Source organism: Ambystoma mexicanum, chromosome 8 (genome assembly GCF_040938575.1).
Source record: "Ambystoma mexicanum isolate Mex_15411 chromosome 8, UKY_AmexF1_1, whole genome shotgun sequence".
In the NCBI taxonomy this organism is placed as follows: domain Eukaryota; kingdom Metazoa; phylum Chordata; class Amphibia; order Caudata; family Ambystomatidae; genus Ambystoma; species Ambystoma mexicanum.
Window position 1 is genome coordinate 221,837,660 of NC_090929.1, and position 72,089 is coordinate 221,909,748.

The following is a 72,089-nucleotide window of genomic DNA, read 5'->3' on the forward strand; positions in this document are numbered from 1 at the left end:
TTTTATGTATTTATTAATTTTAATTTGAAAGAAGCTTCAGCACCCATGTCTTTGATTCAATGGTGCTGGTATCTATCTATCTATCTATCTATCTATCTATCTATCTATCTATCTATCTATCTATCTATCTATCTATCTATCTATCTATCTATATTCAGTTTTATTTAGCACCGCTAACCTGAAGACCACAGGGTGCTCACAGAGACAAAAACATAAAAAACAGACACACAGGACAAGGGAAATACAGCATCTTAGTCAAGTTCTTTGTCAAAGAGGAAAGTCTTCAAGTGTCTTTAAGAAACTTGGGGAGTGTATTCCACAGAGCTGGGGCCCAGATGTTGAAGCTTACTGCACCAATCTTCTTGAGGTTTATTTGTGGTTGGCTAAGTCTGATGGTATTGTTAGAATGTAGGACACTTATAGTAGGGGTCTTGTTTATTCTAGCAGTGAGGTACGGTGGCACCTCACCCTGGAGGCATTTGAAAACCATAACAAGGCTGTTAAACTAAATCCTCTGGCCAAACGGAAGCCAGTGCAGTTTCCTCCGTTCCTCAGTGATGTGGGCAAGACGTTTCAATCCACAGACCACATGCACAGTGCCATTGTGAATTACCTGCAGTTTTGTTTATGTCACTCTGCCAGGTCCCTATCAACAGGCGGTTACAATAGTCCAATTTTGTATTTATGATTGCAGCAGCGATCATTGCTCGGTTTGCCTCAGATAAAAAAGGGTGGATCTGCCATAGCAGATGAAGATAATAGGAGCAGGAAGATTAAAAGGTGGCTGACCTGCTTCTTGAAAGATAACTGGGGTCGAAACAGACTCCTAAGGTCTTAACTGATTTAGAGACTAGGATAACATGGTCTGCAATAGTGAAGCTCTCGTAATTAGGATCTAGTTTTTTCAATTATTGTTGGGTGCCTAGAATGAGTAGCTCCATTTTAGAGTTGTTCAAAGCTAGGGAATTCGGAGCAATCCATGCTTGTATGGCTGAGAAGATTTAATTGATTTGCTCAGTGTCATCAACATATGAGCCAGATGGCTTCAGTACAATCTGGGTATCGTCTGCATAGTTTGCGAACTGCACCCCCCGAAGAGACAAAAGATCACATAAGTGTCACAAGTAATTATTGAAGAGCAGGGGCGATAAACAGGATGGGTCGATGGGGCACATTTTGGGCAACAGTTCAGAGGGATGAGGGGCATGAAACATACCGCCCAGCTCCAAACTGAACATTTACTGGTGAATATATAGCCTTGGTTCAGGGCAACCTTCTTGGCTCTGCACCATTCAACCTACCTTGAGACAGAAATCAGAAATAGCAGCTTTTCTAAGATTTGACTTACATATGGGTCTCTCAGAACCATGAGCAGGTATGATGTCACGAGTAGCTGGAACAATAAAAGCAAAAAATTATCAAGGATCCTGGTTTCGCTGGACCCAAACTGGCAGAGGCACTATGGGTATTACATCCCATACATTAGTTCCTCGAAATGGGGCCCCCATAACTCATTTCGAAGTTTGGGGGCATCTTTAGGTGGTCTTGTTTCTTTAGCCAACAGTGTTTTGCATCCTACAGTAGGACATGTAGTCCCATGTCTAAAATGAGGAACATCACACTTCAAATCCAGGATGCAGGGGACCCATTCTGAACATCCAACACTGGCAGAAGATGTCATACATGGAATAGAGTAGCTTAGTGAATAGGGCCTGCGCGATTTTACTTACTGCTTCAAATCAGGTGCTTCCCTCTCCTAGTTACCTCCCTCTCGCTCATTGCTCTCTTTTGAGCTCTAAGGTGTCTCCTGCTCCTTCCTCAGCTGTCAGATGTCCCTACCCCTCATTGGTCAGTCACTCCCCTCCCCTAATGTCAGGGACAAACCCGGACCTCGCCTGTCCATTTGTGGGAAGACATCTGGTAATTATAAAAATGTCCATGGACCACCGCTGTCTTGTGTTGATTTGATGTGATAGGTCATTTATAATGCGCTTAATACCAAGAGGTTTCTAAGCGCAGACCCCGGGGATCGCACCTGTGTTGCTTCGTGTTGTCTTGCTTCCAAGGCGAGCAAGTTGCTGCTGAGCTGTCCTCCCGAGATATGTCTTTCCCCATGAATGAAAAGGTGGGTCACCATTAAGCCAGGCATACTTTAACGTCACATTTTGTGGCCATTTCTATTTGCTATAACTGAGACAGTTTAGTGTATGTGAAAACGAGGAGGTTGAACCCTCATTTGAACTTAAATCATGTTTATTTATCATAACTGTCCCGGTTTAATGTATATGAAAAAAGTAGTTGGCACACTCATTTCATTTTACATCACATTCATATTTTGTTTGAAGTTTTTTTTGGTAAAGGCTCTTAATCCATGTTGGCCATGATTATAACATTAGAGAAGGACTACCTAAGCAAACTATGCTCCAATGATAGAAGTCCATCATTGCTTGGGAACATTACTACTATTTTCTTTGACCACACAAATCATGGCTGCTATAGACAATATATATACATTACACAACTAACTCAAATAATTACCTTAAACACATTTACATTATTTTCATATAATTAATCTTTAACATATATCAGCATAAAGAGGCTAATTCATGGAATCAAGCGCAGAAGTGGCGCAAACGACTGGCACAGAGGGAGCGAGCGCCAGCTTGTGCCAGCCGGGTGCGCCAAAACCCATTTTGACGCACAGCGTATTCATGGATTCTTACATCCATAACCAACCGTGGCACAGCTACACCCTGCAGCAGTGGCAGTTATGCCCCCAACCCTGCCCCGTGTGCCAAAAACATCTGCACAAATCCCCTACAAAGGCCAGTGGACCAGCATACAGCTCCCAACAATGAAAATGCACAAAAAATGCCACTCAGCCCTCATGCGAGAACCCAATCACGTGCAAAACTCCCTGTGCACCCCTCGGAATACGCTTTCCCCGCTTGCGCCAGCGGAATCGCATGCAAAACTCCCTGTGCACCCCTCGGAATATGCATACCCCGCTCGGGCCAGCGGAATCACATGCAAAACTCCCTGCACACCCCTCGGAATAGGTGTACCCCGCTCGCGCCAGCGGAATCGCATGCAAAACTCCCTGCGCATCCCTAGGAATATGCGTACCCCGCTCGCGCCAGCAGAATCGCGTGCAAATCTCCCCGCACACCCCTCGGAATACGCATACCCTGCTCGTGCCAGCAGAATTGCGTGCAAAACTCCCTGTGAACCCCTTGGAATACGTGTACCCCGCTCGTGCTAGGAAAATTATGTGGAATAAGCCCCCCTGTGGTGTGGGCTGGCTGTGGGGCATTGGGAAAGTGGATGGGCTGCATGTGGGGCTGGGGAGGGTGGATGGGCTGCCTGTGGGGCATGGGGAGGGTGGATGGGTTGCCTGTGAGGCATGGGGATGGTTGATAGGCTGCCTGTGGGGCATGGGGAGGGGGGATGGGTTGCCTGTGGGGCAAGGGGAGGGTGGATGGGCTGCATGTGGGGCATGGGGAGGGTGGATGGGCTGCCTGTGTGTCATGGGGAGGGTGGATGGGTTGCCTGTGGGGCATGGGGAGGGTTGATGGGCTGCCTGTGGGGCATGGGGAGGGTGGGTGGGTTGCCTGTGGGGCATGGGGAGGGTGGATGGGCTGCCTGTGTTGTTAATTAATCTAAATGCTGCTGAGAATTCAGCATTGCGCCCATTATGTTCAACTGCCACAATCCTGAAGGTGCACTGTTGTGCAGTACGTGTACGCCCAGGCCCACTTAGCTAATCTGGTGGGGCCTGGCCGTGATGATGTGACACACTGAATAATGTTTATGAGCACAATCAATGCACAATGTGCTGAATCAAGCCCTGTGGGGTGTTCTGGAGGCTTCACTGACCGGCAGCTCGGACCGTACTGGGCGTTATGGTTCCTCATGCCTCGTTGCAGGCCCTCACTTTGCTCGGGACATTCGCTATGTCTACATTGCCCATGACGCCCGGTACAGGCCGAACTGCAGATGGATGAAGCTATATCGGTGATGATGATTTATTGATGCATGTGTACATGCATATTACATGTGTCATGGTGTGTTTGGATTCACTGGCAGCTGTGGCCATTTGGTTGTTCAGACATGCTTACGGTATGTGCCATCTCTTTGTTGCCATCTGTCATTTCTGCCTGTGATATGTTCCTGACAGAGGTGGTGTGTGATGAGGTGATATACTATATTAAGTACATGTGTAGGCTTCGCTATTTACACACATCGATTTCTGCTTTTGGGATGCGTTTGCATATCAATGCCTCTGGATGCATGCCAGAATTTCAGTTGTGTGTGACTTGTCTACTTCATGTGTTGGCTGTCGATGTGATGTCTATGTGAGTGTGTGTGGGTTATGTGCTTCTGACATGTGTATTCATGTTTGTTTTTTCCACATTACAGATGATGACGCAAAGGAGCCAGAGGATGATGATGTCATTCCAGACACAGGGTTGCTATTACATCAGCAACCCGGCACAAGTAAGGGTCGTGGGGTAGTAGACCAAGAGAACCCACTTGTGCTCCAGACCATCATGTTCAGGGCTGGCAATCAGTCTAGCTCTGATGATCTTGCATGCGCGTCATGTCCATTCGTCGACAGTGAGTGATCCTGATGTGGACAATCTTCTGTCTGTGACACCTGCACTGATGGGCCAATCAGTGTTGGAACCTCTGTCTGTGGTGGATCGGGATGCACGGCCACACTCCACACCAGTTGTTGATGTGCCTGGGGCATCATGTCAATGGAGGGATATAGTCGTGCAGCCGCGGGCAGTGCCAATCCATCGAGGACCACGGCTCCTTGGCCCCCGCAGGTGTCATGTCCGGCAACGCAGTGGCCGTGCGCCACCGGGGTATATTGAGTGGGAGCAATCCATGTATGCCAATACAGAACAACAGGGGCAGCTATTGATAAGATCGCTCAGAACATGGAACGTGTGGCCCAATCCATGGAGCTCCAGCAGCAGGCAGCGTAGTCCATGGCCCACTCACTCAGGCTGGGCATGGCAGCCTCAGACAGGGCACGCTGGGCTCAAAAGGTGTCTCTGCATCAAGCACTTGCTGCTCACACAGAGGCACACATGGAGGCCCTGAGGGATGACCATCAATCCCTCATATCTACTCCGGATGTGCTCAACATGTCCCAGAGGCATGTTGGTCAGAGGAGAGGTTGGAGCAGCTTCAGAATACCATCTCGGCTGAGCTACATGCATGCTGGGCGGTGTTCTAGATGTCATGCGAGGCCATGCAGGCAGAACTCTGTGCTACACGTGTTACCTTGCCAGAGGAAGCACGTGTATCACGTGAGGTGCTGCATGCTGACCTATGTGCCATCCCCACACAGAACCAGGCTTACCAGACCCACAGGCTTGCTGCCGTAGAGGGGCAAGCTGTGCACAGGCATGGTCAGGGAACTCTGCCACGTCCACCTTCTGCTTTCCATCCAGAGGGTGACCAGGACAACAACTTATTTCCCACACAGGTCCACAGGTCGGGCCGTACAAGCGTTGAGCCCATGGAGTTTATTTTTTTTATCTCAACATTATCGCATGTTGGTGTTGAGGTGCACCCTGTACCTCCCCCCTCCTCGGTGCCTTCTCCCCCCAGGTCATATGTGGCCATTTTATTTTATTTTTTATAATATTTTTTGACTATTGTGCATTCATGTGACGGTGTGGTGCTTTGTGGCTTTTGAAAGCATCCACTGTCTATTCCAGCTGGGCCCATTCAAGCTTGTCTCATGTATGTGTTTGTGGCTTGGGGTCCAGACACATATGCCACTCCTGCTTCCCCTTTTCATGGACTTGCAAGGTTGGTTCAGTGTGACAGCAATTTACACAAGGGCATTGGACCTTCGTCATATCTGTGGCCAGTCTGCTGCTGTACTACTTGTGTTTACACCCCTAGTGGGGATTATGGATGTTTTCTCCATGGCATGTCTGCAATCAATTTTGGTGATTACATTTTTGAACTGTCCATTTATTGAAGTTGATTGTGATGTTGTTTCATTTCTTGCCTGTATACATGTTTGATGCACTTCATGCTGTAGATGGTAGCCTGCACCCTTTAGCTACCAAAGTCACACTGGTGGTGGGAAGGGGCCGGATGGTAATAATGTCAAGTTGGTACGTCTTAAGTTCAGCCCCTGGGGATTGTGGCAAAGGAGTAAGCATTAGGAATGTGACCCAAGAAGCACAGTTCACGGTCCAGTTCTCACCTGAGATGTCCGCTTAAGCTACTTCTCTGTTCTGTTCCGTTTGGACAGCACATTGTATCTGTCTTCCATCTTGGACTTTGCAGTTGCGTGACGGCGCAGTTTTCCTACTGGACTACAGATCTTTTACTCATTTTTGACACTCTGGTGCCTTTAGTCCCTATTTTTCTTCCTGCTACTGTCCTTGTTGCAGATCTATCCGCCCGTCTCTCGGGCAGTTATTTCCACATACTCTTAAAGCTGCCTCCGTTTGCCTCGGTACACTTCTGTACCACATCATCTCTCTCTCTCGCTCCTCCTGTCTTTTATCTATTACATCCATACCTTTATGTTGACTTTGGCCTTTTACCAATGCTATTCAACTGTTCTGGCTCTTAACTTGCTGTCAGCTGTTTCCGGCTATTTCTGTCACGACTCGCTCCCTTCGCTCCCGTTCCCGCCACTTGGGGGCATGTTTTGGGGCTTATTCCTTGCTGGACATTTCCTCCGAACCTAATGCCACAGTGCTGTAATGAATTGGGAGCGCTAAATCCCTATTTTCCAAACTACTTCCCTTCCGGATCCATTCCAGGTTTTTGGCAGCCAGCATGCTTCTTTAACCAAATGACTGTGCTTCCCAGAATGCCTGGCCCACTGCTCCACCTCCACCCTTGCAGGACAAGGTTGGGTGGAGGATAGGCAACACCTGTGGCTGCAGGTGCAGCAGTCAGCACACCTGAGGCGTGTGCTCGTTAAACAGCTTTAAAAGCCTCAGTCTCACTTCAGTCCAGCGCTGGTCATCGTTTGCAGTGTTCCTGTTTTTGGCTAGTCCCTGGTCCCTGGTTCCTTGCCTTTGTACCTACTTCCTTGTTCCTGTTTTCTTGTTTCCTCCGCCCTGAATTTCGGATTCATGCGCTAATTGATTTCTGCTCCCTTGATTTCCCTTTTTGTCTTCCCCTGTTTGCAGGCAGCAATTCTCAGTGCTTTTCCCTTTTAGATGCAGCCCAGTTTGTCTGTGTTCTATATTTCTTTGACTCTATCCTTTGCTGCTGTTACCCATTTGCCTTAGCCTTCCTCTTAGTTTAGTTTCCTGTCTTTTCCTTGGAAGGGTAGGGAGAAGTTTGCATAGGGTATTTCGTTTTTTCCCTGCTCCTGATCCTTACTTTCTAGAGGATCCATTCCATGTTTTCCATTGCACTTCTGCATCCATTTCCCATTTGATCATTAGGTGTGGTGTGCGGTGGTAGCTAGCTCCTGTGTGAATGCTTATGTTTTCCCCACTAATTTGTAATCCCTATTCCAACTTAGGTATTTAGTTTTCTGCAGCGGATCACGCTCCGCTGCCTTCCAGTCTCCGCCCTTGCCCTGCGGGCTCTCCACATAGCAGTGGATCACGCTCTGCTGCCTTCCAGTCTCCGCCCTTGCCCTGCCGGGCTCTCTACATTGCAGCGGATCTCGCTCTGCTGATTCCCAGCCTCAGCCCTTGTCCTCTGGGCTCCCTGCCCGGCAGCCTGCCTCATTCCGGCTGCCTTCAGCCCTTGTCCTCTGGACCTCCCTACTTCTCCCATTGCTGTTATAGCCTTTTCTGGGTCCCAGATTCATCAACAGGATTCGTGGGCTAGCTGACATTCAAGAGGTGTATCTCGTCCTCGTGAGTACAGTTCTTAAGTTCCCTTATGTAATACCATCAAGAGTGTTAGTACACAGATCCTGTCATTGCTGGCCCTCCACGTGGGTTTAGCGCTGTCAGTACCTGTAACAGCAATTGGGGGTAAGGTGCTTGCCGACTTTCCTCGCGGTCAGGTGCTTACCCCACATCCCTTTTCATATATTGGTTTTGATGTCACACTCTATTTGCACTCCTGGGTTCTAGCATACCTGAGTCGTTGTTCCTGGGTGCACATTTCCCTTGCCATATTTGCTGCCTTTGTACTCGCCTGACTAATCCTGACAGTATGACCAGCCCAAAATTCCCATTGAATATGGCAAGTTTAAGAAAGAAAGGCAGCAAGGCCTCTAACAAGCTTGTACGGAAAGCTTCCCCTACATTTACCTGTGACAATCAAATCACTAGTCTTGGCTTAAATGAACTCCTTGTCACGAATGGGCATTTACGAGCAAAGTATTTTTCCCATAGGATGGCACATCCTACATTGCCTGATCCTAGTTCGATCTTTTGTTCTGATCCCGATTCTATGTCAGCGCAAGCCTTAGCCGCAGAAAACAACACACTGTTAGACTTATTATACAAGAGTACCTCTGTTGTTGAACCCCATGATTCCAGTTGTGCTTCACCTCAGATAGAACAGTTACATGGTACAAACATAACGAATGGAGGGGTTCCTTGCATAACTTCAGTTTTCTACCCTCAGTCCAAATACTTCTTTGCACAAGTACATACGGTAGTCCCTAATGTCAAGAGGTCTAAGGTCAATAGATTGCTTAAGGGTAACACAGACCAAGTTAGTATGAGAAAGTATAAATCTCAGAACCTGAAAGCAGTTGAGGATAATGCACAATCGGTGCACATCCAGATTGCTAGTGCAGGATCCAGCCCTGATGCCACTATGCCTCCCCCTGTGCCTACTGATAGTGATGTACAGTTAATGCAGGGCATGCTAAGAGCTAAGCTTGAGGAGTTAACACAAGAATTCATTTCTTTACAAGAGGAGAATAAGATCTTGCACGCATTCCTGAATACACCTCAGACTTTATCCATTGATGTTGATGAAGTGAACACAGTTCAGCCCCTGAGTGCAGAGACTTTGGTAAACCATGATAATTGCCAATATGTTAGATCTATTGGAAGTGAAAGTCTTTCTTCTAGCACAGCGCTCAATCTGGGCACAGTTTCTAACAATTGTTCTGCTGATTGTCAGGGATTGCAGTTAGCTGAAGATTTACAAGCCACTCCTTTACCTAAAGTTTCCTGTGTAGCAGTCTGTCATAATTCTGAGCTAGCACACATACAAGCTTCTGATCTCCAAACACAATACACAAAGGTGGCATACACAGATTCAGTCACTACAGTAGGCTTAGGTCCTGCTCTTGATACAGCTGCTGAGACTGAAGTAGATGTTAAAGCTGATGTGGAAGACGATCTTACCTCTGGGTTCACTCTTCCTTCTGCCAATTCTGATCAATACGAACAGTCAGAGACAGTACAGATTTCATGTTCTGATGAACTCATTCCACAGTATACAGAACCAAAACACCAGCAGGCGATTCCTGAACTGTTGATTGTTAATCTGCCTCTTTCAGAAGCTAAGACAGAGGAATGGACAATTGACGAAATCCTGATTAACAGAGACTTTACTATGGTGATTCCACTGGTTGATTTTGACTTCCACAAAGAAAGAGACTCTGTGTCACCCACTAAAGAAAAGGACTGCAAGGGTACGGTTCAGTCCTTGGTTACTGGAGCCAAGGAGTCTAATGCCCTAAAGGTGCCCTCCATTCCTGAGCCACTAATGTGTCTATCAACTTCTGAGACTTCTGTGTGTCCTCCTACAACCATTGACTCTTCTATGATCCAATCCACAGCCCTGCAGTCATCTTTGGTACACGTGTCTTCAATCAATGAACCGCTGCCATGTCTGCCATTTAATCAAGAGCCTCCACCATGCACGGGGTTAGTCCCAAAGACCCTGACATGTTTGGATTCAGCTACCGAGATGGCTCCAACTCGCATGCCTTCAGCTTCAAAGTTTCCTCTGGCCTGCCTGTCTTCAGCTACAGTGACTCATCCAGAAGATCATCCTTCAGCCAGAGAGCCTCCGGTAGTCCATCATATGTGCATGTCTTCAGTTCCAGAGTTTATTGCTTGTTTGCCTTCAGTTCATGATACACCGGTATCCTGCTTAGCTTCGCTTCCAACATCAGAGGTATACCTGTCTACACCATCAGATCCTGCTATATTTTCTACTGCTCCAGACAGTCCTCCTGAATCCCAAACATTTACTGTCGATGAACGTTTAGATTGCCTTTCTTTTGCTTCAGGAGGAGCACCAGAATGCCTGCCTTTTCCACAAGATGATTCTCCCAACTGCTTCACTTTAGCATCAGAGCCTCCTAAAAATGCAGCATCAGAGTTTGAGACTTTTGCCAGCTCCCGCTTCAGAGTCATCAAGCTGGACCAAGTGGTGAGTCAGAACCACTCACCTGGGTGTGCACAGGGGGTGGTGCAGACCGGCGTATTACCTACAGAACTTGTGCAACAGAATTCCGCCAAGAAGTACCAGTTGGGTGCTAGTAGCCAAAGGAAGGGAATGACTGCTGCAGTTCAAGATGTGTCTGTTATTGCTCCTTCTGCGAGTGTGCCTGAAATACCAAGTACTGTGTCTATCACTCCTATCAGTATGCCAAACGTCCCTGCTGTTGTATCCAACGTGCAACAAAGTGGCTACACGACTGTCACCAGGAGTACCAGCCTCGTACAACCCATGTGACTTCCAGGCATCCAAGGCGTAGAATATGTGCAGTCAAACCTTAATCATTTTCAACCACAAGCCTTTTCCCAGATGGATGACAGAAAAAGATCTGAACCTCTACCTCAGCCGCCACCTTCTCTAATGGCTGAACATGAACATTTCCTGAAGCCAGCAACTTCCTCACCTCCCGCATGTCCGCTCTCGGCGGAAAGGCTAACAGAACTTCTACCATCGTCTAAGGCAAGTTGCACCAGCCTGCCTCCCTCCTCAAAGACTTACAAGGGTCCAATCCCAGTGACTGAGCTTCCTGGACCTTCCAACTCTGCTCCAGGTCCTGCAAGTTCTTCATGCCTTTCTTCGAACCATGAGTCTCTTCCTCACCAGAAGTCACCGTTTCCATCAGTATCACCTCCAAAGACAACACACTCCTATCATGGAAGCCCATCTGCCTTTGCCCACATGCCACCATTTCCATCAGTGCCACCTCCAAAGAAAAAGCACTCCCATCATGGAAAGAAGAAGTCTCGTACGGGTGGCGGGCACCCGAAGAGGGCCGTAGGAGGGGGTATACTGTCACGACTCGCTCCCTTCGCTCCCGTTCCCGCCACTTGGGCGCATGTTTTGGGGCTTATTCCTTGCTGGACATTTCCTCCGAACCTAATGCCACAGTGCTGTAATGAATTGGGAGCGCTAAATCCCTATTTTCCAAACTACTTCCCTTCCGGATCCATTCCAGGTTTTTGGCAGCCAGCATGCTTCTTTAACCAAATGACTGTGCTTCCCAGAATGCCTGGCCCACTGCTCCACCTCCACCCTTGCAGGACAAGGTTGGGTGGAGGATAGGCAACACCTGTGGCTGCAGGTGCAGCAGTCAGCACACCTGAGGCGTGTGCTCGTTAAACAGCTTTAAAAGCCTCAGTCTCACTTCAGTCCAGCGCTGGTCATCGTTTGCAGTGTTCCTGTTTTTGGCTAGTCCCTGGTTCCTTGCCTTTGTACCTACTTCCTTGTTCCTGTTTTCTTGTTTCCTCCGCCCTGAATTTCGGATTCATGCGCTAATTGATTTCTGCTCCCTTGATTTCCCTTTTTGTCTTCCCCTGTTTGCAGGCAGCAATTCTCAGTGCTTTTCCCTTTTAGATGCAGCCCAGTTTGTCTGTGTTCTATATTTCTTTGACTCTATCCTTTGCTGCTGTTACCCATTTGCCTTAGCCTTCCTCTTAGTTTAGTTTCCTGTCTTTTCCTTGGAAGGGTAGGGAGAAGTTTGCATAGGTTATTTCGTTTTTTCCCTGCTCCTGATCCTTACTTTCTAGAGGATCCATTCCATGTTTTCCATTGCACTTCTGCATCCATTTCCCATTTGATCATTAGGTGTGGTGTGCGGTGGTAGCTAGCTCCTGTGTGAATGCTTATGTTTTCCCCACTAATTTGTAATCCCTATTCCAACTTAGGTATTTAGTTTTCTGCAGCGGATCACGCTCCGCTGCCTTCCAGTCTCCGCCCTTGCCCTGCGGGCTCTCCACATAGCAGCGGATCACGCTCTGCTGCCTTCCAGTCTCCGCCCTTGCCCTGCCGGGCTCTCTACATTGCAGCGGATCTCGCTCTGCTGATTCCCAGCCTCAGCCCTTGTCCTCTGGGCTCCCTGCCCGGCAGCCTGCCTCATTCCGGCTGCCTTCAGCCCTTGTCCTCTGGACCTCCCTACTTCTCCCATTGCTGTTATAGCCTTTTCTGGGTCCCAGATTCATCAACAGGATTCGTGGGCTAGCTGACATTCAAGAGGTGTATCTCGTCCTCGTGAGTACAGTTCTTAAGTTCCCTTATGTAATACCATCAAGAGTGTTAGTACACAGATCCTGTCATTGCTGGCCCTCCACGTGGGTTTAGCGCTGTCAGTACCTGTAACAGCAATTGGGGGTAAGGTGCTTGCCGACTTTCCTCGCGGTCAGGTGCTTACCCCACATCCCTTTTCATATATTGGTTTTGATGTCACACTCTATTTGCACTCCTGGGTTCTAGCATACCTGAGTCGTTGTTCCTGGGTGCACATTTCCCTTGCCATATTTGCTGCCTTTGTACTCGCCTGACTAATCCTGACAATTTCGCATTCACTGTGCCTTTCCAGACTTGTGCTGTCTCTGCCTTTCTTCCTTCACGCTATCAAGGATTGATTGGGTTTCAGCTCAACCATCCAGTTGTGCCAGCCTTCTTAGTTATTTTCTACTCAAGATTCAGCTCTACCCATCAGTTGTGGCATCCTCATTGATTATTGTGTACTCAAATTCCCACCCATCCAGTTGTACAACTGTGCAACTACTGCAGACTCTTCCAGGGTTTTTTGGTGCCTAGAGGCTTTTTCCCTGGTTTGGGGATTTGGCTCCTTGGAATTCTCTGCAATTTGGTATTTTTACCAGTCAAGGTGGCCTCTGAGGGGGCTAGACCATATTTACACGAACGGAAGAACAAGGACACCAAGAGGAAGGGGGATCCTGAAGACAGGAAGACTAGAAGGAAGAAGCCAACGGACCCCAGAGACTGTTCTTCTGAAGGTCAAGGTGATGAGGAAATGAGGGAGGGGCTTTTGTTGTTGGACAATATGCTTGGGCTCTGTGATTGGGCACTCTCTGATATTGTCAATGTGGGGTACTATGTACATGATGTTTTCTGCTGGTCAATGGCTGTTCCTGTGTTGGGTTTACTTTTCAGTTGTCAGGGGATTGGTTTGGTTTGACACACTGGGGTGTCCACATGGGCAATGTTCACATGTGATATGTACAGGACACTGAGGGTAACTTCATTTCACATGCATGTTTTGAGTTAATGTCCCTACTGACACACACACTTACACAATGCACCACCACACATAAAACCACCCAACAATGCCCACACATGCACACAGATTGCCTTCTCTGCCATGCTGTGTCCCTGCATCGCATGATCACCTACAATTTTGGGATCATGTACATGCGTCACTGGGTAATTTTTGTTGCTTGTCCTTTTTTATATGATGCTCAAGTTGTATTCCCAACACAATGGCTGCTCACTGTGCTGTGTGCTAAGCAGTGTGTTGCAGGGGACACACACAGCACACGGTTTTGAGATTTGCGGATTTAGATTGGCCAATGTGCATGCCAACAGGCATTCAGTCTTTTGTTGATGGTACGACTGGTGGCATGCATTTGTGTATGACTTTGTATGTGTGGGAGGTTGTTGGTCAGTCATTTCATCTGATTCCATTTCAGGTGTGATTGTCTCAGGCCCCTTTCCATTTTTCACATGGCACTGCGTATCTAATTTGTCATATGTTGTGCTTTTGGTTTGATCTTTTGCTGTTGCATGCCATGTCATGGTGTGGCCGACGAGGGTGATGGGGTTTGGGAGGGTTTGGGAGACATACCAGTGATTTTCATGGCCTGTTTTGCAGGGGGGTGGTGTGATATTCACCTTGCATGTGTTCCTTTTGGTCACACCGGATTGGTTTTGTTTAAGAAGCTAGGGATGCACACAATGTAGCAGTTCCATGGAAACATTCTCACAGTGGTAAGGTTGTGACAGTTGACTGTCTCTTTGTCATCATCGATTGTCACCTGGTATGTGCCACGCCAATGTGCACTCCCTAGCGGTGGGAGTTTAGGTGAAAAATGTGGCCACAAGCTGGGTCTGGGCTGCCTCTCCACGTGCCCTTCCCCTCCCATGAGCAGCGCCTGTGCCTGTGGTTGGGGATGTGGGGCCACCACCATGTCAACTGGTACACACCACCGTGTTGCAACATTGTGCAAGAAACAAGCTGCCACAATGATCCTGCACACTACAGCAGATCCATATAGTAGCTGATCGCCAGAGCAGTCAAGCACTTCGAATGTGCGCTCCACTATGTCTGTGTGTGACATGCATGCATGTGCACAGCCATTTGGACTCACCAATGAGCCATGTGTCGCCATGCTTCCCAGCTTCCAGGTCCCGGCTCAGGGCAAACATGCTGTATATGAAACTTTCAAGGGTAGACCCAGGTTAGTTTGCATAGACAGAGGTGATGATTCCATGGGCATCACATATAAACTGTACATTGATGGAATGCCAGTGCATGCGGTTGCAGTAGATGTTCTCAGTGGCCCTAGGTGGACGTAGGGTCACATGGGTGCAATCTATCGCACCAAGCACTTTTGGGAAGTGTGCCACCCTGTAAAAGTTATGGACCACGGCCTGCCTTTCTGTCGGTGTTCTGGGCATGTATATGTGCCTGTGGACTGAGCGGCGCGCAGTTGTGATTGCCACCACCTTGTGTAGGCAGCGTGACTGTGTGGCCTGTGAGACAAGCCCCAACTATGGCATTTGTCTGCTGAAATGACCCAGTGGCCAAAAAATGCAGGACAGTGAGCACCTTTTCCAAGGGGCTCAGTGCTTGGGTGCACAAGATGGGTGATGTGAGCTCATCCTCCCACTCAGTGACCAGGTCTAGGATGATATGAGGTGGAAACCTATACCTGCCATAGACCTCGTCATCAGGCAATTCCCAAAAAGGGTGGTCCTGGGCAAGGAAATGTGGGGCCTGTCCATTCTCTTCCTCCTGCGGTGTCCCACGATCACTGCTACGAGAAATGCGACATTCATCGTAGCTGTATATACGTGTTTGTTGTTTGAGTGCACTTTTATACTGCATGGGGATCCTTCCACCTGCCTTCGTGTGGCGGACGTGTTTACGCCTGTGCGTGTCTTTTGGTGTGCGCGGGTTTCCTCTATTTGATCCCATGAATACGTGTTGTTCACGAGCGTGTGGCCGTTCCATGTACTTCCCAGCAGTAATTACCCAGTTACGCCCTTATTTTCACAGATTGTTCCCCATTCCGCATGTTCCGCCCCCTTTTTGGTGTGTGCACTACACGTTGTGTGGTTTCGCTGTGTGCGTCGCACATGGCGTTTGGGGTGTCGCAGTGAAGTGAGCGCCCATGTGCACCACGCGTTGTTTCGGCCTAGCTCCCTGGAAAAACATGGTCACAGACTTCCATGAATTGCTTGCGTGCGATTCGCACGCATGCGCTGGATTTTTCACGCAATTGTTCCATGAATCGGCCCCTTAATGCCAAAAGCTTTTAAAACAATGCTGCCCTAAGGGCAATCCCAAATTTGGTCAAATGACAAATTAGTACAAACTAATTTCCCTTCGTGAATCTCTTCCATAAGGATTGTGGGTTTAAGGTAAATTGATTCCGATGAGCAACAGCTATCAAGCATTTTCTACATTGAGACTCCAAAGAGACACAGAAAAAACCCCAGAGCGGAGTGTAATTGGTTCCACTGCGGATCCTCTGCACAGCCTGCAGAGTTTCAATTCCCTCTTAATTAAAGCCCTTGCTCTCAATACATCCCTAGTTTTGACTAGCGAAAACATTAATACTGATATTGAATACAAAAATAGAAAACACAATATAATGCAGCAGATAGCATGTACAAATATCTGTGTACTAAGAAGCATGGATACTAAACCAGCTGTTACAAACATCATTCATCGCATATCTCTTAAACAGATCCACTCTCTCCTGCAAATTGGCTGATTTTGTAGCATAGTGCTCACCATGAAGTACTCGTTCTGAAAAGCAACTGATTGTCACCGAGGGCCCTGTAAAATGTATCTTCAAGAGTTCCGACAGAGAGAGAAAGCTCTTTCAAATCTCACCTAAATCGGTAAGAAGAGCAGAATGCAAAGTCGTAATTATTTTTGGAGGACTCAGGTTAATTTTATGTTGCACTTATCACCTCCAGAAGGGAGCTCAAGCAGGCTCGGACTGGACTATAGGGCAATAGGACCAGGGCAGAACCAACAACACACAGTGCTGTTGTGGGCCAGTTTTTCTGGTCAAAATGGCTCACTTGTTTTGCAAATTTGAGCGAGTTTGATGAGTTAATTCACTGCGCGGCTAGTACTTTGACCAGTGTTGCTGATTAAGGGGTCGATTCATGGAATTAATGTGTGCCGAAAATTCCCGCGCAGAGGTGCCAAAACGTGCGATTCGCAGTAAAAGTGCGAAAATCGCAGTGCAAGTGCGAAAATCGCAGGGAAACCAGCGCACATCGATTCATGGAAGTCCGTGCGCGAGAAAAACATTGGATGTGCGCTGAAACGCCCACACGCTCGCCTACAACCCGTATTCATGGAATCGAATAGGACAAACCAGCGCACGGTGAAAGACGCGCGCAGGGGCAAACAAGTACGCCACAAGAAAGCAGGCGGTAGCGTCCCTGCGCCTGAAAAAAATGTGCGCCAAAATGTGCGCTAACAAAAAGCACCCATATACAGCCATGATGAATGGTCCATACAGTGGCCCTCTAGGACAAATGAGGTGCAAAGGGGTACCGACAAACACGGACACCCGCTGTGTGGAAAATAGCGCGTGCGTGTGTTCCTGGGTGCGTGGGAAGTTCCACACGCGATTGGCCTGGGTACGTGTACTTCGGGGTGCGCGGGAAGTTCCACACGCGATTAGCCTGGATACGTGTACTACGGGGTGAGCGGGAAGTTCCACACGCGATTGGCCTGGGTATGTGTATTCCGAGGTGCGCGGGAAGATTCACACGCGATTTCAGCAGGGTACGTGTATTTCGGTGGTGCCGGGGAATGCTACACGTGATTTGGCCATGTGGGTCCACCCAGCTGTTCCCTCTACACCCTCCACGGCCCCTGCAGGCAGCCCACACCACAGGGGACTACCCTGCACCCCTGCTCATGTCCCACAGGCAACCCATCCACCATGGCCATGCCCCCCAGCCAACCCACATGTCACCTTGCACCACTGATCACCAACACATGTCTCCCAGCACCCCCACCCCCCAGCAGTGCAGGGGCACCCTCCACCAGGCCCCCACCCATGTCCCTCTGTACCCCCACCCCCCAGCATCCAAAGGCGCCTTCCACCAGGCCAGGCCCCCACTCATGTCTCCCATCACCCCCACCCCCCAGCAGTGCAGGCAGCCTCCACCAGGCCCCCACTCATGTCTCCCACCACCCCCACCCCCCAGCATCCAGGGGCACCCTCCACCAGGCCCCCACTCATGTCCAACTCATGTCTCCCACCACCCCCACCCCCCAGCAGTGCAGGGCACCCTCCACCAGGCCCCCACACATGTCTCCCAGCACCCCCACCCCCAGCAGTGCAGGGCACCCTCCACCAGGCCCCCACTCATGTCCCCTGCACCCCCACCCCCCGGCATCCAGGGGCACCCTCCACCAGGCCCCCACTCATGTCCAACACATGTCTCCCACCACCCCCACCCCCCAGCAGTGCAGGGCACCCTCCACCAGGCCCCCACACATGTCCCCCAGCACCCCCACCTCCCAGCAGTGAAGGGCACCCTCCACCAGGCCCCCAACTCATGTCCCCCTGCACCCCCACCCCCCAGCAGTACAGGGCACCCTCCACCAGGCCCCCACTCATGTCCCCCTGCACCCTCACCCCCCAGCATCCAGGGGCACCCTCCACCAGGCACCCACTTATGTCCAACTCCTGTCTCCCACCACCCCCACCCCCTAGCAGTGCAGGGCACCCTCCACCAGGCCCCCACACATGTCTCCCACCACCCCCACCCCCCAGCATCCAGGGGCACCCTCCACCTGGCCCCCACTCATGTCCAACTCCTGACTCCCACCACCCCCACCTCCCAGCAGTGCAGGGCACCCTCCACCAGGCCCCCAAACATGTCTCCCACCACCCCCACCCCCCAGCATCCAGGGGCACCCTCCACCTGGCCCCCACTCATGTCCAACTCCTGTCTCCCACCACCCCCACCCCCCAGCAGTGCAGGGCACCCTCCACCAGGCCCCCACACATGTCCCCCAGCACCCCCACCTCCCAGCAGTGAAGGGCACCCTCCACCAGGCCCCCAACTCATGTCCCCCTGCACCCCCACCCCCCAGCAGTACAGGGCACCCTCCACCAGGCCCCCACTCATGTCCCCCTGCACCCCCACCCCCCAGCATCCAGGGGCACCCTCCACCAGGCACCCACTCATGTCCAACTCCTGTCTCCCACCACCCCACCCCCCAGCAGTGCAGGGCACCCTCCACCAGGCCCCCACACATGTCTCCCACCACCCCCACCCCCCAGCATCCAGTGGCACCCTCCACCTGGCCCCCACTCATGTCCAACTCCTGTCTCCCACCACCCCCACCCCCCAGCAGTGCAGGGCACCCTCCACCAGGCCCCCACACATGTCACCCACCACCCCCACCCCCAGCATCCAGGGGCACCCTCCACCAGACCCCCACTCATGTCTCCCATCACCCCCACCCCCCAGCAGTGCAGGGCACCCTCCACCGGGCCCCCACTCATGACCCCTGCACCCCCACCCTCCAGCATCCAGGGGCACCCTCCACCAGGCCACCACTCATGTCCAACTCATGTCTCCCACCACCCCCACCCCCCCAGCAGTGCAGGGGACCCTCCACCAGGCCCCCACACATGTCCCCCAGCACCCCACCCCCCAGCAGTGAAGGGCACCCTCCACCAGGCCCCCAACTCATGTCCCCCTGCACCTCCACCCCCCAGCAGTGCAGGGCACCCTCCACCAGGCCCCCACTCATGTCCCCCTGCACCCCCACCCCCCAGCATCCAGGGGCACCCCCCACCAGGCCCCCACTCATGTCTCCCATCACCCCCACCCCCCAGCAGTGCAGGGCACCATCCACCAGGCCACCACTCATGTCCCCCTGCACCCCCACCCCCCAGCAGTGCAGGGCACCCTCCACCAGGACCCCACTCATGTCCAACTCATGTCTCCCACCACCCCCACCCCCCAGCAGTGCAGGGCAACCTCCACCAGGCCCCCACAAATGTCTCCCACCACCCCCACCCCCCAGCATCCAGAGGCACCCCCCACCAGGCCCCCACTCATGTCTCCCATCACCCCCACCCCCCAGCAGTGCAGGGCACCCTCCACCAGGCCCCCACTCATGTCCCCCTGCACCCCCACCTCCCAGTAGTGCAGGGCACCCTCCACCAGGCCCGCACACATGTCTCCCACCACCCCCATGTCCCAGCAGTGCAGGGCACCCTCCACCAGGCCCCCACACATGTCTCCCACCACCCCCACCACCCAGCAGTGCAGGGGCAGCCTCCACCAAGCCCCCCCTCATGTCTCCCATCACCCTCACCCCCCAGCAGTGCAGGGCACCCTCCACCAGGCCCCCACTCATGTCCCCCTGCACCCCCACCCCCCAGCAGTGCAGGGCACCCTCCACCAGGCCCCCACTCATGTCCAACTCATGTCTCCCACCACCCCCACCCCCCAGCAGTGCAGGGCACCCTCCACCAGGCCCCCACACATGTCTCCCACCACCCCCACCCCCCAGCATCCAGGGGCACCCCCCACCAGGCCCCCACTCATGTCTCCCATCACCCCACCCCCCAGCAGTGCAGGGCACCCCCCACCAGGCCCCCACTCATGTCTCCCATCACCCCCACCCCCCAGCAGTGCAGGGCACCCTCCACCAGGCCCCCACACATGTCTCCCACCACCCCCATGTCCCAGCAGTGCAGGGCACCCTCCACCAGGCCCCCACACATGTCTCCCACCACCCCCACCACCCAGCAGTGCAGGGGCAGCCTCCACCAAGCCCCCACTCATGTCTCCCATCACCCCCACCCCCCAGCAGTGCAGGGCACCCTCCACCAGGCCCCCACTCATGTCCCCCTGCACCCCCACCCCCCCGGCAGTGCAGGGCACCCTCCACCAGGCCCCCACACATGTCTCCCACCACCCCCATCCCCCAGCAGTGGAGGGCAGCCTCCACCAGGCCCCTACACATGTCTCCCACCACCCCCACCCCCAGCAGTGCAGGGGCAGCCTCCACCAGGCCCACACTCATGTCTCCCATCACCCCCACCCCCAGTAATGCAGGGGCAGCCTCCACCAGGCCCCCACTCATGTCTCCCATCACCCCCCAGCAGTGCAGGGCACCCTCCACCAGTCCCCCACACATGTCCCCCTGCACCCCCACCCCCCAGCATTCAGGGGCACCCTCCACCAGGCCCCCACTCATGTCCCCCTGCACCCCCACCCCCCGCAGCAGTGCAGGGCACCCTCCACCAGGCCCCCACACATGTCTCCCACCACCCCCACCCCCAGCAGTGCAGGGGCAGCCTCCACCAGGCCCCCACTCATGTCTCCCATAACCCCCACCCCCAGTAGTGCAGGGGCAGCCTCCACCAGGCCCCCACTCATGTCTCCCATCACCCCCCAGCAGTGCAGGGCACCCTCCACCAGGCCCCCACACATGTCCCCCTGCACCCCCATCCCCCAGCATCCAGGGGCAGCCTCCACCAGGCCCCCACTCATGTCTCCCATCACCCACACCCCCCAGCATCCAGGGGCACCCTCCACCAGGCCCCCACTCATGTCCAACTCATGTCTCCCACCACCCCCACCCCCCAGCAGTGCAGGGCACCCTCCACCAGGCCCCCACTCATGTCCCCCTGCATCCCCACCCCCCAACATCCAGGGGCAGCCTCCAACAGGCCCCCACTCATGTCTCCCATCACCCCCACCCCCCAGCAGTGCAGGGGCAGCCTCCACCAGGCCCCCACTCATGTCTCCCACCACCCCCACACCCAGCATCCAGGGGCACACTCCAGCAGGCCCCCACTCATGTCCCCCTGCACCCCACCCCCCAGCATCAAGTGGCACCCTCCACCAGGCCCCCACACATGTCTCCCAGCACCCCCACCCCCAGCAGTGCAGGGCACCCTCCACCAGGCCCCCACTCATGTCCCCTGCACCCCCACCCCCCAGCAGTGCAGGGCACCCTACACCAGGCCCCCACACATGTCTCCCACCATCCCCACCCCCCAGCAGTGCAGGGCACCCTCCACCAGGCCCCCACTCATGTCCCCCTGCACCCCCACCCCCCAGCAGTGCAGGGCACCCTCCACCAGGCCCCCACTCATGTCCAACTCATGTCTCCCACCACCCCCACCCCCCAGCAGTGCAGGGAAACCTCCACCAGGCCCCCACAAATGTCTCCCACCCCCCCCCACCCCCCAGCATCCAGAGGCACCCCCCACCAGGCCCCCACTCATGTCTCCCATCACCCCCACCCCCCAGCAGTGCAGGGCACCCTCCACCAGGCCCCCACTCATGTCCCCCTGCACCCCCACCTCCCAGCAGTGCAGGGCACCCTCCACCAGGCCCCCACACATGTCTCCCACCACCCCCATGTCCCAGCAGTGCAGGGCACCCTCCACCAGGCCCCCACACATGTCTCCCACCACCCCCACCACCCAGCAGTGCAGGGGCAGCCTCCACCAAGCCCCCACTCATGTCTCCCATCACCCCCACACCCCAGCAGTGCAGGGCACCCTCCACCAGGCCCCCACTCATGTCCCCTTGCACCCCCACCCCCCAGCAGTGCAGGGCACCCTCCACCAGGCCCCCACTCATGTCCAACTCATGTCTCCCACCACCCCCACCCCCCAGCAGTGCAGGGCACCCTCCACCAGGCCCCCACACATGTCTCCCACCACCCCCACCCCCCAGCATCCAGGGGCACCCCCCACCAGGCCCCCACTCATGTCTCCCATTACCCCCACCCCCCAGCAGTGCAGGGCACCCCCCACCAGGCCCCCACTCATGTCTCCCATCACCCCCACCCCCCAGCAGTGCAGGGCACCCTCCACCAGGCCCCCACACATGTCTCCCACCACCCCCATGTCCTAGCAGTGCAGGGCACCCTCCACCAGGCCCCCACACATGTCTCCCACCGCCCCCACCACCCAGCAGTGCAGGGGCAGCCTCCACCAAGCCCCCACTCATGTCTCCTATCACCCCCACCCCCCAGCAGTGCAGGGCACCCTCCACCAGGCCCCCACTCATGTCCCCCTGCACCCCCACCCCCCCAGCAGTGCAGGGTACCCTCCACCAGGCCCCCACACATGTCTCCCACCACCCCCATCCCCCAGCAGTGGAGGGCAGCCTCCACCAGGCCCCTACACATGTCTCCCACCACCCCCACCCCCAGCAGTGCAGGGGCAGCCTCCACCAGGCCCACACTCATGTCTCCCATCACCCCCACCCCCAGTAATGCAGGGGCAGCCTCCACCAGGCCCCCACTCATGTCTCCCATCACCCCCCAGCAGTGCACGGCACCCTCCACCAGGCCCCCACACATGCCCCCCTGCACCCCCACCCCCCAGCATCCAGGGGCACCCTCCACCAGGCCCCCACTCATGTCCCCCTGCACCCCCACCCCCCCCAGCAGTGCAGGGCACCCTCCACCAGGCCCCCACACATGTCTCCCACCACCCCCACCCCAAGCAGTGCAGGGGCAGCCTCCACCAGGCCCCCACTCATGTCTCCCATAACCCCCACCCCCAGTAGTGCAGGGGCAGCCTCCACCAGGCCCCCACTCATGTCTCCCATCACCCCCCAGCAGTGCAGGGAACCCTCCACCAGGCCCCCACACATGCCCCCCTGCACCCCCACCCCCCAGCATCCAGGGGCACCCTCCATCAGGCCCCCACTCATGTCCAACTCATGTCTCCCACCACCCCCACCCCCCAGCAGTGCAGGGCACCCTCCACCAGGCCCCCACACATGTCCCCCTGCACCCCCACCCCCCAGCATCCAGGGGCAGCCTCCACCAGGCCCCCACTCATGTCTCCCATCACCCACACCCCCCAGCATCCAGGGGCACCCTCCACCAGGCCCCCACCCATGTCCAACTCATGTCCCCCACCACCCCCACCCCCAGCAGTGCAGGGCACCCTCCACCAGGCCCCCACTCATGTCCCCCTGCATCCCCACCCCCCAGCATCCAGGGGCAGCCTCCACCAGGCCCCCACTCATGTCTCCCATCACCCCCACCCCCCAGCAGTGCAGGGGCAGCCTCCACCAGGCCCCCACTCATGTCTCCCACCACCCCCACACCCAGCATCCAGGGGCACACTCCAGCAGGCCCCCACTCATGTCCCCCTGCACCCCACCCCCCAGCATCAAGTGGCACCCTCCACCAGGCCCCCACACATGTCCCCCTGCACCCCCAACCCACAGCATCCAGGGGCACCCTCGACCAGGCCCCCACTCATGTCCAACTCCTGTCTCCCACTTATTTTCTCCCAAGGCAAAGTGCTTTTATTTGTTTCTTTTGCACATATTCAAGTCTCTGCATATTTTAATGGTTTGCTGAAAGTTTAGAAAGTGTTTCAGGACATAGCTGTAGAAACAGTGTGTTTGTTTATTATTACAAAAGGCATACCCAGGCTGATGTTTACCTAATTGTTTCTCATACCTTGTGCATGTCAATGTCTCATAGTGTGCTGGAGTTTTCAAGCATGCATATATAAAGGTACTTGTTTATGAAAGCCTGTTTCCTGGTTTATTTTTAGTGTGATTTGTTTATTTAGTGATCAGTATTACCAATGTGAAACTTAGGGTGCCTGGCATTATACCAAGTCTGGTACCCCCACATACAAGGATCCCAAATTAAAAAAAGAGGCATAATTGTGAGCTTGTTCCCCCTACTTTAGCAAACAAAAATCAGAGAAACACATTTTCCTGAACAGAGTGAGAGTGCACTGAATATATTTCCCAACATATTTGGTGGAGAACGCAGGAAAACTTTGGCTACGTTCAGTTGCTGGGCAGAGCCCCTTTGTAGCGTGGACATATTGTTTTGTGCTGGGAGCACTATGATTTTTTTATCTCTCATTTTTTTAATTGCTTCAGTGACATTGTGTGAAAGTGACAGTGATGGAAATAGCTGATCTTTGCACATACGCATAAACTAAATTGTTTGTTTTAGTGACCTGGACATCTGAAAATATTTCAAGTTGGTGAGAGCGAATAGTGTCAGAGATAAGGGAACAATGTCCTGAGACATTGTGTGCAGAAGTGACTGGTTTATAGACATGTTTGTTAAGATTTTTAATTCCGTGGATCGGGAAACACAAACTGATTGCGTCATTGTTTTGCGTTTGCTTGTCCACGTGGGGAGGCCTTAGACTTATGTTTCCCTGACTCCTGGCAAAACAAGTGATTGGACTCAGACAGGCAAGAAAACACACTTAGACCATTAGATATAGTAGAACATGTAAACGGCTCGTTATAGGCCCTTTATTCACACCTTATATATGAACACATCAAACGCAAAATACACATTGGGCCTCATTACGAGTATGGAGGTAGCCATGCCCTTAATACGGGCATCGCTGCCTCCATACCGGGTTCCAGTACCGGGTTCCTCCAATGAGGACTTACCGGGCTATTCCAACAATGGAGGACCCGATAAGTCCTCATTGGGAAAACCCATCCCCATTCCCATTTGAGCCCCCATAGGGCTCAATGGGAATGGGGAGGGAGCTAATAACAGGCCCGTTAATGACAGGCCTGTTATTAGCTCCCTGGTCCCCTCGCGGGACCCACTAAGGATGCCTGGTTTTACCAGGCGTCCTTACCAGGTCCTGCAAGGGAACCTCGTAATAGGGCATTACGTAATGAAGGGTGCCGGTCCCGTACCGCACCCTTCATTACGGCAGCGCCATGGCCGTAATGAGGCCCATAAAGTCAATTATGCAGAAACATAGAAAAAGAGTTCATCACTGTTATCAATGTAGCAGAATATACCTTCACCTTGGCCAATACCACACTGCTTAGACCCAGAACAGGTATGCAAAGAGATCACTCGTAATAATGGGGTCTGGAGTGGAGCGTCCTCCCTCGCATCGAGACTGCATCACTTTTCAGAGGAAGAACCTATTCTCTTTATGGGGACATGACCCCGCCCTTCTCAGTTATGACTGCCCTCGGCCGAAGAGCAGATCACAAGTGGAAGGGAGCAAAGAATGGAACAAAACAGCTAGAAGTGGAAAGCCAGTTAAAAGTAGAAAAACCCAGCTTCCCTCTACTTGCATTCTCCTAGGACCCCTTATCACTGCACCTGCAGAGTGCTCCAACTCCCTCTCCGGCTCGTCCTTCGGCGGACAATGCAATAACTATTCTCCACAGTGAATCCACTCAGCAACAATATTTATGGGACCTTGCTTTGCCTTCACTGCCGGGATTCACATTTCTCTGCTGAGCCCAAGAAAAACATAGACTTTCATTACGGTTATGGGAGATGAATGTCCAAGATAGCTGTGCACTGGTGCTATGTTGTGTTTAGCTCGGATTTCGCAAAAGCATTACACTCCACCTTTGGACAATCAACTACCATAACACGACGGGTGAGCAGGAGGTACGCAAAACCATCTGACCAGTCTCCATAAATTTGGAATGCACGAAGCACAACAACAAAAACAAATGACCACAGCAGAAATACCAAAAATCCAAATCAAAGCAGAACGTAGTGCTTCAGGAATACATGCGAATAATGCCTCCCATCAACTCCCGCTTCGATCTTGTGTTACTCGTGCAACTAGATCTTTTAATTTCTTGATATGCTTTTCAATGGCCCGGGAATGGTCTCCCAAATAAAAAAAACACATTCCTGTTTTGTAAAATAGCTTTCCTAAAATTTCTATTATCGAGCAACAACTCGGTTAAAGCTTGCAAAGTCTCATTAAGACCTGTAACTACTAAACAAGCCAATTTCTTCATGGTATTATATCCCCCAGCTGCTAGACCCCAAATCGCAATCATGGAAATGGCTAACGCTAATACTTCAGCTTCAGAAAGCAAGTGGACATAAGAATTTTAGTCAGGTGATAATGCGGTATAAGAAGCAGCAGGCGTAGATCGCCTAATTGCAGGTTGCAAGGGAACATCATTAAACCAAGACATGTCAAGGCACAGGGGCCACCAGAAATATTAGCAGGAATGTATGAATAAGTAAAATTACGATAGGAGAATAATCAACCTGGGGGAAGTTTTACATGGTTCAGATGACTAGCAGTCGAAACAGTAAAATTGCATTATATATAATTTGATACATCAACACAAACGCTTGTGGGTCTTGTACATAAGCACTGCTCAAAATCGGTTCTCATTCCATCCTTGTCTAAATGCAGCTCTTGGCATTTTCCAATATGGGATGGATTGCAAGTCATTTGATAACAGACATCCGCGGGAGCAATGTCATGAGTTACGAGACGGTCAATGTTCTTCCATTTATGGGAAATGTCGTCACAGAAATTGCAATATTCATAAACAGAAAAATAATTTCTAACATCCGAAGATTCAACCAAGGAAAAATTATGCAGGATCCCAAATAGATTTTTAAAGGTCTGGGCAGGTGTTGGAATAGCCACAAGGCATGTCGAAATCAAATTTGCGGAACTGTGCACGTCCACCAAACAGAAGTGTGAGATATTCAAAACTTGTTGGGCCAAATAAACCCATATATTTTCTGGTTGCCTGACAAAGGCTGAATAGCCATGATGTGAAAAGGATGTAGAAATTCCAGAAGGGAGTGAAAGTAAGGTACTGTGTCGCTGCCCCCGCCGTTTCCTCAATGTGCCACGATAAGCTGCAACAGATGCATCATCCAGCGCAAAACTAGTAGACTGTATATAGTCTTCATACATATCCCTGAATCCAGCTGGAGAATAGAGAAATCTGCCACATCATCTGACATGTCCCTGGACCCTCCCGAAGACACTCCAACATGCCTCACACAGGCACTCAGCATACTCAGGATCTAAAACATCAGAATTCAGAGACAAGATATCAGTGAAGTACTTCACTCGCACAAATAACATTTGTCAGCGGGGATATGAGTCCATTTTATTTCCCCCGGTTCCATGACCAGAACCACTTGATCCTCCCCGGATAATACCGTGGGTGGCTCTCCCTTCTTTACCATGGATAACTTTACAGGTACCAATATCAATTGGGCCACTCAATCTCCCTTGTGGATAGGCAACATATTGTCCCCACTGTTGATGAGAACATTCACATCCCTCCTAATATTAGAATGCCTTTTAAGGCTAATCCAGATCTGGGACAATTAATCCCATATGTTGAGATGGAATTTGTACCCCCATTCCAGTATCGATCACAGCAATACCCATTGGTTCAAGGCACATTTCTTCCCTTGCATGCAAATCCACCCCAGCAGACTAAGCAGTGGCACAATAAGGAGCTAACGCACCAGGAGATATTTCCCAGTACAACACAGTTTCCATTGCCTTATTTGGTCTAATTTCTAAGGCTGGTGTTAACATGCACATCAGTGGAGTTTCACAGTTCGCAACGGGATGGTTATTCAGGATCTGTACATCTTCTAGCACACATTTTCAGCATCCCTTCAAAGTACCATCGCCTGTTTTCCATAATTGTGCTTTCAACAATCCATTCATTCTCTGAATTAACCCTGAAGCCTCATGGTGGTAGGGGACATGAAAAATCCATTTGATTCCTTTTTCCTGACAATAATCCAGCACCACTTTCCCCTTAAAGTGGGACCCATTGTCACTTTTGATTTGTAGGGGACACCATAATATACAGCCACTTGGTTCAGTTGGGTAGCTCTTTTACATGGCAATGCCATTAAGTAACCAGAATAGGTATATACATTGGTACACGCATACTGACATCCTCTGCTAATGGGCATGGGACCAATATAATCAATCTCTCAAATCTGTCCAGGCAATTTGACTCTCTGCAATGTGCCATGAATTATGTGTAGAATAGCTCTCTGGTTTTGATGTTGACACATGGGACATTGTAGGATAATCTTTTTCATACTTTCTAACGGAATGCTGAGTCCCCTGTCTTGTGCCCACCTGATAGTAGCCTTTTCTATGAGATGTCCACTTTTCTGGTGGGCCCATTTCGCAATCCCTTCCAAATCATCCTCCTCAGCCCTCGTGTCCATGATTGCAATTTTTGCATGTTCGTCTGCAACAGAATTGAACCATCGTTCTAATGAGTCTATTGCACAATGTGCATTTACATGATATACAATTACTGTAGTATGCATTAGCATCTCACTAATGTCCCGACACAATTCTTTACCCCATACTTCCTTAGCATGAATTTTCGAACCATTCTTCTGCCAAGTCGGCAGCCACACCACCAACCCATTTGCATCGGACCATGAATCTCTATAGACATGACAACTCCCAGGCCTATCTTACTTCAAAGCCTGATACACAGCATATAGTTCAGCGAACTGGCTACTCTTCCCTTTGCCAAAAGTGGTTAGTACCTTTATCAATTTGGGATTGTAAGCTGCGGCTTTCCAGTGTCGCTCGCCTCCCACATATTTAGCCGAACCATCAGTAAACCATGCATGTTCAACTTGTTCATTTGTTAATTGTCCATATGGGATCCCCCATTTAACTTGAGACTCGTCAATAGTCAACTCTCCCTCTGGCTCAAGGTCTGCTAGCGGGACTCCCGCCACTTGCTCATGTAATTTTACCACGCCACCCTTCCCGGTCTTTGCACAATCCTGAATGTTCCATTTCCATTTGTTGATACTAGCCTCTTGTTCATGACCGATTCAATGTGTTTTAGGGGAGCTCAGTACCCATTGCATAATTGGTATTTCTGGTTGGGTCAATACATCATGACCCACCATCATCTGTTCTGTATCTATGAGTGCCCAGTAGCATGCTAGCAGTTGTTTCTCAAAGTGAGTATATCTGTCACCAGCATCGGCCAACTTCCGACTCCAAAATCCTAAGGGCACTCGCGTTCTATCCTGGTTTTGCCATAGACTCCAGTTGGCATAAGCATCCTGTACGGATACATTTGACTCCACTTCTCCGTCCCTCAAAGGCCATAAATCAAGCACCTTTTGAATCGTGTCTTTGGCCAGTTAAAACGCCCATTTCTGCTTCTCACCCCATTCAAAATCAAACTTTTTGCTCGTAACCTTGTAAAGGGGCTCCAAGATCTGCCCCAAATGAGAGATATGTTGTCTACTGAATCCAAACTGTCCAATAAACTGTTGAGCTTGTTTTTTAGTTCTCAGATTTAAAAACTCGAGAATCGTTTGCTTGGCTTTGGCACCATTTCACAATGACCATTATGCCACTGTATTCCCAGAAAAATCACTGTCTCTTCCGGACCTTATATTTTAGTTTCATTAATCTCCTATCCTTCTTTCCTTAAACCCTGTATGATAAGATCTAGGTGTACTCGCACACTATTCTCACCTTTACCTTGAATCAATGTGATGCACAATTTGAACATATGGTTTGCATGGAATTTTGTCCAAGTGTTCTGCCACCAGCCGGTGACAGATTGTCAGACTATGCATATAGCACATTGGTAAGCATTTGAAAGTATACTGCCTCCCATTCCAAGAAAATGCAAACTGTTCCTGAAATTCATCAGCAATCGTTACGGTGATGAAGGCATTAGCTAAATCCAATACCGCATAGCAGTTGCTCTCAAATTTTGGTACATTTTCTATCAAGGTTACCGCACCCGGTACCGCCAGTACTAGTGGTTGAGTATGTTTATTCAACACACGAAAATCAACCATCATTCTGTAGCTACCGTCTGATTTTTTGACCTGCTAGATCAGATTGTTCCAAACTGTGGTTATTGGACGTAGCACACCGGCTTCCACATATTCTTTGATTGTTTCTGAAATTTCGTTCTAATCCCTAGGAATTCAATATTGTTTCATGGACGCTCTTTCTGTTGCTATCGGAACCTGCAACGGGGGCATTTTTAATTGGCCGACAATGATGGGTGTACAAGTGAAAGTGCTGACTCCAAACTGATTAAAGTTGACCTCCCAAACTGAGGGTTAACCGCTCTAAAATATCAGATCCAATAATATATTCAAGAAGGGGAACAATTAACACTTGGTATGTTTCTCTGTCTAAATTACCCATTTTCATATCTATTTTTTTTGCACTACAGGGGTCTCCTTGCCCCCTAATCCCATGATCGTAAAATGTCTTCCCTTAAATCTTAAAGGATTTCCACGTATCAATGAGGCCTCTGCCCTGGTATCAATTAAGGCTCGAACCGCTTGTGTGTTTCATGATTGTCAAAATAATTTCACTTTTACATGAGGCCGTCTGTCCACTTTAAGGTGGGCCCTTGTTACCGGAGTTTGACCCTCATCCTATTCTTACTTGGGGTGCATGTAGTTGAATTCCCTTTCAACCATTGCACTCACCATCTTCCTTAAGTCTGCATAAGTTTCCGGGGCAGGTGCGGACCTATTGGGAGACTAATTGTCTCCCCCGCTCTGGAGGTGGTCTCAAAGGATCCTCCTCCTTCTTTGGCTTATGTATTTCCTGCCATTTCACTTGTTTGTAAGGTTCCTTCCCATTTAGGCCCCGTTTTTTACATAGCCGATACATTTCTCGCGTTTCAATCCCATCAATATCTTTCCATGGTACTCCATCTTTCTGTAAAGCTAGAAACATATCCTTTTTGGATATGCGAGAGTCTCGCCATCAAACCTCTTCCCAGGAGTGCATCTTTCACTTCGCCCCCCCCCTCTCTCGTTCTCTAGTTCGTTCCTCTGGTTGTTCCCATTCTCCTGCATCTGCCAATGGCCTAATTGCATCCACCACCTCATCCATTACCTTACCAGTCATTCGCACTAATAGTGTCATAATACATTTTCATGTGATTGAGGGGCCATCCCAATAAGATTGTTTCTAGCAGAAACTGATAGATTTACCAACCCCATATGTTCAGGGGTTTCTACATGAATGGCTTGTTTCATCGCATGTTCCCTTAAACTTTGAAGGACCTCTTTCAGTGTGAACCATCTTTTCTCTTCAGTCGGTCAATGTGATGTAATTGAATACTTGTGGTTACACCCCTGGGCTGCTAATTGTAATAGAGACATTTGCCCCTCATCCCCATTAGCATCACAATGAGGGCCTGCACATAGGGTCTCCCGTATCTGGCCTTATTGTGTCAGGGGTAGGAACCTGGAGGAATCTGTAGCATCTACCAGGAGACCCTCTGCCCCACCGTCTAATAGTCTAACCATTCAGGCTAACAAAGATTCACCAGCCCTCTGTGTCAATCGGTTAATGATCTCCTCAATCTCTTGTGAGTAATCCTTGAGTGCAGTTATATCCACCACTCCTCCTCCAGGATTCTTAGGATGATGACGCATCCTTCTACGTACTACAGGTTTAACCGTTACCTCTTTTTGGCCAGGATCCAGCATGGATACCACCTCTGGCTCTGAACCACTTTCAGTACTAGTATTATCAAATATATCTCTGTTCGATTGATCTGGGTCCCAATCCTCCCATCCATAGGCATTAGCGGCCGCTACCTTATGAGAATTGACCCTCCCCTCCCTCATTGTTTCTGATATTTGTAGCGAGCCACCCTCACTGCAGCTCGCTCGGCCAATGCTTGATATTTGTCTGCCTTATCATGATACAATTTCATCTGGAGCTGCTGCATCAATGCAATCTGTTGTTCAGCAGCCAACTCCTTCTCCAGTCTTTTGACATTCACCTGTAATTCCACATTCCATTGATGCATATTCCGAAAACCATACAACAGAATCCAGCCCCTTATTCCCAGGGCAAAACACTCTTTCCCTTCTCCACTGAAACCTGTTGCAGGCATTTCACCACTTCGTCCAGACTCGCCTCTCCAATACTTGTGTCCCAGATTCCGCTCAATCCCGCACCACATGCCCAAGTTTGTGCGACTTTAGCCAGTCTGTGGCGTCCATAAAAGAAAATCATTAGAACTACGCCAGAGATAGATTGATTGTGATACGAGGGATTAGGAACTTTTTAACTTTCAGAATTGCTGTATTTTAGCTTTTAGAAGGAATTGTTTCTTTTACGAATTTTTAGAATTGTATTTACTTACTTGAAGTGATCTGTGACTACAGCTATTTGAATTTCAAAGAAACCTTTTTGTTCTACTTAGATAAATAGTGCGAGTGTTCTTGCTGAACGCATTTGCTATACTCGCCGTGTTTTTGTTAAACTACATTTCCCAGCCTAATTGTAGTCCTTAGCAAGATTTAACCCGCCGCCAGGCGCAAACACGCTGGCGCGCATGTGACCAGCCGGTCTGTGGCGTCCATAAAAGAAAATCATTAGAACTACGACAGAGATAGATTGATTGTGATACGAGGGATTAGGAACTTTTTAACTTCAGAATTGCTGTATTTTAGCTTTTAGAAGGAATTGTTTCTTTTACGAATTTTTAGAATTGTATTTACTTACTTGAAGTGATCTGTGACTACAGCTATTTGAATTTAAAAGAAACCTTTTTGTTCTACTTAGATAAATAGTGCAAGCGTTGTTGCTGAAAGCATTTGCTTTACTCGCCATGTTTTTGTTAAACTACATTTCCCAGCCTAATTGTAGTCCCTAGCGAGATTTAACCCGCCCCCAGGCGCAAACGCGCCAGCGCGCAAGTGACCAGCCGGTCTGTGGCGTCCATAAAAGAAAATCATTAGAACTACGCCAGAGATAGATTGATTGTGATACGAGGGATTAGGAACTTTTTAACTTTCAGAATTGCTGTATTTTAGCTTTTAGAAGGAATTGGTTCTTTTACAAATGTTTAGAATTGTATTTTCTTACTTGAAGTGATCTGTGACTACAGCTATTTGAATTTCAAAGAAACCTTTTTGTTCTACTTAGATAAATAGTGCGAGCGTTCTTGCTGAACGCATTTGCTTTACTCACGTGTTTTTATTAAACTACATTTCCCAGCCTAATTCTAGTCCTTAGCGAGATTTAACCCGCCCCCAGGCGTGAACGCGCCAGCGTGCATGTGACCAGCGGTCTGTGGCGTCCATAAAAGAAAATCATTAGAACTACGCCAGAAATAGATTGATTGTGATACGAGGGATTAGGAACTTTTTAACTTTCAGAATTGCTGTATTTTAGCTTTTAGAAGGAATTGTTTCTTTTATGAATTTTTAGAATTGTATTTACTTACTTGAAGTGATCTGTGACTACAGCTATTTGAATTTCAAAGAAACCTTTTTGTTCTACTTAGATAAACAGTGCGAGCATTCTTGCTGAACGCATTTGCTTTACTCGCTGTGTTTTTGTTAAACTACATTTCCCAGCCTAATTGTAGACTTAGCGAGATTTAACCCGCCCCCAGGTGCGAACGCGCCGGTGCGCACATGACCAGCCAGTCTGTGGCGCTCTGTGGTGAGTAGTGCTGGTGCGGCTGATCCCTTATGGGCTTACAGGAGGTACTCACCGCAATCGAGGCAGCAAGAGATAGGTCTTTCGCCCGGACCGCTAAGATCCAGACCAAAATGCTGGCACTATCATCTCTGGTAGTTCCAGTTAGAGATGAATTGACAAGTCCTAGTTATACTACTGATGCTTCCCCACAGCTGAATAGCCAGTGCAGCACATATAATAGTCCTGCCACAAATATAGTCCCTGCTGTACGCAATGATAATGTGAAATCCACTAATATACCTTCACTTAGTGGTAAAGGAAAACGTACTGCGGTTAAGGGAAATATTACATATGATATCTTGCAAAATCGTATGGTAAATGACACACAGACCACTGCTAATTGTCCCTCCCCTCACTTTACTAAGGCTCCACCCTCTCCCCTGGCCACTTCAGTGTGTAACCTAACCCTCTTAAATACTAGATCCTTGGTTAAGCATATTTCTGATGTCCAGGATTATATCACTGAGAACAACATTGATATTATGTGCTTAACGGAGACCTGGCTATCCGAGGCACATGGTCCTACTATAGAGCAAGTCACGCCACCAGGCTATACCTTCTTTGGGAAACATCGTAAGGAGGGCCATGGTGGTGGTGTTGCAGTTATCTGTAAGGAGAACTTAAAAATGTACGAGACTCAAATTGATTGTGAAGGTTCTGATATTTTACATACAAAATTCATTGTAAATCATAACTTCAGCATTCATCTGGTAACTGTATATAGACCACCAGGAATATCACAAAACTTTCATGAGAAACTCATAAACATACTTAATGCCATTCAAACCACCAACTCTGCTACTATATTAGTTGTAGATCTGAACCAATGGAAAGGAAACTCCGTAGATAAAAAAGCTAAAGAGCTTGAAAAACTGCTAAAGAAAAATAGCATTTTGGTGCACAACAATGATCCCACACACATCAAAGGGAATACCCTGGACTGGATGGCCAGCCATAACATAATTTTATCATGTATTACTACTACACCTTGTATCTGGTCAGACCACTTTTTGGTTTCAAGCCAAATACTACTCCCTAACACTAATAAGATTAAGCATGAACCACTGTATAAAACTTTACATAGGGATTATAAGGCACTTACCACAGACAATTTGTCTGATTGTATGAATCTCCTTATGCATAAAACAAAAGAATCAGATCATCCTGATATACTTGTGGGAGAATATAACGCTCAAATGACAAAACTGTTGGACGATGTGGCCCCCATGAAGTTAAAAACTACTAGTAAATCTGTACGCCGACAAAAGTGGTTTACACCAGAATTAACTAAATTGAAGGCTAGTTAAAGAGGTGCAGAACGCATTTGGCTCAAAGACCAAAACTCAAATAACAACGCCACTTGGAAACTAGTCGTACAATTATATAAAGAAGCTATTCTGGAGGCAAAGCGGACCTATTATAATTACCAAATCGAACTGGCAGATAATGATACTAAGGAACTCTTTTGCCTTTTCAGTTCTTGGGAGAAACCTGAAGTCCTAAATCATGCCATCACTCCTACTGAAGAAGATTGCAGTAGTACTCAGAAAGCTTTCACAAATAAATTACTATGCGCCCAAGATTAAATTAGGAGAGAACTACTGAGTCAAACACCAGATACTAACTCCCTTGACCCAAAGTTTGATGAAACACAACCTTCGACTGATTACCCATTATCTATAAATCAGGACTTCAAACCTCCTCATATAGGATTTATATTCCCGGAGATTCCAGTAGCCGAGATAGAGGAGATTATGAGAATTATGAACCCGACCAGTTGTCCAGGAGATCTCATACCTTCTAAGATTATCCTGGACCATCTGACCATCTTTGCCCCATTTCTTTGCAGATTTGTAAATGCATCTTTTAGACACTGGCCCTCATTACGACCCTGGCGGAAATCGAAAAACGATGGCGGAAATGCAATACCGCCATCGAATAGCGCTTGGTGCGACTATGACCCGTCACCGCAAAGTACGATGCCATTAGCGACACCGTAGTGAACGCCAACGCTAACTGCACCAAGTACCCGCGCGCGCGCCATGCCAAACCGTAAATACCACCATGGCGCAAGGGTACGCGAATTCCGACCCTAGCGGACATGTACCTAACGCCATCAAGCACGGCGGAAAGTACCATTCCGCCATGGTGAGAAGTACGGCATCGCGAATCAACCGTAAACGGCCCCACTGAGTGCCTGTACACCGCTCCCTGGCCACATAGTACAACTCCCCGTAGGTGCAAAGAAGTCACAATGCAACCAGTGAAATGTACAAGTCACCCATGCATGCCAACGAACAAAAGAATCACAAGAGGGGCCAATGGGAGCTGCAGGGCACAGATGGCACGAATACAGAAGCCATTCCAATGGACATGACCACAGTCCCCCACCAAGAAACACACGCAAACACAGGCACCTGTGACCAGCAATATTTCGAAAATCACATCATTCCACCAGTCCACCTGGCTGACCGGCATCTGTTACACAAAACCTAATCCCCCGCCCCTGAGCATGACATCATTCAAACAGTCATATTGGCAGCCCTCATCCCTGACCTCACTGGGCTTCGTAGGCAAACGCGCCCAGCACAGTACCACGCAACTATACTCCGAAGCTGGAACCCAATGCAGATCTCCTCACAATACATCGCTCCCCAAATAGGAATATGCCACATCACTTGCAAAGAAGAACGCTACACGGCCCATATCAGAATAGAAATTTAATGCACAACAAAATCACCAAGCCCATACAGCCATTAGGCCATGAACTCCAAAACACATTTCACCATTGTGGGCTGCATCCGCAAGAAATGACCAGCTACTTCTTGTGTGACGCCCTGTTCCATCATGGTACACCGAGCCACATTCACGTACGAAAAGGCAACATGGAAGCGCACAGAACCGCAGGGCCGTCCCAATGGGGAGGCACTAGTCCAGCTGAAAGGCCGAAATGTTGCTCCGAGCCACTAGTACTGCGTAAGGGCATGTGGCCCATTGGCGATCGTCCCATAAGATCGTAATGCTGCTCCACTGATTAACACGAAGCAGCAGGTGTCGGGAGTAAAAGCCATCTGCAGGAGTGGCATACAGATGGCAGTGGCAAAAGGGGAGGAGATACCTGTCAACCAAAAGAAAAGAAAAAGAACAGAATGGCCATCAGAACTACATTCGAACAACTCACTTCAATGATCACACTAAATCCACAGCCATATGCATGCTAGCCCACTCCAAAGGATCATCACCACCCCAAAACCACTTGCGACTCATAACTATCTATATCGAGGTGTAAACACCATCACAAACGAGTGTACCTGTGCATGCGTCTGTGAAAACAGAATCCATCAGATGGGATTGGTAACGTGCATGGACACAAGTGTCTGAGGGCGCGTCGAGACAGGGAGGGCTCAACAAGGCCAGATAGACGATGGTCCCACTATGGCAGCCCTGCATCACATAGCGCAGGGGAGGCGGACAGATTCCAAGAAGCCCTGTACATGGCAAACACTGTATCAAATCATCTGTCCATGCATCCATTCATCATTCCCTCATCCCGGGATAAAAACGCCTGATTCCATACTCACATAACATTAGAAATATCCATTGAGTCTGTGCGTTATGCAGCCTGCAAAATCCACAGTGCCCCAGCCCGTAATTCCAGTGTTGTGAAGTAACATGTATTTGGGAACGTCCGGCCTCATCGCCCACGTCGCTATTGCGCATCCCAAACTATTCATATCAATCATTGCATCCTCGCCATGGCCCCTGTCTCAAGGACATTGAACAATAGAACGTTATATTTGCAGTCAGACCTGTGGGCATCTCCTCGCCGCTAGCTGATAACCGAAAGCGCCGCCCTTCGAATTCCTCATTTGCAACATCACGTCGAAAAGGCATCTGTGGCCGCTTGAAATCACAAATTAATCCATCTAGTGCGGCTGTGTGTGAAAATGGCAACTGCCTTCACTCACAAATGGGACGCCCCGCCCGTCGTTGCAACTCGGTACAGTGATGCATGAGGGCCCACCGTTACTCGAGTACTACGTTCCACTGACCCTTCACAAGTCTGTTCGCGACTGCAAAGATTGTATGTGAAACAATGGGACCATAGCCGAATGAACATATCAACCAATGTTACACGGCCATCGGGTACAAATACATGATTGCAATAGCAAGATGCCATTCCTCGAATTGCAGCGTTGTGTGCGGGACGTGCTCGGCCAAAGGGGAGAGCAGCTTGCACAGGTGGAATGAATCACCACAGGTGGAGGCCATACAGCCTGAAAACACATAAATTGCACACCCAGTCTCCTCCCACAACCACACCCACTCCAAAATGCTACCGGCAGGACTCGCGATGTTGGCCCTGGGGGACCTGATAGCACTGCAAGTACTCCAACTCCAAGAAGAAGACGAACACCAACTACAACCGGCCGCACGGAGGAGACGCAGGAGGAGGAGGAGGGCAAGGCAGGGCCAGCAAGGGCCGCCAGCACAGCCACTACCACCACGCAGGCAGCCCGCAATCCCACGCCTCCGAGCACATCCGTTCAACCTCACTGATGAGCAGATCCACACCCTCTACCGTTTGGACCGGGACAACATAGCCGCCATCGTGGACATGACACAGGCTGACCTTGTCAGCATGATAGATAGCCCAACCGCCATCCCACCCCTACTGAAGGTGGTGTCTGTACTCCACTTCCTGGCCACAGGCACCTACCAGCACACAGTCGGACAGTTGCATGGCATTTCTCAGCCACTGTTCTCACGGACACTATTGCAAGTGCTCGATGCCCTCCTGCAGCACGCAGACGACTACATCTCTCTACCACGCTCGGAGCAGGAAATTACCAACACAAAAGTGGGATTCCATGCACTTGCCGGCATACCGGGTTGCCTTGGTGCCATCGACTGCACCAATGTGGAATTGGTCGTCCCACATGCCATGGAGGCCCAGTACCGCAACCGAAAACAATTTCATTCTCTGAATGTACAAATGGTGTGTGACTCCAACAGGATCATTACACATTGTTGTGCCCGATTCCCTGGATCAACCCATGATTCTATGGTCTTGAGGAACTCTACAATACCACGCTACATGGAGCGACACGCAGGGAACAGATCCTGGCTACTCGGTGAGTCTCATTTCATGCATGATGATGTGGGGTATGTGATTCGGCAATGACCTGGCAGGAAGGGGGGGGGGTGTGTGTGCGTACGTAGCAATGGCATTCCACATTATACGTTTATCGTCCACATACAGGTGATGCTGGATATCCACTGAAGAGATGGCTCCTCACACCAGTCCGGAACCCACGGGACCAGCATGAGGAGGACTACAACCATGCCCACTCACGTACCCGTGTAGTCATAGAACAGGCATTCGGCCTACTGAAGACTCGTTTCCGCTGCCTCAGCAGGTCTGGCGGGGCACTCCTGTACCGCCATGAGAAGGTTGCAAAGATGGTGATGGCATGTGTCATGCTCCACAACATGTGCGTACGTAGAAATGTGCCCATGCCCCCTGACGCAGAACTGCAAGCACCTGAGGATGGTCATGATGAGGGTGGGGATGTGGCAGCACCTCAAGGAGTCTGCAAGGCACAGGAGGGCCGTGACATTCGTCAGCATCTCATTGATGCATGCTTCTAGCACTCACGCCTGGTGGCTGATACATGGACACGGTACTTGTGGCACTGTGTGTGTCTGGTACATGCACAATATGGACTGTACGCCTATGATGGCCTAGTACACAAAGATCATTGTCCACACATCTCATTGGTTGATCGTGCATTGTTTATGGCATATGTGATATCATGTTAAACACCCTATCGACCCGCCACCCAAGTGAGCCCAACACACCCCCTCCACCCTCCTACCTCCCCCCGAACACCAGTGTCCAAAGATGCTCATTGTCAGTGGGCAGTCGCTATTGCAAGCCCCCTCTGTGGGTATCAGGGGCACCCCTGCCTGTGGAGCGCAGGTTCCTCCCAGATCTACGTTGGGGGCTGCCCTGGACGGAACTTGCAACGGATGATGTCTCTGCCTGCTCACGTCCATGCATGTCCCTAAGGGTTTGTGAGAGCTCAGTGAGCACACGGCGCACTGCGGCAAGTTCGGCACATACGTCTTTGGACGTCGCATGCAGTTCCCCCCTCAGGCTCTCGGTGCTTCTCTCCATTTGGACTCTCAGGCTCTCGGTGCTTCTCTCCATTTGGACTCTCAGGCTCTCGGTGCTACTCTCCATTTGGACTCTCAGGCACTCGGTGCTACTCTCCATTTGTGCCCTTAGTGTCTCTGTACTTCTCTCCATTTCTGCCCTAAGTGTCTCAGTTGATGTCTTAGTGCCCCCACATTCATCGGCATGGTCCTTGAGGAGCGTGGCCAGTTGCTGCTGTTGCACGATTAACTGGTCGAGGGACTGTTGCCTCTGCTGGGCCATGGCCATTTGCGGTGGTGTCACAGAGTGGCTGTTCGCCTCATGTTGCCCTGCCACAGGGCTTGTGGGGGATGGCCAGTCGTCGTCTTGTGGGTGCCCCTGCGTGGTATCCTCATGTTGTACGGGATGGGACAGACAGGGGGATTGGGACAGGTCATGGATGGATCTGACTTCGACATCCCCGTCTTCTGTGTCGGAGCATGCTGCCATCAATGGGGTGTCACCTATGGTGCTGCTGCCACCAGAGGCAGTGCCTTCTGTGGCATCCATTGGGGGGACCTGTGGTGCTGCTGTTGTGGGCATGCTGTCTGCTGGGGTGCCTGTTGATGTTCCCTCCTCTGTGCTGCCACCTGATTTGTGCTGCTGCCGTGTCTTGATGCGTGCAGCTGAGGTGGAGGGTCTTTGGCCGTTGGTCTTGGCCCTCTTTGCAGGTGTGCTGGTAGGGGTGTCCTGAAGCTCGTCGTTTGGATCGGACCCTGTGGTGGAGTAAAGAAGGGCGAGGGTTAGTAATGGGTCTGTGGGAATTGGAATGGCATTGTGTCACATGCATTGGGGTGGTACCTGAGGGTGATTTGGGTCGGGGCCTTGGAGGTGCTTTCATTTGTGTGTGGAGTGAGGGTGCAGTTGTTTGGCAGCCTGCAGTTAGGGTGTGCCTGCTGCACGTGTAGTGGGTGTTTTGGGGGTTTTTAATTATTTATGTATTTATTGTGTGTTTTAAAGTGCGCTATCAGGCCAATGTGTGTGGACGTTCTCCTGGACATGTGTTTCTGTTGCACTATGTGGACACATGGTACTTCACATGATTGGACATTGTGGATTTGGCATTGTTTTATTTGGGCCACCTACCTGATTCTTCGGATGTCTGCACTCCTTTCTCCATCCCTCCGACTCCCTCTATGCTCTCCATTCCAATGGTGGAGGCACAGATTTCTTCCCAGGGGGTCAACTTGATGGGTGATTCCGATCCTCCCCCGGTGGCTGTGGCAATGTTGCGGTTGGCAGAAAGTATGCTACGGACGCGTATCCGCAGGTCGTCCCATCGCTTTCTGCATTGCTGTGGGTTGCGGGGTGCGGTCCCCACCGCACTTACCCGCTGTGCCACCAGAGCCCATATGGCCTTCTTGTTCGCAAGTGCCGTCCTGGTCATTTGCGTGGAGAAGACGGCGGCGGCATTCTCCTGGAGGGTCTCTGTTAGCACGGTGAGTTCCTCACGGGAGAAGTGGACCTGCCGCTTGCGGTCGCACGCTTTCTTCGCTACTTTTCCCATTTTTCTTGGTTTCGCTAGGGTGGATGACAGGTTGGGGTGTGTCTCACGGTAGTGTTTTTAGTGGTTGTGTGGATTTTGTGGTTTTATAGGTGTACGGCGGGATGTTTCCCGTTCCGGGCCCATGTTTTTACTTCCGTTTCCGTATATTTCCGGTCACCGTACTTTCCGGTTGGCGCTCACTGCGGTGTCCGCTAAGATGGGTGGCGGTATTGCACCTTTGTTACATCAAAGAGTCAAATAAGAACTTTGGCCAATCAAAGGTGTCAGGTCGTCTGTGTCTTTGTGGTCTTCGGGTGGCAGGAAACCCACCGGTGGATTCTCCTCAGTTCTTCTGTGACCTTGACTTTCTCCGGCGGGACAAAGCAGTCGACAGTGATGAGCACAGGAGTCCTTGATTCAATGTGTTCTTAGGCAAAGGAGCGTTGCGGCTCTGGTCGTCAGCAGCACGGCATCAAGATGTCCCCGCTTCTGGGCAACACGGCTTTGAAGGGCTTCCAGCGGTTATGGTGGTCCTCCGAACCCTGGTCGACGACGGTGGACGGAATGTCCGGGTGCTTCTCTTCAGTTTCCTCGGCGGCCCCCGTCTCTGGTCGACAGTGTTTCGAAGGCTGACTTCCAGGGAGCCTTGGTGAAGGTAAGCTGGAGCAAGATGGTCCCTCATAGCTCAGGAAGAAGTCTCCTAGCCAGGTCCTCTCTTGGATCAGTTACCTGAAGGCACAGCAGCTTTCAGAAGTTAAACAGCGGTTCACCTTCTTCTTCCGTGTCAGGAATCTTAGGAAAGTCACAGGTCGGCGCTTCTTGCTTTGCAAGAGGCGATAAACTACATTTCCCAGGAGGCGTTGGGAAATGTGTAGTTCTCCTATCGCATGCTACAACAGCTGCTCATTAGCAGCAACTGTTAAAACTCGCCACCGCCCGTGCCTCGGTGCAGGTTATTAATGATTCGCAGCACGGGCGGCAGCTTAGGAGCAAGCATGCGGAATTCTCAGGCGCCAAAGGACTGATGGAGCTTCCCCGTGCCGCGATGGTGATGAACAGCTGAATAACCACGGGCCGCGGCGGTGAAGCGGGCTCCCAAAATCTTCGGGCATCGCTCTTAGGGGGTCAGGATGTCCTTATGAGGCATCCGTTAAGTGTTTTTTACTCCAGTGTTCATATTCTGGAGTTGCTAGATGCTTACTTTGTTTATTAATTGACTACTTCAACGCGGCAGTGGGTGTGTGATGTAACACGCCCTAAGATAAATGCCATGCATTAGACACGCCATGTGGAGAAAACATGCTATAAAGCTCTGAATGGATAAAACAGGGCACTGGGGAAGATATAGAGACTATTTAAAGCACACGCATGGGTCCAGACAGTACAAGGGCTTGTTTGTGTGTGTCTTTCTTCCTAAATCATTGTTTGTGGCTTCATTGTGCCCGACGGGCCATGTGTCTCGTGTCTTCAACAAAAGGGACACCCTTTTGTTTGTGCCATTTAGCTTGTAAGCCAATCTATGTGTGTTCAAGAAATGACTGTCCAAGTCCTACGTTATGTTCAAGCCCTATGTTATGTTCAAAGTCCATGTTCTAGGTTAATCGCTTATGTTCTGTGAGGTGCAAAGTGGAGTTTAATGAGCTCCTATGGTTCGTATGTAGCAAGGTCATTACAGGTATAGGAGGTCAGGTTAGGTGTTCAGGACAGGTTCAGGAATATCACTGTATTGTATGTATTTGCTTGTGTATGTTCCCCTCCTTTCCTTTGTCACTCCATCCCCTTTTCCCTAACTCCATCTTCCCCCATTTGATGTCACGTGGCTTCCTGTGCTATCAGTTTTCAGGCGCTCGTGCCAACCATGGTGGGAGGGGTCAATCTATTTGTCTTCTGTGGTTCGGAAGAGGGGATTGAGACCCCTATTCCCTTATAAATTTGACATTCCGGCTCGGCTTCGGGAGTAAGCATCAAGTTTCGACTTCAATTTCTGAACAATTTCCATCAGTGAGAGGTCCCCAGACATACTGTTTGGTCTCTCATTCACTCTATTGGGTCACACTCAGGCAACAAATAATTCAGAAGGGCATTCATGCAGGTAGGCAGGCAGCCAATTAGGCTCACAGTCCATTCAGGCCATTCACCTCCCTCTAGACACTCACAACAAGGACAAGCACCCAGCCATTAAGCACTCCACACTGCATTCATACCAGTTTCGGGAAGGGCTGTCTCATTCATTGTGTTAAATACCAGAAACCTGACACCCATAACATGAAGTGCATATTGGTCACACACTCCCTTCACCTAGGTCCCACCCCAAGGTTGTACCCACAGCATACTGACACTGGGAATGCTCCGGCCATTCTGGCCTGGACTTGTCCACAATACCAAATATGGAATTTACACCCAACAGCCAGTAAGGGGGAAGGGACAGAGTCATGTATTCCCAGGACTTTGGGATAACAAGGTAACAGGCAATAGAAAGCAAGAGGCCACAGGGGCCATCTTGTCTCCTATCAGAAATCAACTGATTCCAATAGTAGGGCCTGGTTATACAAAAACATGCACTAAGGGTACAGGGTTGTACCCCCACCCATGGGTGCCATAAGGGTACCACAAGGGTCTGTTAACCATGACCAAAAAGAGGAAGAGCTGCACTGCCTTGATTCTCACATTGACAGCTGGGCAGAAAACAATACAGAACACAAATGAACAAGGACTACAGGCCAAGGACAGGGAGGCCCTCTCCCTCCAATGCATTTCCAGTATCACAGTCGCTCTCCTACCCCAGACTGAGGTTAGGGTGGTCTAATCTCACATGAGATTGACACCCTCATCCAGACGGTCAACATACCTTCTGGAAAGGCCATCTGCTTCATCATGACTCTTCCCTGCTCTATGCTCAATGGTGAAGTCTAGCCCTTGCAGGCTAATGGACCACCTGAGCAGTTTCGGATTTTCACCCTTCATCTGCATAAGACACTTCAGGGGCTTATGGTCTGTTTGGACCTTAAAGGTAGACCCAGTAAGGTAGGGCCTAAACCACTTACGGCTCCAAACTATACTGAAACATTCTTTTACAACAGTAGCCCACCTAAATTCTCTACCCTTGAGTTGTCTTTGTCATAAACAGAGTCTTGGCTAGGTAACCCCACACTTGTACTTACAAAGGATACAAGAGGTCAGGTCAGACCTTAACAAAGGATACGTGATGAGATTCTGCCTGTTGTATCCCGTGTTCTTCCGTTGATGGAGTACCACAAGGAAGATTAGTAGGTCAGTATCAGACTTTCCAATTGACAAAACTCTTTGCGTATGATTAAACAGATAGAGTGAGTGATCAATGGAAAGGGCGAGGAACATGAACAACCACCAATCTTTTGGAAAGAAAGAAAGAAATCTGTTCTGGGATATAATACTCACAAATACCCCTTTAGACCCAAACTGACCTGTGGTGAGGGAACTGACAGTTTCCATGTAGAACACAAGATAATCCAATTGGAAAACAACGACTAGGAAAGAGAAAGTTAGTAGGGAAGCTAATCCCGAACGGCACAAGGGTCACACTAGTGCCGGGTTGTTGCACACCTGGATAGCGTCCCAAAGTTCAGTGCACTTAATGGTATCCAATATCAATGTTCATAAGAAAAGAAAATCCAGTTTCTTCTTGGGATATGTGGTGAAAAGAAAAAGCTCCAATGCCCTTGAATACTCGACCTGAATGTCCAACTTAAATGATGCAGGATAACCCAAACGTACTATGTGAAGAAAATACCAGAGGAAATTTCCAGTACCAAATGATGATAAGCTATGGAAGAAGAATAGAGTGTTACAACAGTTAACAGGAGCAGCGGTTAGGCAGAGACTGAGCACGCTTACTTGATATTTTCTCTCCGAAGTGTGATCAAAGAGAAGGAGTTCCACACACCCACGGGACAATCAGGATACAGCAGGAAAATGGCACGCTGCTATGGACGAGTTCCTGACCTCTGTGGCGGCAATCGGGGCACCAACATGAATAAGCAAGTCCCTCTTGAAGAAAGCAGCAGGAGACAGGAATCCAGCAGCGGCAATCCACAGGGAATGAAGAAATAAATGCAGAGCACCAGAAATGCAGAAAGGCTCAACCAGGAAGTGTATGAAAGAGCTTCCACTGTGTATAGAATGGTCTAGCTGTTCTGTGAGCAAGGCGTGCACTGTGTGAAATGAGTTGTGCCTGAGCTGCACAGCCTTTGTGAGAAAATGAAGCAGAAGTAGTAGGTGTGACAGTGCTATTCCCCAAAGGGGTCACTGTGATGCTGGAAATGCATCGGAGGGACAGGGCCTCCGTATCCTTGTCCTTTTTCTGTTCTTATCGTGTGTTCTGTCGTGTTTTCCGCGCAGAAGTCCATGCGGGACTCCTGGCGGTGCAGCTCTCAGTTTTGGTTTGGTGAACAGACCCATGGGATACCCTTATGGCACCCATGGGTAGGGGTACAACCCTGAGCCCCTAGTGTATGTTTTTGGGCACCCGTGGGTGGCCCACAGAGTAGGGTATGGGCTGGTGGCAGCTACATGCTGAATGTGACAGGTGCGCTGGGTATCCGCCATTTTGGGGTACCCCGGCCCTGCCATTGGAATCAGTTGATTCCTGATAGGAAACAAGATGGCCCCGGTGGCCTCTTACTTTCTATCCCCTGATACCTTGTTTTCCCGAAGTCCTGGGAAGCCCTGACTCTGTCCCTTCCCCCTGACTGGCTGTTGGGTGGAAGTTCCGTATATGGTGTTGTTGTGAAGGCCCAGCTAGACTTACTGGAGCCTTCCCGCTGACTGTATGTTGTGGGTACCTCCTGTGGGTGGGACCTGGGTGAATGGGGAGTGTGACCAATATGCACTCCGTGTTGTGGCTGTCTGGTTTCTGCCATGAGAGACAAAGACTGAGACAGCCCTGCCCGAAACTGGATTGAATGCAGTGTGTAGAGTTGAATGGCTGAGTACTTGTCTCAATCCACATTCCTTGTTGTGAGTGTCTGAGCGGGAGAAGAGTGGCCTGAATGCCCTGCGTGCCTGATTGGCTGACCGACTGCATGAATGCCCTTCTGTACGATTGGCTGCTGAGTGTGTGCCAGCAGTGTGGATGAGAGACCGAATAGTATATCTGGGGACCTCTCACCACTGGAAATTGTTCAGAAGCTGAAGTCCACTACGACGAGTAACTGGAGTAACTGACGCTTGACCTTGAGGCCCTGCTGGAAGAGAAGGATTGCCGTGGCTCTCCTTCACGATCTAAAGGCTGCTGTGTCTCCAAGGACTGACACAGAGAGGACCTGGTAAGGCGCCCTCTTCCCGAGCTACGAGGGAGCATCGTGCACAGCTGACCTTTGCCAACGCTCCCTGGTAGACAGACCTACGACAGGCTGCCGACCCGATACGGGGACTGCTGAGGAATCCCAAAGCGAAGCGCCCGGACTGTTGTCCGCCACTGTCGACGACCGCCGTCGCCGACCGGAGCCGCCGTGCTCCCGTTTGCCTAAGAACTTTAACTTGATCAACGGACGCTCTCGTCTGCATCGCCGTGCCGTCTCCTGTGGGAGAAGGCCTGACCGTCGACGCGCCGAGGAGTATCCACCGGTGGGTTTCCCGCCACCCAAAGACCGCAGAGACGCCGACGACTCGACGCCCTTGCTGGGCCACAGTTCTTCCTCATCTCTTTGCGGTCCAGAACTATCGTCACCGAGGTGCCCCGCACGCCTCTTCCTTGCAGGACGCCAACGCTCTGTCGTCGACGAGCACCGCTCGGATCAAAGCCTGCTGCCTCATCGACGTTGTTCTACCCGGTTCACGGTCGGACGTTCGGCGCCCCGTGTCTCCCGCTTGAAAGGGGCGACATTCAAGAAGGGCCGCCGATTCCCCGACGCCGAACCCCGAGTCCGCGACGCCTCTCGACGATCCGTGGCTCCTGCCTTAAAGGGAGTCACTCCAGAAGGATCAGTCGACGCCTCGCCGACGAACTCTACTCCACCAGGTACATTGGGGGGGTAAAACATTGTAGGAGAGAACGAGACTCTTGAACAATATATGGACTGGGCTTGTTTTATATATCGTTATTTTACAGGTTGCCCAGGTGGGGGGGATCTCCACTCAGAGTTGTGTCCAGTAGCAAGGACCAGTCGTCTGCCTATTGTTTCATCCGTCTGCTTTCTCTCTTCCCTCTATTGCTGGTTTCATTGCTATTGATCCGTGTGGCATTTTCACAGCCTTGTTGAATGCACTCTAATCGAATATTAGTGGTACCACTTTAGAATTGTAGATATTTACCATTGTTGATTTTCCGGAGCACAAAGTGCATTATTGTGATAAGTGTACATAACCTTTGAATATTAATTATATAAAGACTGTGTTTTCAGTAATACAGTGTGTGGACATTCCTTTGTGGGGGCTTGGGGATACACTGTACTTAAGAACCAGCCCGCATCACCTCCTGAGAAGCTAGGCCTTGATTGCTCGTCCAGCGTTACCATATCAGAGAATCTCGGCTGGGGTCCTCTGTGCCTTTCCTCTGCCATATAGAGAGCGGAAGTACAGACCCCCCCACCTCGTCCTGACAGTCACCACCCCCCTCTGGCATGGAAGCGGTGTAGCAAGACCGGGCATGTTTATTGGACAGGGGTACACAGGATCTGTCCTCGGAGCCGCATCCCTTCCAATCAATCAGGTAATAAGGTTTCCCTGAATGCAAACGCATGTCCAAAATGTCCTTAACCTTGTACTCCTCAGAGCCCCTAACTGAGATAGATAACGGCTTGACCGGGAGACGTGTAGAAGAAGGGCATGGTTTAACAAGGGAATCATGAAAGACCAGATGCACCCTCCATTGGTTAGGCAAATCCAAACGGACAGCAGCAGGATTGATCACATTGCTGATCAGATATGGACCAATGACTCTAGGTAATAATTTCTGCTTCCCGGGTATCTTTAGATTCCAGGTAGACAACTAGGCCCTCAGACCTGCTTGGTAGAGTGGAGAAGGTTTCCTATGTGCATCAGCATACTTTCTGGATCATTCTTGAGCTCTCAACAATTGCTTCGTGATCCGGGAATGCAACAAAGTGATGTCCCTTATTTCATGATCCACAGCAGGTATGTCCTGACACAGATCCAGATCTAATGGAATGGATCGGGGATGCTGACCATACAGGACATAAAACGGGGAAGTACCCGTTGAAGAGTGTGATGAATTATTGTTTGCAAACTCTGCCGAAGGTAATACCAATAACTAGGTATATTGAAATTGTAGACACAGACAATGTAGATATTGTTCTAGAGTACTGTTCTTCCTCTCAGTCTTTCCGTCTGTTTGAGGATGATAGGAGCTAGACATTATATCATCAATGCGAAAAGCGGAGCTTAATGCCTTCCAAAACCTGGAGACAAACTGAGATCCCCTGTCAGTGATTATAATAGATGGTAGACCAAAAAAGCGGAATACATGCCGCATAAACAACTCTGCGAGAACCAAGGCCGTTGGTAAAGCTTTACAGGTAATAAACAAAGCCAACTTAGTGAAGTAATTCACTACCACCCATATGGTGGTGAATCCCTGTATCTGAGGCAGTTCCACGATGAAATCCATGGATATCATGTGCCAGGGCTTGTGTGGTACTGGTAGTGTTTGCAATAATCCCATTGGTTTACCGTGGCTATCTTTGCATTGTTTACAAAAAGAGCAGCATGCAACATAATCAGTCACATCCCGTGACATGGAAGGCCACCAACACCATCGTCTTAACCATTCCAGGGTTTTCTTTTGGCCAAGATGTGCTGCAACCATAGAATCAAGACTCCATTGCAGTGCTTTGTCTCGAGAGCTCTCAGTAGGTAAATACAAGAGGCCCTGTATAAAAGGCAAACCGTTGTGAATGTAAAGACTGAGATCAAGCAGCTCAGGAGGGTTTTTTGACACCCAATCTTGGATCTCTTGTCATAGAGAAGGTTCTACTGAACAGCTGCATATCACCTGTTCTGAGAGAACAGACTGTTGTTTGGGATGGAGCTCCAACACATCACTGTTGATACTAGACAATGCATCAGCTTTGGTGTGCAAACGTGACGGACGGTAGGTGATATGAAAATCCAACTGTGCACAGAAAGCATGCCATCCAGCTTGACGTGCTGTGAAGCATTTCATGGATTTGAAGGCCTGTAGGTTGCGATGATCTGAATATACTAGTACTGGATGTTCTGCCCCCAACAGATGATGGCGCCATTCCAAAAATGCATCCTTAACAGCCAACAACTCCCTCTCGTTAACGCTGCGATTCCGTTCGTAAGGAGTGAGCTTATGAGAAAAGTAAGTGATAAGATGTTCTTCCTTGGTATCAACGCATTCCTGGGAAAGGATAGCTCCTATCGCAACACTGGAGGCATCGGCTTCTACGATAAACGGTAGTTCGATATCGGGATGTTGCAAAATAGGGGCGCTAGTAAAGGCCTCTTTCAATGCAAGGTAGGATTTGTTTGCATCATCATTCCAGCGAAACGCTACCTTGGAACTGTTTAGCGCTGTTAGTGGGGTGACTAATCTGGAGAAGGACCGTATAAAGGGATGGAAGAAATTAGCAAATCCTAAAAAGGACTGAAGCGTTTTGACTTTACAGGGTATGGGCCAGTCCAGAATGGCTTTCACCTTGGATCGACTCATGCGCACTCCATGATTGGTAATGTCATACCCTAGGAATTCCAAATCTTGAGAGTGAAACACGCATTTCTCCGCTTTCATGAATAGGTGGTTTTCCCGCAACCTTTGTAGAACTCTGGAGACACGTTCTATATGCTCCTGATATGAGGAGGAGTAAATCAAGATATCACCCAAGTAAGTGATGACGAATTGGTCCAGGATGTCACTGAAAATGTAATTCATGAAGAATTGAAAGTTTCCAGGGGCATTACATAGCCCAAAGGGCATTACCAGGTATTCATAAAGACCATACCGTGTCTTGAAAGCAGTTTTCCACTCACCACCTTCTCGAATTCATACCAGGTTGTATGCCCCACGTAAGTCCAGTTTGGTGAAAATGGTAAAGAGCCTAGCTGATCGAGGAGCACATTGATCAAAGGCAATGGGTACTGTTTTTTTATCGTTATAGCATTTAACGCCCTGTAGTCTATGCATGGTGTGAGGTCCCCCTCCTTTTTTGGAACAAAGAACAGGGGGGATGCCGCAGGTGACTGGGAAGGCCGTATGAACCCCATCTTCAAAGCCTTGTCTATATAATCCTTTAGGACAATTTCCTCCTTCCTTGTCAATGAGTATACTCGCCCAGTAGGTGTTTTGGCCCCGGGCAGCAGCTCTATTGGGCAATCATATTGCCTATGTGGAGGCAATTGTTCCGCCATATGCTTATTGAATACATCTGAAAATGAGCCATATTCCGGAGGAACTGGATTTCCATTGGGAAGAAGAGACCCAATGGTTGAGACCCCTTCCATAGAACCCAACAGGGATGCGGATCTGGTTACCTCTTGACATTATTATTATTATTATTTATTTATTTATTTATAATGCATCGGTAGCCCGCAGGCATCAGGGTGCAGAGAGACAGATTCATGCTAGGGGGACAGAATATAGAAAGCTAGGGAAGTGGCACGTTATTTAAAGAGGTGGATCTTCCGATATTTCCTGAAAATGTAAGGTTTGGTTCTGTTCTCAGAGCCACTGGAAGGTTGTTCCACTGCCGAGCTGCCCGAACAGAGAAAGATTTCCCAGCACCCATAGTTCGGAATGCCTGGGGTACCTGTAACTTGCCTAATGTTTGAGATTTTAGGGTCCTGTTTGTGGTGGTGAACTTGGATCTAAGGTAGGATGGGGCCGCTCCATACAAACATCTGTGTACTAAAGTAATTGGGCCTCATTACGACTTTGGCAGTGCCACCAAAACCGGGTATGGGTTCCTGAATGGGGAATTACCGGGCCATTCTGAGTTTGGAGGGCCCGGTAATTCCTCCCTCAGGGAACCCGTGCCCGGACCTTCCCCATTCCCATTTGAGCTTGCATAAGGCTCAATGGGAATGGGTGCAGGGAGCTAACGGGCCAATTATGACCGGCCCGTTGTTAGCTCCCTGGTCACGTCGTGGGACCCGGTTTGGACACCTGGTTTTGCCAGGCGTCCTTATCGGGTTCCACGAGGGAACCTCATAATCTTGAGGAATGGGTTTAACGGGTCCGCATCCATTAGCGGCACCCGTTAACTCATTCCGCAAAGGTCATAATGAGGCCCATAGATTTAAAAAGGATTCTCTCCTCAACTCTAAGCCAATGGAGGGATCTTCTGGCCTCTGTCACGTGGCTTCTTCTGTAGATCCCTTTAATGACCCGGACTGGGTTGTTTTCGATCTGACATTTACTGATGCATTTTTTTGATGCTCCCAGCAAAAGTGAGTTGCCGTAATCAAGATGCGCCAGTATAATGGCCCTGGCTATTGTGGGGACATTGTTCTCATTTAGAAGAGGGCGTATAGCTCTCATGAGCCTAATATAATATTCATTGTTTTTGTGAAGGTAGTTTATTTGGGCTTCCGATCCCAAGGAAGCCTCCAACATCATCCCACGTGTTTTAACATGGGAGACCACCTTAATACATGAGTCTTTAATAGTAAACTCTTTGAATTCTTTACCGAGCTTACCCCTTTCTTGATTGGAGCCAAAAATTATAAGCTCAGTTTTTTTTACTGTTCAAGCACATCCAGTTGCCTTCCATCCATTTGTCTATCAGATTATAGATGGTCATAATCTTTTCCTTATCTAATTGATAGTCACACTCCAGTTCCAACACTAGCTGTGTATCATCGGCGTAGTTAGTAAAATGAACGCTGATGGATTCTAAGAGTACACATAAGTGTTTCGTGAATAGATTGAAGAGAAGAGGGGAAATACTGGCTCCCTGTGTTACCCCTGCACTTATAGGGGTAGGTGTTGAGAACTTCTCTTCCCAGTGTATTCTAGCTACGCGGTCTGTAAGGAAAGAATCATGGTTGACGTTGCACAATCCAGGGCTGCCTTGGAGCATCCCGCAGTTTTCTCCAAGACTTGTTGTAACAGTGTATGGTCAACAAGGTCAAAAGCAGCACTTATGTCTAAAAGCATTAGAATCCCTGTTTTACCCTTGTCCACTATGGAAAGCCTACGCGTTTGAAGATCTAACATGGCAGTTTGTGTGCTATGGGCAGCACGGAAGCCCGACTGCTGCTCATGTTATTGGCTTCCACGTGTGCCTGCAATTGTCCTGTATTAATTTTGTCCATGATTTTTTTAACAAAATTAGTATTAGTGATTGGGCGCATGTTACTGGAATCTTTAGCATCCAGACCGGTTTTTTTAACAGTGGTGTAATGGTCACCATTTTTTTTGGTTTGAAGAATCCTACCATCATGGAAGGATGCGTTGATTATCTTGGACAGCACTGGGGCAAACAGTTCTTTATTTTCCACAATAACTTTAGGAGGAATTAGATTTTCAGCACAAGAGGATGGTTTCATCTTGGCTAGCACCTTCACCATCTCAGCTTCTGAGATGGGTTGAAAGTTAAAATTATCTAGTTTGTAAGGCTGTAAATTAGCCACATTAGGAAGATAGATCTCCTTAGCGGTTTCTCTGGCCAGGATGACGGCTTCTCTGGCTTTTTGAGTTTTATCTTCAAAGGCCTTTTTTACAATTTCGCAGTCCTACTCCGCTGGAGTATACGGGGGGACATCGATTTTGGTTTCTCATGTAGTTTGAGAATGTCACAAATCTTACTGGCTGCATTAGGTGAGGACTAGATCAGCTTATTGTAGTGTTTTGCTTTAGCATTTCTAATGCCCTTTCTATGTTTGACATTAGCCTGGTTCCATTTTTCCTTGGATTCGGATGAGAGATCTTTTGGCCAGATTCTTTCTAGTTGTCTTTTCTCGATCTTAAGGTCACGGAGTGTGCTTTTGAACCAGCTTTGATGATTGCAAATCCGTCTGACGATTTTAGATTTGAGAGCGGCATATTGATCTACCATCTCTGATATATGATTCGTGTAGTGTTTCAGCAATTGCTGGCAGGAGTCCCCAATTTGGAAGCATTCGCCAATTCGGCAGAGGCAGGGTTCTAGTTGTTCTGGGACTATACATTTGAAATGTCTACTCTTGGTTCTAATATGATGACTATGTTTATGTCTGGGTGTATCTTGTAGACAGATATCAAACATGACTTTGAAGTGATCAGACCAGATACACGGCTGGGTTAATATATTCTGAATAGTAAGTTTGTGTGGTACAACCCAATCCAACTGATTGCCCTTCATGGTGGTGGGTTCATTATTCTGGACAGAGAAGTCAATGTTTTTTAAAGACTTTTTGAAGGCGGGTGGCTTCTTTATCCAGGGTGTTTCGGTACCATCTGTTAAGATCGCCAACCAAGATTGAGGAGTAGTTAATAGATTTCAGTGCACTGAGCTGCTGGGTGATCTCGCAGCTAAAGTCTGAAATGAGGGAGGGAGGTCTGTAAAGCACAATAACATTGATGCATACTCTAGGGGTTGGGGAGTATTTGAGGTGGAGGGTTTCACAGCCAGAGCAGGACATTGAGGCTTTAAAAAGACTAAATGACTCTCTAGCAGTTATGGCTACCCCACATCCTGCCCCTTTATCCCTGTTCTGGTGATATAAAGTGTAACCTTCTGGGACTGCTTTATTGCATAACGGTTCCAATTGGCTCTTTAAGCCATGTTTCTGTAAGGAATAACATGTCTAACTTTTCTTCCATAATGAGGTTGCGGATATTCTCTGAATGTTTACTGAGGGACCGGGTATTCAGTAGGCAGACTTTAAGGGTCCTAAGGACCTGCTGTTGAGGGTTAGTCTGCTCTGTGATATTATTTTTCCTGGGGATGGCTAATGTTGTGGGGGTCTATGGTTTGGCAACTGAGTGCCTACATTGGTGGCCCCTTTCTCTTCCCATGTTATAGGTGTCTTACTAGGAGTGATTCAGTGTTTTTTCATCTTGGTAATCCCCATACCTTCCCTCTGTACAGCCCAATGGCCTATAATGGTAAATGGCCGGAGGGCAGTGGCACGGTCTAAGAAGGGGAACCTTGGAAACAATGTTTGTTGCAAAAAGCAGAGGGGTATTGTATTTGACCCGTAACCCAGTTAATGGATGGATTGTGCAACGTCAACCATGACAAGCCCAGGACACTACATTTTCGGTATGCCCAGTATTAACAGTTTCAGGGACTGATTTGACCACTGTGTTGATGTCATTCTTTTTAGCAAAAGAGATATCAATATAATTGTTGGTGGCCCCGTAGTCCACCATGGCTGTAGTATGGAGACACTTGTCACCATAGTATAGGTCCACTAGAATGGAGATCGGAGAGGTAAGTAAGACCTGACAAGAGTCCGAAATTGGACCCGGCATAGAGACTCTTGCCTTGGTGTTTCCTGAATGCTTGGCAGGTTTTTTGAGGCAATTAACCAACAAGTGGTCGGCTGAACCGCAATACATACACAAGTTGTTCTTGCAGTGGTTCTCTCTCTCTGCAGGGGACAATCAACCACGAATAGCCCCAATCTGCATAGGTTGCGGATCGGTAGACAGAACTGTAGGAATGTCTGAGCGAGCCAAAGGCGGCATGGTGGGTCTTTTTTCACCCTTCCTTGCTGCTCTCTGTGCATCCATCTGAAGGATGAGATCCAGGAGTTCTGTGAATCCTGAGGGGACCACAGGGACTGTAGATAAGGCATCATTGAGTTCTTCTGACAAGCCTTTATAGAAAACCACCGCTTTCTTGTCTTCTGGCTATTGTGTCTCAGCAACCAGCTGATTAAATTTGGCAAGATAAGTTAACAGTGACTGATTTCCTTGTTGCAAATTCAACAACTCCAAATCTGTTGCCTGGGTTGCATAATGCATATCAAACACTTTACTCATGGCTGATAGTAGAGCGTCACAGTCGTACAGAAAAGGACTATTGGATTCCAATAATGGATTATCCCAGGCTGCCGCAGTACCTCCCAAATGTGACAACACAAAAACAGCCTTTGTAGTCAGATCGGGAAAGGTGTTGGGACGACAAAGAAAATGCAACCGGCACTGGTTAACAAACGTGCAATAGGCTTTGGGATCACCATTAAATCTTTCTGGTGGAGCCAGAAGAAACTGAGTGGGCATAACCACTTGTACTGCTTCCTGTGGCGGAGTGGGCAGACTAGAACCAGATGCGACACCTGCCGGAGCTTTAACCCCCTGAAGAGATGTGCATACTGCATCCTGCAGCACATCAATACGATGTTGCAATGTATCCTGAGCAGTAACCATTTAATTCTGTAAATCTGTGATCCACTGTGTTAATACAGCCAAAGGGTCTGCACCTTCTGTTTCCATGGCTTCTGATTCTGTCATAAACATAGTCTTTGCTAGGTAACCCCACACTTTTACTTACAAAGGATACAAGAGATCAGGTCAGACCTTAACAAAGGATACGTGATGAGATAAGTTCCGCCTGTTGTATCCCGTGTTCTTCCGTTGATGGATTACCAGAAGGAAGATTAGTAGATCAGTATTAGACCTTCCAATTGATAAAACCCTCTGTCTGAGTATGATTAAACAGATAGAGTGAGTGATCAATGGAAAGGGCGAGGAACATGAACAACCACCAATCTGTTGGAAAGAAAGAAATCTGTAAGTATCTGTTCTGGGATGTAATACTCTAAAATACCCCTTTAGACCCTAAACTGACCTGTAGTGAGGGAGCTGACAGATTCTGCATGGAACACAAGATAATCCAATTGGAAAACAACAACTAGGAATGGGAAAGTTAGTAGGGAAGCTAATCCCGAACGGCATGAGGGTCACACTAGTGCTGGGTTGGTGCACACCTGGATAGTGTCCCAAAGTTCACTGCACTTATTGGTATCCAATATCAATGTTCATAAGAAAAGAAAATCCAATTTCTTCTTTATATATGTGGTGAAAAGAAAACGTTCCAATGCCCTTGAATACTCGACCTGAATGTCCAACTTAAATGATGCAGGATAATCCAAACGTACTGTGTGAAGAAAATACCAGAGGAAATTTACAGTACCAAATGATGGTAAGCTATGGAAGAAGAATAGAGTGTTCCAACAGTTAACAGAAGCAGCGGTTAGGCAGAGCCTGAGAACGCTTACTTATATTTTCTCTCTGAAGTGTGATCGAAGAGAAGGAGTTCCAAACACCCACGGGACAATCAGGATACCACAGGAAAATGGCACGCTGCTATGGATGAATTCCCTTTCCTCTGTGGTGGCAATCGGGGCACCACCATGAATAAGGAAGTACCGCTTGAAGGAAGCAGCAGGAGACAGGAATCCAGCAGCGGCAATCCACCGGATATTAAGAAATAAATGCGGAGCACCGGAAATGCAAAAAGGCTCAACGAGCCGGGGTTTCTCAATCAGCCAAGACAAAAAATCAGTAGTGCAGTGTAAACGCCGTTGTAGGACTAAGTACGTGCGGCTGAGTCACATGATCAGAACATGTGACTCTAGCGGCAAATCCCCTGCCACTGCCAAAGAGGAAGGGTATGAAAGATCTTCCACTGCGTATAGAACAGTCTAGCCAGTCTGTGAGCAAGGCGTGCACTGCGTGAAATGAGTTGTGCTGGAGCTGCACGGCCTTTGCGACAAAATTAAGCAGAAGTAGTAGGTGTGACAGTCTACTGATGAATTGTTATGCTCACCTGGTTTCTGCGGGGGCGTTGGGGCACGGTTGCACCCCTCCCGGGAAGTAGATGCCCTCTGCCTGCCTTCTTCCTCTGCAATTATGCTGTGGTCTGTGGTGGGTTGTAGCACTGCTCCTGTGTAGATACGAGAGGATGTGAGTTTACCAGCGGTGACTGAGTCCCCTCTCAAAACCTTGTTCCCATAGCGCGGTCCTAGGCATACATCGCCATATTAAGGCTCACCTGCTGTTTCTTAATGGTGAGCTCTTGGTGCTACTTCTGGCAGGGGTGCTTTTCCTTTGAGGACCAAGTTCCTTCACTGGTCCTTTGCACGTGGTTGTCCAGTCCAGCTGCAACTATTCCACACCAATCAGGTAAGTGCCTTTCAGTTTTCTATTTGTCTTCCCTTTCGTTGTGTCGTGAAGTATTTGTATTGTTCATTCCACAACCCGTTGTCTGCTCGTTATTAATGTCTATCTTTGCTTTCTCCCAAATAGGTGGGATTGAGATCCAGCAGAGCCACTGAGCACTAGGTGGCGCCCGAGCAGATAAGAATGCTCCCGCGATGGTCCAGCAGCTGGTAAGTGGGTGTTTAAGGATGAGCGCGAAGAATTGTGCAAGCGCCACCTTAAACTGAATGTTCGTTCTGTCTAACCTTGTCTTTCGTCTTCTTTACAGGGACTTCTTCCAGAGATGAAGAATGCGTCACGCTTCGGTGTCAAGAGCAGGATTCCAGCATTCCGAAGGATGATGGTGATGGAAGCACGGACGTCTGTCTCGGCACACGAAGAATGCAGGTGAATGCTGGTTCCAGGAAGCAAGCATAGACCAGAGACTGGATTCCCAAGGTAAGTATCTTATCCCAGGTGGCTGTGAGCGTTACCTCTGCATGCAAATGCAGATTAACCGGAAGCACTGTCCTTTGGGTGGGAGCGGCTTATATAGCTGAGTTTGTGAGGCCACACCCCTCAGGCCTGGCTTGTCTGTCACACCTTGCCACTCCCTGAGCTAGCACGTGCCCAGTAACTCAGGGAGGCCACACCCGAACAACGTGCACTTGGAGCTGTTCCAGCAAGATGAAGCTCCAAAGTAAAAGCATTCCCATACAAAATAAGGTGTTCCTGTTTACTGACTTTCATGAGCCTGGCGCCAAAGGTGCCAGGACTGTGTCTACCCGGGCCCCCAGTGATTGTGACCCTTTGTCCTCTTCCCCTGGTGGCAGGATGTCCATGTCCTTGGTCCCATTGGACCAGTGACCATGACAGCACTCCCCCGCAAGGCCCCATTCAAGGGTGGCCCTTCTTCTGGTTCGTGGTTGGTGGGGTTACTGCGGTGGAATAGTTTGATTAGCCGTGATGTGTAGACATGCTCACTAGGGTCCCAGGTTCAGTCTTGAAGTCCATAGCCTTTCCAATCTATAAGATAGTTTTGACCTCATATTCCAGTTCTCCTTCAAGTATTTCAAGATCTGGTGGAGTATGGATCCGTGTACCCGGTTTCCTTGGTTTGAGGAGGGACACATGAAACAACGGATGGATTCACATGTTGGATGACAACTCCAATTTCATGGCGACATGATTGATTATGGCTTTGATAGTGTAGGGCCCTAAATATCTGGGACAGAAAGCCCTTGGTCCTTTCAATGGGATTTGTTTAGATGCTAACCAGACCTTGTCTCTGCTTCCCTTCGGTGTTGATACGCAAACCTTTTCTGTCTTTCTTTAGCTCTGGTCAGATGTTCAGTTGCTTCCTTCAAAACCTGGGTGATGGTTTTGTGCAAGTTTGATATTGCTGGCATTTCCAATGTGTTGAGTGGGTCAAAAATAGATGTCTGTGGATGCCGGCCATACACAATATAAAACAGACTTTGCCTGTACTGGTGTGAACGGAATTGTTGTATGCGTACTCCGCTAACCAAAGGATGTTTTTCCAGGGGTCTTCAGATTGCTGTAACATACACCTTAGATACTGCTCTAAAGTCTGGTTCGTGCATTCGGTCTGGCCATCGGTTTGAGGGTGATGGCTTGTGGACAGCCGTAGGTCAATCTGGGCAATTTTACAACACCTTCTCTAGAATGCTGAAACTAATTGAGTTCCATGATCCGATATTAGTACCGATGGAAACCCAAGCAGTCACACTATTTGTTCTAGAAGCACTGTTGCAAGAGTATAAGCAATAGGAAGTCCTTTCAAAGGAATAAAGTGTGCCATTTTGGAGAACATATCCACGATAACCAAGATGGTGTTGTATCCGTTACAGGAAGGAAGATTTGTGATGAAGTCTATGGACAGAGTGTGCCAAGTTGCTGGTGGCACCATTAATGGATGTAATAGACCAGCTGGATTTGGCTTTTGGGATTTGTTTTGAGCACAGACCCCAGATGGATTGGGCGATGTCTTTTCTCCAAGTCGGGCCACCAGACTTCCTTATTTTAGCCTGAGTCTTGGCTATTCCCGGATGTCCTTCCATCAAGGAATCATGATGGTTGGCCATCATTTGATTTTGCAGTTTTTTATTCGCAATGTACAATTGCCTTTGGAAATATGGTAGATTATTTTTAATGGTATATCGATCTCCTTTCAATAGCCATTGCTGTGGGCAAATTGACTCATCTGGCACTGTAAGTCGGGTTTAAAGTCGTCCAAACAGGTAGTAGTGACAATCGTGTTTTGGATTAGTTCCTCCAGAATGATGGCCAAAGGGTCTGGTATAGTGAAGACTTCTTTTTTTTCGCTCATGTGGGACAGGGCGTCCGCCTTTCCATTGCTTAATCCTGGTCTATAAGTAATGATAAAGTCGTATTCCGCAAAGAAGAGAGCCCAACGAAGTTCGGCGCGATGATTGTGCTTTATTGCGCTTTAAACGCTGCCCTGATTGCTAGTAGTTCTTTGTCAGTGATTGCATAGTTTAATTGGGGAGACGAACATTTACGAGACCAGAATGCCACGGGGCGTAGCTGTCCAGTTTCAGGGTTTCGTTGCAACAACACAGCTCCCATTGCTATGTTGGAGGCATCTGTTTCAACCACGTATGGTAAGTCTGGTTGCGGGTGTTGTAGAACTGGTGCTGTGGTAAATGCTGGCTTCAGTTTTTGGAAGGCTTCCTCTGTCTCTGCAGACCAACAGAATTGTTTGTTTTTTCGCAGCAGAGAGCTAATAGGGTGTACTTTCTGAGAGAAACCGGGAATACATCGACGATAGAAGTTGACGAACCTGAGCACACTTTGTACTCCTTTTCTGAATGTCGGTGCAGGCCATTGAAGGATAGCGTCCACCTTCCGTGTATCCATGCAAACTTCTCGTGGTGTGAGAATAAAGCCAAGAAATTTGACCTCTGTTACATGGAAGGAACACTTTTCTAACTTGGCAAACAGTCGATGTTGTTGGAGCTTTTCTAGAACTGCTTGAACATGACCGACATGTTCTTCTTTGGAAGTTGAATAATTGAGAATGTCATCAATGTCGACAAGTGCACAAACTTCCAGTAATTCACAGAGAACGTCATTCATAAAAAAACTGGAACGCCGCTGGGGCATTTCAGAGCCCAAAGGGCATAACCTGGTATTCATAGAGACCATATTTAGTGCGGAATGCTGTCTTCCACTCGTCTCCTTCTTTCACCCTTACAAGGAGATGTAAGAATCTCCTGATTCAGGAGTACTTATCCCAGAACTCCTGAATCAGGTAAAAAATGCCCAGTTTTACACAAAACTGGACCTACGAAGAGATAGGCCCTTCGTAGGTCCAGTTTTGTGTAAAACTGGGCATTTTTTACCTGATTCAGGAGTTCTGGGATAAGTGGTAACAGGTATCTATTCTTCACTGTGATCTGGTTTAATGCTCTATAGTCAATGCAAGTTCTTAAGTCGCCCTCCTTTTCAGGCACAAAAAGGACTTGGACAGGCGGATGAAACCATTTGCCAGGTACTGGTCGAGGTCAATTTTTAGGTGCTGGTTCCCCTGCTCAGTTAGGGCTTAAATCCAAATGCAGGGTATCTGGTCTCCTGGTACAAGATCAATTTGCAGTCGTAAGATCTGTGCAGAGGAAGAACGTTTGCTTGGTCCTTCTGAAAGACATCCTGGTAATCCTGATATTCGCGTGGTAATGAACCAGTGAGACCCAGTGTGATTCCTTTCTTAGGTTTCAAGTTGGTGGGTTTGTGAGTATAACAAGTGTCCATACAGTCTTGAGAAAAGGTCAGAACTCGTTCTCGCCAGTTGATCTTAGGGTTGTGGGTCTCCAACCAAGGCATTCCCAATATCATCTGGAACTGAGGAGCACCGATGAAATTGAAGGTAATGTCCTCTCGGTGGCCTTCCTGACATAATAGCTTGACTTTTTCGGTATAATGCGTCACTGGGCCGGATGAAACCTGAGATCCATCTACCGCTGTGACATTTTCAGATTTCTGCTTTCATCAGAGAGGAAGGCCTATTCGGATAGCCAAATCTTGGTCAATATAATTCCCCACAGCTCCACTGTCAATGTATGCCTTCAAAGCATGTATTTTTGATGGTTGATTGTGGTCTACCAAGAGCACCGGGATGACTAGGTGTGAGGTCTGTACAGGTTCCATTTCACCGCTCGACAAGTGAACCCCTACACTTGCCGGTTGTTGGAGTTTCCCAAGTCTGGTTCCCTTTCTTCGTCCTTGTCGGTTGCCCCGACTGTCTTCCTGGGAGGTTTCACTGGGCATTCTTGAAGGAAGTGACATGCTTTTCTACAGTATAAGCAGAGGTTTGGGCTGTTCGTGTGACTTGGATTGATGTTCACGAGGCTGCATATAGACTGGTGGCCCTTCAGCCCTTGTTCGATCCACTTTTCGATCCTGCAGCCTCTGATCAAGCTGCACTGTCTGGTTGATATATTCCGCACAGCCTTCTGGAGGATTTATCACTTGAGCTAATACATCTTTAAGTTCCCCACGCAATCCTCGGTAAAAGAGCGTAGTCCTTCTTTCCTTCTGGCCAATTTGTTTGAGTTATAAGATGATTGAAGGATGCGATGTAGGTTAGCAAATCCTGATTCCCCTGTCTGAGCGACAGCAGGTCCCTTCTTAGAGCATTGGTTTCCTGCCTTGAGGCATGGACTTCAGTTCGTAATTCACCCAAAAGTTGAACCAATTTGTCTGTTTCGGAGGTTTCCATAGCACCCAGGCAGCGATTCGTATACGCTTTGCGTTCTGTTACGCTTACCTGGTCTCTGCGGGGGTGTTGGGGCACGGTTGCAGCCCTCCTGGAAAGTAGATCCCCTCTGTCTGCCTTCTTCCTCTGCAAATATGCTGGGCTGCGGTGGCTTGTAGCACTGCTCCTGCATAAATACGAGAGGACGTGAGTTTACCAGCCGGTGACTGATTCCCCTCTCAAACTCTTGTTCCCATATCGTGGTCCTGGGCATACATCGACCCATTGAGGCTCACCTGCTGATTCTTAATGGCGAGCTCTCCGTCCAGCTACTTCTGGTAGGGGTGCTTTTCTTATGAAGACCGAGTTCCTTCTCTGGTCCTTTGCACGTGGTTGTCCAGTCCAGCTGCGACTATTCCACACCACTCAGGTAAGTGTCTTTCAGTTTTCTATTTGTCTTCCCTTTCGTTGTGTCATGAAGTATTTGTATTGTTCATTCCACAACCCGTTGTCCGCTCATCATTAGTGTCTATCTTTCTTTTCTCCCAAATAGGTGTGATTGAGACCCAGCGGAGCCACTAAGCACGAGGCGGCGCCGCAGGAGATGAGAATGGTCCCGCGATGGTCCAGCAGAAGGTAACTGGGTGTTTAAGGATGAGCGCAAAGAATTGTGCAAGCGCCACCTTAAACTGAATGTTCGTTCTGTCTAACCTTGTCTTTTGTCTTCTTTATAGGGTCTGCTTCCAGAGATGAAGAATGTGTCACGCTGTGGTGTCAAGAGCAGGATTCCAGCGTTCTGAAGGATGAAGGTGATGGGAGCACAGACGTCTGTCTCGGCGCAAGAGGAATGCAGGTGAATTCTGGTTCCAGGATGCAAGCATAGACCAGAGACTGGATTTCCAAGGTAAGTATGTTATCCCAGGTGGCGGTGAGCGTTATGCTGCATGCGAATGCAGATTAACACGAAGCGCTGGCTTTGGGTGGCGGCTTATATAGCCGAGTTTATGAGGCCACACCCCTCAGGCCTGGTTTGCCTGCCACACCTTGCCACTCCCTGAGCTAGCACATGCACAGTAACTCAGGGAGGCCACACCCGAACAAAGTGCATGTGGAGCTGGTCCAGCAAGTTAAAGCTCCAAAGTAAAAGCAATCCTATACAAAATAAGTTGTTCCTGTTTACTGACTTTCATGAGCCTGGTGCCAAAGGCGCCAGGACTGTGTCCACCCGGGCCCCCAGTGATAGTGACCCTTTGTCCTCTTCCCCTGATAGCAGGATGTCCATGTCCTTGGGCTCATTGAACCAGTGACCATGACATGAATATGATCGGATGTTCCCTCCCTTTGTCATCTAACTGGTACAAGACAGCTCCAATTCTGGTGTCGCAGGCATCAGTCTGAAAGATAAAGGGTTTGCTGTGGTCAGGCGCACACAACACAGGTGCCCTACAAAGACTTTTCTTTCAAGCCACTAAAGGCCCTCTGACAGTCTTCTGTCCAATTAACCTTCCTCGGTTGTTTGGGCATAGTCAGAGCTGTCAGAGGGGCAGCTTTGGTTCCATAGTCCGCCATTAAGTTGCGACAATACCCAGTGAGGCCCAAAAAATCACTCACCTACGTTTGAGTAGTGGGAGTCTCCCAGTAATGTACATCCTGTACCTTTCTGGGGAAAGGTTGGATTCAACCCCCTCCTACCTCATGACCAAGATGCGTGACTTTCCCCTGAGCTATCTGGCACTTGGTGGCCTTGATAGTGAGGTAAGCCCTTTTGAAGGCCTGCAACACCTTCTCCAAATGAGTCAAATGCTCTTCCCAGGTGGAACTGTAGACAGCAATGTCGTCTAGGTAGGCTACACAAAAGGCCTCCAGCCCACTGAGTGCATGGTTGTCACTGGGCCAGGGACTGGTTGAGGGTTCATGTCAGAACTCGCCTTGCTTTGTGGAGACTGGTCTACCAAGGCAGTTGAACTCGTAGTGTAGGCTATGAGTTCTTCCTACCAATGTACCCCTCTGGATAAATTGTGATTACATATAGAGGGATCTATTACTTGGAAGAAAGGACACAGCACGAACACCATAGGCTGTAAAGGAAAAATGAATAATATCAATGGAGCAGAAAACAAAATCACTAATCAGACAGTCAGTAACCACACAAGATGAAAGAGCTAACATGTGAGGGATACAAAATAGGAATTTAGGAGAGGAGGTCTTACTTCTGTAGTACCTTTCCTGAATGTGAATGGCTTACCTCCAGGAATTACTGATATGGAAAAAAAGGGTTGGGACCCTATGAAGTGACAGGAATCTATATCAAGGCTTACCGTGTATGGAGTCCTGGAGGACAAAAGAAGGAGTGGTCCAAATTATTTCAGCACGTGATGCACAATAAATAATCCAAAAAACAGACTGTCCCGACGGCACGAGGACGCCTAAACAGCGGAGTGGCAAATCAGTTTCTAGTCCCAGGTGAGCCAGTTAACCCGTCGGCACAAGGACACTAACAGCACTGTAAATGCGCACAAAAGACGTCTCTAGTCTGTGCAAAGGGAATCCAGATGAAAATAGTGTCAGCAACAGGCAGGCAGAATACAGTAGTTAGATACGAGAGGCAAGGCAGTCCAGATAGCGTTCTGAGTCGGCATTCAACAGTTTTAAGGTACAATTCGACTGGCAAAGGAATCCAGGAGAATACAGAAGGTTGTTACCGCGGTGTCATGAGAGCAAGCAAAGGACAAGATAATGCTAGGTCGAGGGACAGGCAAGGGTTCTGTAACAAGGCAATACATGAGTCAATAACGAGCAAGAGAAACAAAGCTGACTTCACAAAATCAGAACCGTAGGAGAGGCGGGTAGGTGGAGCCTAAGTACCCTTAGTCACATAACTGCTCCCTGCGCTGCTCCCTGGACAGAGCTCATGACGCCGAACGTGTAGAGAATGCCAACGTTTCCATGGCAACCTCCAGCATTCACAGAACCGTGTTTTGCCTCCAAGTGCATGCCTAAATTGGTAATGAGAGAGTCTGTGTATGGAGTGCAAAGGGGAGCTACGGTGAATAGCCCTGTAGTGGGGAGATATGCCTGTTTGTACTGCAGGTGATCCAGAAGAGCACACTTCACGTGACGTAGGTGTGCCAGCACACAGAATCCTGACAGCTCAATAACACCCAGAGCCAACATCTTGTCAACCTCAGCCTGGATGTGGTTCTTCACAGTGTCTGACATCTTATAGCATCTGATTTTGACAAGTACACTCTCACCAGTGTCAATTTTGTGCCTGCATCACGGGGTAAGGCCTGGTGTTAGTGTGAACAGAGGGGAATACTGCCAGAGCAAAGCCCTGCAGGCCCTCTAGTGCTCTGGTGTCAGATCTGGATAGAGATGCACTCCCTCCACTGAGCCATTCTGTGGGTTGCTATGCAGCAAATCAGGAAGGGGCTCATTCTCATCCTCTTCTTGCTCTGAAGCTAGCAAGAGACATGAGACTTCTGATTGCCTATGGAAAGGCTTGAGCCTTTTGACGTGGAACACTGGAGGGGCTACCCCAGGGACTCCCATGTCAACCAGATAATTGACTTTGCCCATCTTGCAGATGACCCTGAAGGGACCAGTCCACTTATCTGCCAAAGCTCTAGGCTTGGTAGGCTCCATCTCAAGGATCTCCTGACCTGGAGCCAATCCACTTGTGATGCTTTAAGGTCATGCCAGTATTTGTTCAATTCCTGGCTTGCCTTAAGGTTCAATGTCGCCTGGCCAATCATCTGTGTGATCCTCCGTCTGAGGACTAACACATAGTCCCCCACTTGCTTGGAAGGACCTGGAGGGGTGGCTTCCAAACCTTCTCTGATCAAGGCAAGAGCCTCGCCCCCTTCACGGGATGTCCAAAGCGTAACACAAAGTGGCTGAAACCAACATCCCCTTGAGGTACCTCTCTGTAAGCGAAACGCAAGCATGGCAGGAGGAGATCCCATTTCCTCCTTAGGGGCTCTTCCAAAGCACCCAGCATGCTCTTGACAGTTTTATTAAATCTCTCAACCAGGGGGGCGTGGTTTGGAGCCGATGGCGAGCGGTAGCTGATCTGCCGAGCTCCGGCCGAGACGCCGTTTCCTGATCCTTTTTCTCCGGCTCACGCGTGGCCCCAGCCCTTACAGAGGGATGTGCGGTTGGGGGAAGCGATTCTGCACCTGAATAACTATTCGGCTCGCCAAGTTGGACCCCTGGACGTGGCTGCGGCCCCAAAACGGTTCTTCCCCCTCCCGCCCTACTCGGATCCAAGATGGCGCCTCGCACTGCATAGCGGAGCCTACGAGGGGTACCCCTCCTCCAGCGGACTTCCAGGCCTGACGGGGTGAAGCGGAAGCACGAGAAAGTGAAACGACTCCCTCTGGTGCCGCCCGTCTGATAGAGGACTGGCCCGGCTCAGGTCACTCTACCGATTCAGCTCCACAAGAAAAGGCACGCGGCTTCCCGCCCACCCTTACAACTCTGAAACTCGCCTCTGTGGCCGCACGACCAGACACGGAGGCGGAACATAGCTCACGGCCCAGGGTTCGGCTGGGCAGGGGGCAGGGGCCCCACTAGCAACTCCGCAAGTGATCTATTCTTCGAAGCCTAGGACATCCGCAACCATCACCTCAAGATGGCCGCCAAGAGCAAGTCCAGAGCCGCCACCATGGACTCCTTTGTTTCCGCTAAGGTGAAGACCCCCGCTCTGGCCGGGGCCGGCTCCTCTGAAGCCGCCCGGACGAGTGAGGGGGTGGCCGCCGATAACCACTCGCAGATACTTGATGCAATAGCCTCATTAAAAACGCATATTGACTCTAAGATCGATGAATTCAAGGTTGAAATTCAACTGATCCGCCAAGACGCTCGCAACTTGGCGGAGAGGGTTGCGACCGTCGAAAAGTCGACGGAGGAAACATCCTCAACCACCACAGCCTTGAGTTCAGAAGTTGCCCTCCTGAAGAGGAAAGTTGCCTTCCTGGAGGAAAAGGCGGAGGAGGCCGAAGGTCGGGCCAGACGGAGCAACATCAGGATCCTGGGTGTCCCGGAGGGGAACGAGGGGGCAAATACCACATCCTTCGTCGAAACCCTCCTGCTGCAAGAAATAGGGGCCGGCAAACTGACCCAGGGATTCTCAGTCGAGAGGGCCCATAGATCCCTCCAGAGGCGCCCTCCCCCTGGATCGCACCCCAGACCTATAATCGCCAAGATACTGAACTTTCAGGATAGAGAAACTATCTTACGGCGGTCCAGGGAGGGGGGCCCCATCGAGAGAGGGGACTCCAAAATCTCTATTTATCCGGACTACACGCAGAAGGTTCAGAGAGAGCGGAATTCATTTGTCCCGATAAAAGCTAGGCTCCGACAACTGAACCTAAAATACAGATTGCTATATCCATCACGCCTCAGGGTCGTCTACAAAGAGCGGCTGGTATTCCTTGATAACCCAGAGGCAGCCAACATGTGGCTAGAGGACAATAATCTGGCGGATGGCAAGGACAATTCACGGAATGAGGCCTAACCCCCCCTGCTCTCACAAGCGATCCCCAATAACAGTGAGAATCATTGTACATGACGCTGGAACTCAGAAGGTAATCCAACTTCAGTCTTTTACTTGGAAGCGGCCTCGCTCGGCTCTGCCGCCAGGCCCTCGCCCCACCCCCAGCGTAGAATTCACCCGGTCTAGGCACCCGCCTGACCCAGCTCGCGCCCGACTCCCGGATGGGCTCCGACGGCTCGAGAGCGCCTGAGCACCACGACAATGTTGTAGTCGCTGGGCGCACCAGTTTGAGTTTTGTTGTTAGTTTTATTAGTTGTACAGTCTTCATGCTTCTTTTGCCAACAAAGACCGAGATGGGTCCGGGACATGACCCCGACGACTGGAACTTAGTGTCATTTCCCCCGCAGCCCACCTACGGAGGACTAAAGCTGGGCCGGACTCCGGTGCCCGAGTCCCGCATTAAATCCAAAACTCGGACCCGATGGCGGCACACTTTACTGTGATGACATGGAACGTGAGGGGTATGGGCTCCTACCTCAGACGCAATCGCATACAATCCTATCTTAAGAGGAAGAAAGTATCGTTTGCACTCCTTCAAGAGACTCACCTCACGACGGAGGCCATGTCCAAGATTGCAGACCGATGGGCTGGGACTGTGAGAGGGTCCCCCTATTCCAAATATGCCAGAGGGGTGCTAATATGGATAAGCCCGGATGTGCCCTTCCAGATGGAGGGGAGTGAACAAGATAAAGAAGGGAGATACGTAATGATCTGGGGCACAATGGAACAGACCCCAGTCTGCTTGGTCAACTCCTATTTCCCACACCACGGAATACCGGCGTACCTCACCACAATGATTACAAAGCTGATTCGACACCGGGACCGCACCTTCATATGGGGAGGGGACTTCAATTGTGTTGCTGACGCAACCGCCGACAGATCGCTGCCCCCCCCCACACCCGACCAACCTTGCTTCCCGTGCCCTAAGGGAAACTCTGGAGCAGCTCAATCTAGTGGACATCTGGAGGGAACATCATCCGGCTGATAGGATTTACTCCCACTACTCAGCCCCTCACGGAGTCCATACAAGAATTGACTATCTGTTCATCAACAAGGAGCTCGTCCCACATGCTGCAGCTACAGAGTACTTGGGGCGAACGATCTCCGACCACTCCCCACTGACTATGCTATGGCAGTTGAGGGGCCCCAGACCCCCCATCCCCATGTGGACTGCAGCACTTGAAGATCTTGAGTTCAGGGAAGACCTTGCCGAAAAATTGGAGGATTACCTGGAAATCAATATGGGGTCGGTATCCTCCTGGGGCACATTATGGGAAGCTATGAAGGTGGTGACCAGAGGTGAAATTATATCGAGAGCCGGTGGTACTCGCAGACAATTGCAGAGAACGCTTGAAGCACGAGAAGCTGAGATCTCCCGGTTAGAGTCTGCTCACGACAACTCCACAGAGGCCGAGAACAAATTGAAGGAAGCCCGCGCGGAATGTCGACAAGCATGGGAAAGACTAGAGAAATTTGATTTCGCCACACACACCACCCGATCCCACAAAGAATCGGATAAACCAGGGAGACTACTGGCCTGGCTCTGCAAACGGGAACACCCCAAACATCTCCCAATGGAAATACGGGATGCCGATGGGACATCCCACACGACCCAGCTGGGGATCAATGAAGCCTTTGCCAAATTTTACACCGAATTGTATGCTCACAAGACGCAAATTCCTACTGAAGACATTATGGACACACTCGAGGAGATAGAACTTCCACGCATCTCGCTTGAGCAGAGAGAGGAACTGGAGATGGAGATCACTCTTGAGGACGTACAAGGGGCGATCAGGTCCCTCTGTAACAACAAGGCCCCTGGCAGCGACGGCCTCCCACCTGAGTTTTACAAGGCGTATGAGTCCATCCTCACCCCAGTTCTCCACGAGGTCTACCAGGAAGCATACATGAATGGGATTCTCCCCAACACCATGAAATAAACCATAATCGTCCCTATGCTTAAGCCGCACAAATCGCCCACCGATTGTGAGTCTTACCGTCCTCTGGCCATGCTAAACTACGATGCCAAGATCCTCACATCCATATTGGCTCGCAAGCTGGCCAGAGTGGTGGGATCCATTGTCCATGAAGACCAGAACGGATTTGTGCCTGGGCGTAACACCACTGCTAACCTCAGGAGGCTACAGCATGTAATGGCTGAAACATACGAGAGGGACGAGGATCTGGCGGTGTTGTCGCTCGACGCTATTAAGGCCTTCGACTCCATATACTGGGAATGGATCAGGGAGGTCCTGAGAAGATTTGGCTTCGGAGGGGGCTTCATCAGGTGGATCGAGGTCCTCTATAATTCCCCAATGGCGAGAGTGAAAACGGGAAGAACGGTATCAGCAGCCTGGGAAATACAAAGGGGAACGAGACAGGGGTGTCCGCTATCGCCCATGCTGTACATACTGGGCCTGGAACCGATTGCATTGTATTTCAGGCAGCAGCTTTTCGACGCTGGTATCAAGGTGGGCACTAAACACCACATAATATCTCTATACGCAGACAACGTCCTCCTTTACCTAAACACTCCCGAGTTTAACGCACCGATAGCACTGGAGGTTCTAGATAATTACGCGAAGTACTCGGGGATCCGATTCAGCAGAAGAAAATCCTCAGCCTTTCCCCTGGCGGGCCTACGCAACATTCCAGAAAGCAAACTTCCAGTGATAGGAATAGGCTGGCAACTGGTCAAGTTCCGTTACCTGGGGATCAACGTAAGCCATAACTCGCTACTCACGCACGAATACAACACTGAGGCCGCCATCATGAGTCTTCGACGCTCCATAAAATTCTGGTCCAAGCTCCCATTGGCCATGGTGGGCAGGGCAGCGATAGTCAAGATGATCGTACTCCCCCGATTCCTATATTTCTTTGTGAACATTTGTCATTACGTTCGACCGCCCTTCTTCAAGAAGTTGGAGGCTATCATCAGGGACTTCCTTTGGGGCCCCCACAGGCACAAACTGTCACTATCTGTTCTCTCCCTACCACACAAAGAGGGTGGAATAAAGCTGCCGGATCTCCAGTTATACTACCTGGCCGCCCAGCTGAGTCACATAACGAAATGGCTCTCGGACTAATCTTCGGCTGAGACGGAACTACTGAGGCAATCCTCGAACAATGTGATCCCCAAGGAGACCCTGTGGCATCCTACACGGCAATCCCCGGTCACCTCACAACTGATTGACCTGGGAAGGAAGATATGGGCCAGGTCCTGTTACATCAGGAGAGTACAACACCCATATTCCCCGGATAACCCCATTTTAGCAGATGCCTGCCGAACGGATGCAGACCTCTCTACGGCAAGGAGGTGGGAAGAAGCCGGCATATACACATGGGGCGACATGTACGAGGATGGGGAATTCAGGGACTTTGAATCCCTTGAGGCCGCCGAAGGAATACCCCCGGGCCAGTTCCTCTGGTACCACCGCCTTAAACAGACTGCCAAGAAACAGTGGACAGGCTGGCCGGAGGAACCCTCTCCCGACCCCCTACTTCAGGAAATGCACGACCTCTCGGATGGCTGGAGACCAGTCTCCAGACTCTACAGCAGACTATGCGACAAACATAACCCTAAAGGCAAAGAACTGAGAGCGAAATGGGAGGCGGATCTCGGGACCTCGATCACGGATAAAGAATGGGAGAGAGTGCTAATATTTCCCAAAAAAGTGTCCAGGAATACCAGATTCGGTCAGATCCAACTGAACGTCCTGTACAGGACATACATGACCCCTCACAGGGTCGCCTCCTTCAATAAGACATCCTCCCCTGCATGCCCATGGTGTGGGAATGATAAAGCGGACATGATCCACATGTTCTGGACTTGCACTAAGGCGATGACTCTATGGTCCAAAGCCAAACAGACTTGCATGGACGCCGGAATGACGAGGTACAAATGGACCCCCGGCGAGTGCCTCCTGGGGATTTACCCCAGACCTAGCAAGTCCAAGCATGCTGTCAGACTAATGGACATCTCATGCATCCTGGCCAAGAGAACAATTGCAATGGCCTGGAAGACGCCGTCGGGTCCCAGGCATGAACGATGGCTCAAAGAACTCGAGAGATGGACAGTTGCAGAAACCAGGGCCTGGCAAGAGGGAATCACGTTAAGCGGCGAAGCCGAATGCGGCACCCTGGAATCATGGAAGGCCCTCCTCAGAGACATACGCTTCAGCGCCGACTACAAACCCCCCTGAAATCTCGCAGTATCACACTGACACTATCCCCTGAAGCCAGCACTGGAGGGACAGCCTTCATATGCGACCCCCCCTGCATCCTGAAATTCCGGGTC